The sequence below is a fragment of the Lacerta agilis genome, chromosome 3, assembly GCF_009819535.1.
Source record: "Lacerta agilis isolate rLacAgi1 chromosome 3, rLacAgi1.pri, whole genome shotgun sequence".
NCBI classification, from domain to species: Eukaryota; Metazoa; Chordata; class Lepidosauria; order Squamata; family Lacertidae; genus Lacerta; species Lacerta agilis.
The window spans coordinates 104,304,590-104,358,852 of record NC_046314.1 but is presented as its reverse complement, the minus strand read 5'-3'; the positions used below and the strand labels follow the sequence as shown (position 1 = coordinate 104,358,852).

General features: G+C 43.4%; 1 protein-coding gene across 3 annotated transcripts; it reads right to left on the bottom strand.

Moving 5' to 3' along the window:
* Positions 1 to 8,481: 8,481 nt before the first annotated feature.
* On the bottom strand, positions 8,482 to 46,496 carry PPP1R21 (protein phosphatase 1 regulatory subunit 21). 3 transcript variants are annotated; one of them, XM_033145065.1, is made up of 22 exons: positions 46,350 to 46,496; positions 42,142 to 42,210; positions 40,125 to 40,271; positions 38,244 to 38,345; positions 34,248 to 34,412; positions 33,826 to 33,884; positions 32,989 to 33,083; positions 30,646 to 30,698; positions 29,048 to 29,197; positions 28,212 to 28,313; positions 27,760 to 27,848; positions 26,461 to 26,597; positions 25,406 to 25,498; positions 24,138 to 24,265; positions 22,676 to 22,828; positions 21,099 to 21,191; positions 18,954 to 19,202; positions 17,470 to 17,502; positions 16,403 to 16,519; positions 15,469 to 15,567; positions 14,091 to 14,219; positions 8,482 to 10,045 (listed from the first exon to the last, which is right to left on the bottom strand). In XM_033145065.1, the coding sequence occupies exons 1-22, from the start codon at positions 46,407 to 46,409 to the stop codon at positions 10,016 to 10,018; spliced, it is 2,352 nt and encodes a 783-aa protein (XP_033000956.1). In that variant the 5' UTR covers positions 46,410 to 46,496; the 3' UTR covers positions 8,482 to 10,015. The 3 variants fall into 3 exon arrangements, with proteins under 3 accessions (XP_033000956.1, XP_033000957.1, XP_033000958.1); XM_033145066.1 differs by having other exon boundaries at positions 38,244 to 38,342; XM_033145067.1 differs by lacking the exon at positions 21,099 to 21,191.
* Between the last annotated feature and the right edge of the window lie 7,767 nt (positions 46,497 to 54,263).

Genomic DNA, 54,263 nt, shown 5'->3' with positions numbered 1-54,263 from the left:
AGTCAGTGTAGACCATACCAGACTAGATGGGCCAATGGGTCGGATCAATACAAAGCAGCTTCCTATGTTCCTGTGAAGACTTGCTGCTTTCCCCCCTCCTGGTGAAGTTCCTGAGCTATTGAATTCCTGCCTGTCATTACACAGTGATCAGCGGGGTTATTCCCAGGCACTGATTCAAATGCTCAAGAAGGGAAACTTCTGTGGTGCCTTAAATGTTTAACAAATCTATCATGGCATGGGTTACAATCCACATATGGTAATCAGATACGGCATTGTCCTGAGTTTTGGGTTGGGGGCAGGTTGTAAACAGTGGGGTCAGAGGGAAACCAAATTACACAAGGGGCAGCGAGCCTATGAGCAAAATTCAGCGACCCAGTTTCACTTCCTCAGCTGGATTAGTCTTCCTCATCTGGCACGTCACACACACAATCAGCTGGACTATTTCCTAAGCAAAAAATGCATCTCTATACTGGCTCCCTTTCCATTCCCTTCAATATTCAAATCCTTTTGCAGGCATGCACAGATTTGGTTAGAAATGAGCACTATCAAGTTCAGTGGGCCACACTCCCTTGTAAGTAGGCACAGGATTGCAGCCCAGGTTTTCACTTATTAAAGCTGAACAGATTTACAACTAATTAATTCTGCTGCCTTAGCAACTTTAAATCGTATTTGACCAGCTGAATTAGGTTGCTTCACGTGAAATGAACAAGCTTCACCGCAAGGAACCATTAAAGAAACAGCTCCATGCTTGCAAAGCTCTTTGACCATTGATGCTGCAGGACTGGCCCTGCTGTTAGGTAAGGTGAGATGGCTGTCTCAGGCAGCAGATCAGAGAATTCTAGAGTTGGAAGGGATCCTTTGGAAATTGGAGCATCTAGTCCAACCCCCTGGAATGCAAGAATATGCAACACCTGTCCCATACAGGGATCGAAATGGAGGCAGGGGAGTGACGGCACATTGTTGGGAGGACAGGGCTGTGTGTATCATGCATAGCTTGCCCTGCACCCGGTAAGCTAACCTGCTGCCCTCAGATGTGGAGGATACAGTCCTGTTGCCATTGTTGAAGTCAGGTCAGTCTGGCTGCCTTCGGTACATGCAATTGGGAGGGGACTCCCTCTCGTCCTTCACCTCAGGCAGCAAAATGCCTGCAGCTGGCCTAGCAAGCAAGGTTTGATAGCACATATAAAGCAGAAAGCAGTGAGGGTTTGTGCAACGAATCTGTTTTTTCCTCCCACTGCTGTTTAGCATTGCCCTCAAAGGTCAAGTCTTTCATAGGTACAAGATAATAATGGAGTTCTCTTATGTCCCACCTCCCACCCTCACCCATTGCAGAGATTCTTTCAAACAATTACTCCTTGTTCTGAAACTTAAAACAAGCAGAGAAGCAGGCTGCTGAATTTAAAACCTGCAGGGCCATTAATCTGCCATTACAACGTAATCTTGTTTCATTTCCTGTCCTTTCTCCAGTTTACATTAAAGCGCTGAAGCATCAAATCACTTATGGCTTTATAGATTTATGCATGTCTTTGGGGCAAAAGTGCAGTTCTGTTCTTATTAAACCCTGAATACAACTCTTTCCCCCCCCTCCAAACAGTGTTCCACTACCACCCTCCCACATATAAATGCTCACACTGTTTTTCAAGTTATCTGTGCTTAAGGAAGGCAAACATGACAGAAAGGGATAACTAAGCTGTACCCTTTCTTGATAGGGACACACTGATCAGCATTTTGAATCAACATATTTTGAACTGGAAAACTGCTGGAAGATCCTGCCACTGATTCACTGCTGCAGGAGTCAAAGAATGTACAAAAGTCTCTCTTCCCCACTTATTTCCCCAGTGTAAACAGCAACAGAGGTCACACACATAGCTTTTCACTGCCTATGCACTGGCTCAGAGAATATTTGGCCAAAAAAAAGTCTATATCTCTGCCACTGAGTAAATTGGTGCAGCAGTAGATTCATGATTGTTTAATATTACTTTAATCTTGATGAAGAAAGCAATAGATTTGACTCCTGCTTCTTCAAATCTCTCTCCTCTTCGCCTGCTGCTTCTTCCCTCCACCAATATGATCTAACGGTTCCATTTAGTATTAACTGAACCAAGATTTATCATAAAAGAATTTTCATATAAATTTTCTTTTCTATTTTGGCTATCTCAAAATGTTGGAGAATTCCACCCGCACCAATGCCCTCTCCAAAGAATATTCAGTGAATCCCACCACCTCCTAACTTTACCACCTGCAAATAATTTCTATTTGAGCAGCTCATTTTATATGGGAAGCAGCACTGAGGGAGGGGTTATTTAATTTACTCACCCTGAAGCTTCTATGAGACACATACAGCATCTGGTTCAACATTACATTCTTTCAGAGGTCTAACAGAGAAACTGATGATCACACCATTGATGTCAGCATAAATAACTAGATTACTGTGATCTCAGAAGTAAGACAACTTCATGTGTGTGTGCTAATAGATCTACCAATGTGTCTATACATACACAAGAATTTAGCAACAATTATACTACAGAAATTGGAAAGATAGAAATATGAAGGAGACATGATATTACCCTCCTTGAAAGAGATAATAAAGAGTAGTAGTCTCCTGAGTTTTACCATGATTTGCGAGTGCACAGTTGTGACTGAATTCAGAGTTTCTGACAATGATTTTAACTGCAAATTGCAGCAGTTTAACAATTAGATCAGGGTTTCCCAAACTTGGGTCTCCAGCAGTTTGTGGGCTACAATTCCCATCATCCCTAGCTAGCAGGACCAGTGATCAGGGATAATGGGAATTGTAGGGAAACTCTGAATTGGATAAAATAAGCGTGGAATTTTCTTTGCTCCCTGAAAGGATACCCTCAATAGACACAGATGAGGTAAGTCAGCCGCCATGCCTGTCCAACTTGCCTACTGGGTTCCTTCAAAACCTCATAATAAAGTTAAGAAAACAGAAAAAGCTTTCATGTTGAGATACCACTGGCTTGTTATTCCCACAAGGATCCTGAGTAATCCAAAGAAAATGGTTGAGAGGCAGGGAGAGGAGGCAAATTTAAGAGATCTAGATAGGCCAGAGCACTAGTGTTAGCTCTAACAAAAAGGGTGAGCTCATTAAAGATAGAAGTAGACAGAAGTGTCAACAATTTGTGTTACGCTTATTTTAATGTTTTAAATTGCTATGTCCCACACCCTGGGATCTTATGGTGAAAGCTGGGTAATACATCAAATTATTAATAATAATACAAAAGACACAGGTAGTGAGCTGTCACCGGGCATTGCAGTGCAACTTTCTTGGTGTGGTGTATCAGGGAGGTTACAAGGGATCTCTAATCAATAAAAGCTCACAACCAGGTGACTGAGGTAACCCTTGTGTGGAAAAGTGAAGATATTACTTAAGCCAGGCATGGCCAAACTTGGCCCTCCAGCTGTCTTGGGACTATAGTTCCCATAATCCCTGACCACTGGTTCTATTAGCTAGGGATGATGGGAGTTGTAGTCCCAAAACAGCTGGAGGGCCAAGTTTGGCCATGCCTGACATAAGCAATGCAAATCTAGACTTAATCCAATTATTGGTGGAGACTTTTCTTTCTCAGAGTTAATTAATATCTGAATGGAGGTATATGTATGCATTCAATATGGTACTGGTTCCAGGGACTAAAGAGGCTTGCACCTCCGTTGTGGGCAACTGCTGCAGGAGATTCCACTTAAAGCAATGCTGTTTCCTCCAATTCCACTGCAGTGACACCATGCTCTTTTGGTCAGAGCCAAGCCAAAACAAACACAGAGTTCTAGGGCATATACAGAGTTCAGCTGAGCTGAGTATACTGTCAATATGCCTGGTAGTCAAAGTATTTGTGGGCTTAGGGAACCTAGTAACTGCTGAACAAGCTTCTCTTCCAAACGAGCAAAGTGAATGGACTGTACATAGGGTCAATAAACCCTGCTGGGAAAATATAATACTGAGGCTGCATTTTCCTTATTTGAGTTTTCACATGAAGCTTCTTATGCCTCAGAATTGTGCAATATACATTTATCACACACACACACACACCCCACACACTCAACTGGCCCTGCTTCCACAGGAGCAGGAATTGCAATGACATTTAGACACAAATCTTCAACTCTGCACAAAATGCTTCAAGATTCAAGAATGTACGCTTCCCACACACAGAGATGTGGAATGCTGCTTCACTATGCTGAAAATGCCTTTATGGTCTCTACAAAACTGCCTGGATTATCTTGAGAACAAAAGTTAAGACACAAGATATCCCATAATTTCTGAGTCCTGAGAGACAGACAAAGATTGAGTGGACAACACAAGACAGAAGAAACCCCAAGGACACACACACACACACACACACACACACACAAATGTAATGCAGGTGTTTGAATCCAAGGATGCTGGCTCTACAAGTGAAAGCCCAGGAGTAGAGCATCTTTTAGACCGATTGCAAAGGTGAAGTTGACAGAAGCTGAAGAGTGCCTAGTTTGGAATCAGAAAATGTGTAAGAATATGACCTGGGATAGCTCAGTCAGTAGAGCACAAGACTCTTACTCTCATTAAGCAACCCGGGAGGAGGGCAGGCGGAAGCCTAAGTCAAGTTTACAACTACGTATTATGATTTATGATTAACTTGGATCGGTTATGATTTATTTATTTAAGTAGTGAATTTTGATATTTTATTAATAGATAGCATGATTCAATGAATGAATATGTATGATTTGTTTTGTTCAAATTTCTTTTTGATGTATTATGGTTATGTGTGTGTGTGATGTTTGTTTTGTTGTGTATTGTTTTTAATGTATGAATGTTACAATTCTCAATAAAGATTTATTTTAGGGACTAAAAAAAAAAAAGACTCTTAATCTCAGGGTCATGGATTCAAGCCCCAAGTTGGACAAAACATTCTAGCATCGCAGGAGGTTGGACTAGATGACCCTTGTGGTCACCTTCCAAATCTACAATTCTATGATTCAGTTGTGGAAGATCTAGAACTAGGCACTGAGAATGCAGTGGCACAGCCCTAATAATTCAAAGAGGCCAACAATGCAGGGGAAATGCATGTGCCAGACACATTTGGAGAGAGACTCCACATAAAGTTGTTCGTATGCTAATGCTAGATGCATCTGAGCCAAGTTGGGGAAGCTGGAGTGCTTGGCCTTACTGCAGAGACATAGTGGGCACAACAGATTGTAAGCGCAAGGGCTGTTGCACTCAGGTCCTGCTTGCAGGCTTCTTCTCATAGGAATCTGGTTGGTCACTGTGAAAACAGGATCCTGAAGTATGATGGGCCACTGGCCTGATTCAGTAGGACTTACATTCTCTCTCCCTCTCTCTCTCTCTCTCTCTCTCTCTCTCTCTCTCACACACACACACACACACACACACACACACAAAATATATATTCTTTATATTCTTAATAAATCATATTAAAATAAAAAACACATAAGAGGTCTATATTATTGCTCCTTTGAGAAGATTTTTTCCTATCTGAGGTGAGAGAGAAGATGCGTCCACACTCCACCCAGTTCAAAATACAGAAACTGATGAGACTGGCAGTTGAATCTTATAGCAATAGTTGCAATGAGACATTTTCCTCCACTGTACAGGAGGGCATCTGGCTAACTTAAGAGGACACAGGGTAGGCTGTGTGGCTGCTATTCCATGCCTGCCCTGCCCCCTACCCTCAGCTTTGTCACCTGAGATGCCTGCCTGCCCAATAGTGGGGCCAGTCCTGAAATGTGTCTTTAGGTTTTCATCATTTACTGTACATCTTAATGATTCATCAACTGGTGGTTTTGTTGATTGATCTACCCTTAAGACTTGCAGACCTAATTTCTCTCACCTGGCCATAATCATTTCACAATAAAATCAGCAAGCACAAATCATTCTGCAAGCACCCATTTCTTTCATTTCTTACTCCCCAATTCCAAGCTATTTTCTAGACAAACAACAGATTTCTAACAACATTCCAAGCACACAGCTGAAGAATTCTCAGCCACTTTGCCTCTATTGTCCCAGATAAGAGGAGTACAAACAGTTCTGAGCGGTTGCAGGGCAGCCAATTTGACAACAGCAGTTTCACAACAGTGTAAGAAGACACACTAATGCTAAAGTAAATGGATTAGGAAACAATTTAGGGCTCAGATTTTCTCCCAGTACACAAGAGGAGTACATGAAGGGGGAAAGGGGGTCATTCCAGCAAGCTTAAGTCTTTAATCTAAGTAGCATTAAAGTTGTTTAAAATCCATGTGTGGTGGCTTAAATAATTCCAGAATTGCTAACCAACATCAGACTTATTGGATTGTACCAACAATGGTCAGTGTACATCAATACATGTGTGTGACAGAGAACGGTAGAGAATTTGGACACTGACAAGGCTCAAGGCCAGTTAATTGCCCTCTGTACAATTCCATCCTAATTTCCATCTTTCACACACAGTATTTATCATGACCTCAAGCTAAAGTTCAAGCACAATTACTGTTTCTGATCAGTTAATCTCAAGAATCACAAAGCGGTTTCAATAATGAATAAGCAAGAAAAGTGTATTCACGTATGTTGCAGCTTAAGTAAGTTAGAAACTAAAACAAGGGACATCTCAGTTCAGACGATTGGTCCATCTAGCTCAGTTTTATCTGCACTGACTGGCAGCATTCTCATCAGGGGTCTCTCCTAACTCTACGGTAGAGCTTGAGCCTATGACCAATGAGCACAAAGACCTTCTTTTACACCCACCCACCCCTATTTTCTTCTACCTAGCACTTCTTAGTGGCTACTTTTGCCTCTGGACACATTGACTACTGGCATGTGGCCCCTGCATATTTTCCCATGAAAGGAATGCAGCACTCAAAAACCCCCCACAACCTGGCATAAGGAGGTTGTAAGACAGAGGCTGCAGGAGGGTCAGGGCCACGGGCAACAAGGGGGAATACCCCTTTCCTGGAATCTTCCTTTCACTTTAAAGGCCTTTAGTCCTTTCACCAACAGGTGCAAGTGACCTGCAACCTTCAGCCTCATTTCACGCAGGTCTCCTTTACGCTACTGCACACTGCACATCTATTTGCATAAACACAAATATATGCAAGAGCTTTTGGTGTGCCCATGGAAGAGAATGTGTGTGTGCGTGAACAAGGGCATGCAGCAGTGGAAGATGTAGAATGGATTGCTTGTGTGCTGCAAACATGAGATGGGCTCTTATTAGAACTGTTGCTTCATTGCTGCTGTTTGTTAAGAGGTTAAGATTGCATGACTTTATTCATTCCTTATCATCTTGATAGCTCTGGCTAGACATAGAAGAAATCCAGCAAAAAATAACAGTACCCCTTATTTATCCACTGCATTTGTATATCACTTTCCAGCCAAGGCAGGGACACAAGAAGTCCCCCTGGAAATGTGTGCCTTGGAAAAAAAGAAACCTGGAATTTTGCAAATTTCTGCAGCCAACTGCAACTATATAAAGAGCTGTGTTCCAGGGTTTGGACACCATAACTCAGAATGAAAGCTGAACTGGAAATGGGGGGAAACAGGTATGTGATAGGAAATGAAAGAGGTCCCAACATTGTAGATTCTGATGACGACTTAACGTCATGCTGCCCAAATGGTCTGTACTTTTTACAAGTGCCACCTGGAGAGTGATGGACAAGGAGAGGTGGAGGACCTGCCAGAGATGAAGCTGCTGGCAACATCTGGTCTGTCCCCCTTCCAAAACCACCAGCTGACCCTGTAAACATTCCAATTCTACAGAGAGCCTACCACTTCCTTTTCTAACGTACATCAGCATATATCCAAAACTAAAGAAATCCATACATAATGCACTCTTCATGAATTCTCCTCTACCAGTTTTCTTTTAGCTCTGTCCTATCTTGATCTCTCAGCAGAGATGAGATGAAGATGAATTAGAAATGTAATATGAACAGTTACACAAATTGGAGTGTCAGTTGTAAAACTATCATTACCTTACAGTAGCTTGTATTTTTAATCACTTTTGAAATCAAATAAATCTAATGAATTTTCTTACATGCAACACCTTTATGCTTTTGAGTGGTTCGAGACTGGATTCTGCCTTTAAAAGCAGTGGTTTAAAATTAACCATTGAGTGCAGTAATCTTTTTCAAAACACACTGCCTTTCAACATTCAATCTTCCATCCTCCCACTAACCAGTGCTTTCGTCATACAGTGGAACCTCTACTTACCACCATAATCCATTCTGGTGGCCTGTCCTTTAGGCAAAACAGGTTGCTGGTAGAAGCATTGTTGTGCGCATGCGTGAATCGCGGCAAACCCGGTATTTACTTCCGGGTTTGCCGCGGTCGCGACTTGGATTGGGCCCAAGTAGAGGTTCTACTGTATTATCTTCAACACTGCAGCTATAAATCTTTAAAACCATTAGAAGTCAAGACACACAGACATGTCCAAATGCAGTTTTGCTCAAAACCACATCCATTGCAGGAGCACACAAACATAAAAAGTCTGACAGCAGAAGTTTTAACTTGGCGGTATATTTATTCTATGCTTGTAACACACATTGACATGGTTGATACAATGAAGTAACCCTTGAACATAGGACAGCTACTATCCCTTACGGGGCTACAGAAGTAGTTCATTGTGAAATATTCAGTAGTGGAGTTTCTTGTGAATGGCGAGGAACTCCCATGGAATACTGTGTTGAAAAGACCTCAAGTTAGTGTCAAAAATCTTCCCAAGGAAGAAAACTTGGAACGGGAATAAATTTTTAGAACACCAAGATGTCATTTGGGCAATTCCAAAATGCCACAGAACAATCTTCAGCAAGGGACTGGCTCAGACTTTGAAAGTGCCAAGATAAGCTTCATGCAGCAAGGCACTGCTGCATTTCAGGAATTAAGAGCCTACGATGCCACATGGAAGTTGTAATGTGAAACTCGGGTGAGCATGTGAAAGAATCTCCACCCCATCCCCCAAGAGGAAAAAATAAGTTTTAAAAACGGCAAGTTACTATGTGGTTGCAGATGGGGAAGGCAGGCAGGCTCCCAAAGAACAGCACCACAGACCCATGTGAAGGTTTACATCAGTATTTGAACCAGCCCCTCTCTGCACAGCTTCGCTGATTCAGTGATTTCTTAGCCTGCTTCAATGCAACAAGCTGCGTTTGAAAGAGAAATAGTGGTGGCCCATCATGCGTACTGCCCCACCCCTATTGAAATGAAAGGTCTTCGCAAGAAGCCACTTGTCAGCACTGTTTGTTATTCTCACATCTTCCTCCAGGTGTGGACAGTCATTTCTCTATCACCGGCTTATGAGAAAAGTAACAAACAGAAACAGACAAAATATCACCCTTCAGCACGATTCAAGAACACCTTCTTTGGCCCACTTTCTGCACTTGATTTTTTTTTTAAAAAAAAAAGACCACTACTGTACACTTTTAATAGTTCATTACAGTTAATATGAATAGTCACAGCCGCATTGAATGCTTCAATATAAATGTACTGAGACTGCCTCTCTAAGGCAATCTAAGCTAGTCTAGAAGAGAAGACCGGAATCAGTAGTATTTTTTTTTTTTACAATAACTGCACAGGTGGACATCACTGAAAAACACTGATAGCTCTGGGCTTTTGTTTTTTTTAATTCACAGAAAGGAATGGACGGGTAGGCAGAAAGAGACAAATACCACACCGGTGTCAGATTTGTTCATCTCAATATGCACTCAAATATACAAAATCTTGGAAGTTTGTACAAGGAAACTAAAAGCAGTTACAAAGTGGTATGGTAAAAAGTTAATGGTTCATTCCTATGCAAGTTATCCATGGAGTGCCAACTTTCCCCATCTGCTCTACTGAACACGCCAAGTCCAGTTTGCATTACACTGGCTACCAAATCTGGTGCTGTCTCAAATCCAAATGCAACACCAAATCAAACACTGGTAATCCCACCACTGCAGCCATTTCCAGTCCAAGAGGCATTTTGCCAGCTGAACATCAGTTTCGACATCTGTGTTTCTGCGCATCAGCAACATCCAAACGACAGTTGGATGACCAATACTATCGACTTTTGTTCTTCTTGGAATTTCCCTAGATCAAAAAGAGAACACAGGAGATCAGCAGAACATAGGGTGCTGCCTGTTGCGGGCAGGCAATTTGTCCATCTAGCACAATTCTGCCTAGTAGTCTTATTGACAGCAGCTCTTCAGGGCCAAGCATAGATCTTTCAAATTTTCCCATTACTTGATCTGTAAAAAACAATAGATGTCCCTAGCACTGAAGGTGGATGACATTACCGTAAATAAGTCCCTCAGAATAACAACTAAAATGCCAATGCCCCACAGTAGAGGCTTAGATCCTGAGTTCTCTTCCAATGAAGGGAGCATCCTGTGAGCAGCAGAATTCTACTCTTCCCCTGAAACTCTTTGTGCTGTTCCATTCAAAAGTTGGGGAACAGTCTGAAACTGTCAAAGAAGGTACTACAAAGGGATTGGGAACTGGGGGGGGGGATATTACAAACTGTTGCATACACCCTTCCACCAACCAGAATCCTCTGCTGGATTGTAGGCCCTTTTGAGAAGAGAAGGGGCCATTCCATTTATTATATTTCCCAAGAATTTCAAAATACTTGTTTCTAGCAGCTTGCCTAATGCTTGTGGGTCACTGGTGTTCCTGCGAATAATTCCCTGGCCTGATCCAACAAAGCACCTGCATGCAGTGTATTCATTTAGTCGTATTTCCATTTCATATACCATTTGATTTTTTAAAATATCAAAGTGGTTTACAAAAAGAATCATGCATCACAGATAAGTTGGACATTAGTATTTTAGAGACCCTTAGTATAGACTCCTGCTTTGTACATTGTACACAATGGTGAAATTGTAGTAAAATAGAATCTTATCTCTTTATAGAAAAAATGTCATTTTTAACAAGAAAAGGCTTCTAACCAAGTCTCATGCAGGATAAGACAATCAAGGGTACCAGCACTGATGGGACGATCTGTTTAACACTACACTTAATACAACCCCAGGGTCCTTCAATAGTAGTCAAGTGAAAAATGGTAAACATAGGGGGTTGCAATAAGGTAAAATATGTTGGTTCAGGGGGCAAAGCCAATCACATCCTGAATCCCATGAGCCATAAACTGGGATGATAACAAACACGTGCATGAATAAATCTGAGTTACTACATATCAGAGAAGGGAAATTAATATAGAATGCTTTCTTGTAGTCAAGAAACTCTTTCCGATCTACTGCAAATGCCCAGAGATCTACCAGTTGATTCTCCGCTCTATTTTCTTTCTGCCCTTGGTTTACAGTACTTTGGCTGCATTTCAGTTTTGGAGTGAGGGAATTACAGGGGTAAAGACAAAGATTTCGTGGAACAGAGGTGACGTTTTGAGGAGGGGATTGAAGCTAGAAAGTGATAATTCTACCTTGTAGGTAATGCATAAATAAAAATGGGCACTCGCTGGCCATTTGTTATCAGGCCAGGGCCAAGATTTTTGTATTCATTTACAAGGTGCTTCACTACTTGGGTCCAGGGTATCTGATCCCTTATATCCAAGCCCAATCACAGAGATTTGTGGGGAGGGGACCCCTGTTGGTGTTCCCCAATGGAAGGGCTGTAGCTCAGTAGCAGAGCATCTGTTTTGCTTGCAGAAGGTCCCAGGTTCAATCCCCAGTATCTCTAGCTAGGCCTGAGAGAGACTCCTGTCCAAAACCGTGCAGGCAATATTAAGGCATGCTGCTGTATCTTGTTTCTATGTATGGGGCTCAAACCTTTCCTGCATAGGCTCATCCATTGCTTCTTCCCCCAAGAATCTGATTTCCCACTGATCAACCTGCAATTTGTTTCTGAGTGCTATACAACTGGGTGTGATAGCCAAGGGCAAGGTCTTTTAACAACAGTCTGTCTCTCTCCCCCTCCACTCCATGTAAAAACTCATGACTCATGAATTGATTGCTCTACAGCACACAACAAGTTTCCTGCCCGTCATCAACAAGGCTTCAGCATTTCAGGAGGAGTCAGAGGGATAAAACAAATGCTTGTGGGCTAGAACAGCCTTCAGTCCATTAAGCCATTTCTGTTGCTTCTTCCAGATTTACTTCACCTGGAAAGCTTCTCCTGACCCTGAAAAGCATGTTCCATACCCTCTAACATCAGTTCCCATCCTATTGCCATAACTTCTGGCAATACTGTATCAAGAACTTTGGAAAGGCAGCCTATAAATGTGTTTTTAAAATCTTTCTAAAAACCCAAAACCAAACTCTCATCCTTTCCATTCGCCTTTGGAGACTGAGGGGGTAGTCTCTGACTAAGTCTCTTCCACTAGCATATTGCTACTGCATTCTAAGTGGCATCCAGAACAGTGCTGATACTAAACAGAAGCATCAAGCAGAAATACTGTTAGTGCATGCATGTTGAAAAACACTATACATAGCCTGTACAAACTACTGCTAATAGTAAACTGCTCCTTCCTAATATGGCACATAGGCTGGGTGAGGAAAGTGCACATGCCCCAAGGCTGTACTGCGAAGTATCAAGATGTGACTTCTATATCAAAAGGCCATAGGAGGGGCCATAGCTCAGTGGCAGAACACCTGCTGGGCAAGCAGAAGGCCCCAAGTTCAATGCCCAGCACCCCCAGGTAGGGCCAGGAGAGAACCCTGCCTGAAATCGTGGAGAACCTCTGCCAAGTCAGAGCTAGATGGACAAAAGGCCCGACTCAATATAAGGTAGCTTCCTATGTCCCTATGGCACTCTGCCTGCAGAAGGGTAAACTCAAAACCAGCAAAATCCATATTGGGCTGAGCCATCTCATTCCACACTTAGTTCCAGTTGTGTGGATATCTTGCTGCAAAAAGTCACTACAGGGTAGGAAAACTGGTTGTCAGATTCTAAATGAAGGAGGGTAAAAGACAAAAAGCGGGCAGGACAATTATCATTCCCACTAACTGGATTGTGTGAACATTTCCCTATTTGTGTCCCACTGTAAATCCACATGAACATATAAAGCTGCCATACCAGGCCAGACCATTGGCCTATTTGCCCTTGTACAGTCTGCCTAACTGTGGCCTCTGCCCAAATGCTGTGACTCACAACTGCAATACTCAATCAAGGCCCTTTATCTACGCATTCCTCATTCAGTCCTCTTCCACTGCCAGCTCCAGTTTTCAACTTCTCCATCTCCTATACCGTACTACATTGCTCCCTATGCTTTGATCAGCCTCCCCTATTTGCCAAGCCAGTTCCCTCTCGGTACTCATGTGAATTCTCAAGGTCCAGCAACTTCTTTACCATTCATCCTCTTTTTATTCTTTATCCCAGATATCATTTCTTAACCTGTCCCCCACAATCACTGCCTTGTCTTCTAATAAAAACTCTATGGCTTCTGAGTAGGCGACCTTCAAAGTTCTGTACAACACTCTGGACACAGCTAGATATTAAGCAACAGCAGAGATGGACGGAGAATCCTTATTCTACAGACATCTCTCCACTCCCCAGGAGGAGTATTTTCCTTAGTCCACCAACAAAGAGCTCATACTTTGCTCTCCCCTCCCCAGCCCTTCTCTAAAGAGGGATTTAGTTAATTAGGCAGCATGTAGCTCTTAGTGTGATATTATACCAGAAATTGACAAGCATGCTCAAAAGAACCTGTGAACTCAAACTACAAAAAAAGAAGACATTTGTTGTATTCGGCTTCATTGATTCAGAAACTCATCTGATATAATCTTGCATTTGTTCCTTTTGGAAACTGAAGCAATCCTTCAGATGACATAGCCCAACACCCGACACACCCAGTAATTATTATTTTTTAAAATGTTATTTTACTTTATAGCCAAGACCATTTGCTTGTCAGGAAAAAAGAAAACAAGGAGTGAGGAAAGGAAAAGACAAGAAAAATGACATATGAGGGAGAAAAGAGACAGCATAACGCAAGAAAAGATTAGATTAAAAGGAAAAATATCGTTTACATTGTTACTCCAAAATGTAAAAGATTGGCATGGCCCCTGCACACACTCAGGAATGTGTGTGTGTGTAAGTGTGCTATCCTAAGTGACCAAGAAAGGATAGGAAATACTAGCAACTTGCAGGAAACCTGGCCTGCAGCCCATGCAACAAGATTACTTACCTTACTAGCCAGCTTTAGTGTATCTATTTCCTCCCGTTGTTTGGATAAGGTTTCATTCATACTGCAGAGGTGGTCGCTCATCATGCTTAACTGATCCTCATAACTTCTCTTGGTCGTCGTCAACTCATCCTGAAAGGTCACAGACATCGTCAGTTTGTTTATATCCCACAACTTCCACAAATACGTTTGTAAATAAACAAGTATAAATGCAATAATAGTGCATAATAAAAGTTAATAGCATGAGGTTTTCTCCGGTTTACTCAGACCTAGTTAGGAAGTTTCTTCCGAGGAGAACTCTGAAGTATACTGCAGAATGAAGGTCATCACAGATATCTGGGAATGCCATATCCAAAAGGACACCTTCGCCTTTAACTGAGTTGGCTCCTTTAATGCTTGGAACCATTCTAGTGGACATAGAAAATAACTACTCTGCAATGTATTTCCTTTGGGGGGGGCCACGTAAATTTGCACACAGGTTTTCATATATACAGTGGTACCTTGGTTCTGAAATGCCTTGGTACTCAAACAACTTGGAACCCAAACACTGCAAACCCGGAAGTAACTGTTCTGGTTTGCAAACCTTTATTGGAAGCCCAACATGTTCCGTTTTGAGTGTTAATACTTCTGATTTGAGTGCCACTCTTCCGTTTTGAGTGTTACGCTGAGGTCTGTCTGTTTTTGCTATTTTGTGTTTTTGTGGCTTTTTAGTTTTGTTTTTGTGACTGTGTGGAACCCAGTTCAGCTACTGAATGATTGTGTGACTGTAGTACATTGCTTATTGCTTTCATTTAACGGATCAATAGTCTCGTTAGTAAAATTCATGTTAAATTGCTGTTTTAGGGGTTGTTTTTAAAGGTCTGGAATGGATTAATCCATTTTGTATTACTTTCTATGGGAAAGGGTGCCTTGGTTCTGGAACGCTTTGGTTTTGGAACAGACTTCTGGAATGGATTAAGTCTGAAAACCAAGGTACCACTGCACACACTAGGGCTAGCTGCTCTGGCCGAATCCTGGAACCTGAACCAGGCAGCTTTGGGTTAACCCACAATTCTGCCGGAGTGGGTTGAGGCAGGCCCAGACTGGATCAGGTCCACCCAGAGTGATCCAGGACTGTCAAAAGGGGTTCATTCAGGCAGCGAGTAAAGGGGAAGAAGGAGATGCATAGGCAGAATGCCTGTGTCTCCTTCTGACCCCATCCTCCCATATATTTAGTCAGGGTCTTAAAAGTGTAATAAAACACTCTGAAATCTCCAGGGATTCAGTTCAAGGCCCAGATCTGGTGAGCCCTAGGTTGTTCCAGGTTGGTTCAGGCCCCAGATCAAGGAGGCCGTGCACAACTCTAATGCACACACAGAGCCGTCTGGTTAAACAAACTTACCTGCAACCTGGTGATGCTCTGTCTAGCTTGTCTCACCTCTTCCAGTGAGGATTCTTTAGATTTCTCAGTCAGAGCGAGTCGCTTTGCAAGTGCCCGGCACTGCCAACGCACACAAATAAGCAATGTTAGTTTATTTAGGCCGTCTTTTATGCAGACAATTATTATTTAAAAATCAATAGCACCTTCACTCATACAGTGGGGGCTTTACTGCCCTTCACTCATTCATCACATCAGCCCAGTGAGGTAGGTTGTTTTCCCCATTTTACATATGGGACTCAGCGCTCCTCAAGGCCACATGGCAAATTTATGTCTGAACTGTTTTCTCCAAACACCTGGTCCATCTACCCTAGCGGCTCTTCAGGATTTCAAGCAGAGTCTTCTCCCAGCTCTAGCTGGAGCTGCTGGGTGGACTGAACTTGGGACCTTCTGCATGCAAAGCAAGTGAGCTCTATGAATGAGCTGCAGCCGTTCCTCAGTAAGATTACAGATCACATTATCGACTGAGCCGCAATATCTTCATTCACTGTAGTACAGTGGTACCTCGGGTTACGAACTTAATTCATTCTGGAGATCCGTTCTTAAATCTGAAACTGTTCTTAACCTGAGGTACCACTTTAGCTAATAGAGCCTCATGCTGCCGCTGCGCTGACACCTTGCGATTTCTGTTCTCATCCTGAAGCAAAGTACTATTTCTGGGTTAGCAGAGTCTGTAACCTGAAGCGTCTGTAACCTGAAGTGTATGTAACCTGAGGTACCACTGTATTTCCAAAACTAAGAGGGGATTGCCTGCTTGTAAAAGCTGGAGCTTCAACAAGCCCTGCAGCCACAGATGGGTGGAATGAAGTTGCTTATCATATCCTCCAGTGCAAAAAAGGAACCTTCACTGTAAGACAAAGTTTGCATTTTCGAAGTAGGAAAGCACTTGCACCCTCACCTCTGCGTGGAAATGTACAGACTTGCTGTCGGCCAGCTGCAACTGAGATGTAAGCTCCACTATTCTTGCCATGTAATGGTTCTTTATCAAGTCTTCCCGGGTGTCGGCTTCTGGAGCCTACAAAGGGTAACATAAGAATTGTTACTAGCTATTACAACTCATGTGCAGAGGCAGCACACATCTTAGTACTGGATGCAGGAAGCAAACACAAGAAGGTCATTATCTGCATGCTTTGCCAGTGATATCTGTCTGGCCACTGTTACAACAGGGATACCAGATTAGATGGAGACTGCTCTAATCCATCAGCAGTTGGCCGTGGGGGGGGGGAGAGATGGGGCAAGTTCTCCTATTGATAACTGGGACAGTGAACAACATTGCTGTCAAACTGCACTCCACCATTTCCTGGAGTATCACATGTTTCCATAATCACAGCAAGATAAGCTCCTGGCAGAATAGGAAATGTCATAAAATGTATTTATTCATTTCCTCGTACATATATCCTGCCTTTTCTCCCAATGGCAGCACAACAATGGGACATTAACAACATCATACATGAAGTAGCAGCGCCAGAAAGAATGCTGATTACATTTCAAAGACTAGGGTAAACAACAAGGTTTTCACTTTGTGCCTAAGTGAGCACAACATAAGGGATGGGGTGCGGGGAAAGGACCAGTGTAGATTTGCAGATTGCAGTAAGGCAGGATGTAGAATTCTGCACCAAAATGTCAAGAAGCAAAGAAGATTAAGACCAAAAAAAAATGGTGGGAAAGGGTATAGTTCATCTGACAAAGTAAACTGAACAGCAGCTATATCAGGGACAGGGAATCTTTGGCTCTGCATATCTTGTTGGACTACAACTCCCATCACTCGCTACTCATTGACAATGCTGGCTAAACATGACAAGAGTTGGAGGTCCAAAATCTGGAAGGCCCCATCCCAGAGGGATATTTTTACATTACAGTGTTTTGACCAGGAGCACACAGGTATAAAGGGGTCACTTTAGCACCACTCTACAGTTCAGCTTAAAAATTATGCCAGCGCGACTCCGTCATGTTAAAAAAACATACCTCTTCATTTTCAGTGGTTATCAACATTCCGACCTAGAAAAACATTAGAATGACAGAATCAGCTCAAAGTAGTACATTCATTTTCTGATTCTAAAATTCATTTAAATGAAGTTGTTTCAATGGCTCCAAAGTAAGTTTAACTGGCTTTTGCCCCCAAAGTATGAAAAAGGTAATCACATTTATTAAGCTCCACTAATCTTAATATGAAAGATAAGTATATGCTCCTCCTTTCCTCACTGGAATCAATGGGGCTTCAACGTGGGCAACTTAAACTTTGCCCATGGCGTTCCCCCCCCCCCAATAAAAATGAAAACCTATTTAGTGGGATCAGCTTGCAAGTGTGTCAGTTTCAAACAAACACTGAATCCTGTGGTGTAGTGGTTAAGAGTGGTAGACTCGTAATCTGGGGAACCGGGTTCGTGTCTCCGCTCCTCCACATGCAGCTGCTGGGTGACCTTGGGCCAGTCACACTTCTTTGAAGTCTCTCAGCCCCACTCACCTCACAGAGTGTTTGTTGTGGGGGAGAAAGGGAAAGGAGAATGTTAGCCACTTTGAGACTCCTTTGGGTAGTGAAAAGCGGGATATCAAATCCAAAAGACACTCGGAAATGTCAACATGCATAATTTCCAACTCTAAGGCCCATGTAACATTACTTAGGTTTAATATATCAGATTACCAGGTATTTGAAATGGGTAAGCTGGCTGTTTGCCATAATAAACATTGACTGATTGATTGATTGACATGGGCAAGATCACAAATCCCACGCCTTAGCACCAAAAAGTTTAGCTCTGATGCTGCATGAAAGCTTTACCAAGGTTTGCGAGAAAGTGGACCAGGATGGAATTTACCCTAATGAAGTCCTGGCTGAAAACATCAAACTCTGGACAGGAAAAAAAACCTATTGAACACTGTCCAAAGTAACAGAGCCAGTGTGGTATCACAAAGGGACATCTGGGATCTGAATCCCTGCCATGAAGCTCACTTGGTGACCTTGGGCAAGTGGATATTTCTCAATCTAGAATAAAACGGTGTTACTCCATTCATGTTGTGCTGAGCTTTTCAGTGGAAAAGGGGAAAACAAATGTGAGATAAAATCAAGACACGTTGGCCACATTTAGGCATTTTGTTCAAGGCATCATGGATGAATATTGTGGCCACTTGCTTCCCTCCCACCCCTTCCTTTCATGCACCACATTCAGCACAGAGATGCTAATCTGCATTAAGCTGGAGTTCCTCATTTATATTGGGCTACTTGTAAACACTTTAGGACATGAGAATTCAGTTATATTCACTCCCATTACATGGGTTTGGGGTGGGTTTTTTGAGGAGAGAACGAAGGCCATGAGAGCTGTGTACATGAATATATGGTTTCTATGGTCACTCGCCTGAAAAATGTTAATTACAACTTTAATTTTAGATTTAACTAGTAGTCATTCCAGTTGCCCAATTTCCAACCCACATCACTGGGAGTAAGGTGCACTTACGAGACTTGCAGTTTGAACTGGTTCTCTCAAAGCCTTCTCTGCAGCATCCTCCTTCTCCTGTTCATCTGCATTCAGTGTGAAGAGGCTTTCCTGGGTTGCCTCAATCCTCTGGTTGCCCACAGAGTTTCTGAGCTTATCGCTTACTCTTTTGTTTTCTTTCTCCAACCTAATTTTGGCCAGCTGGGCCTCCAGCATCCAGTGTTCTTTCTCCTGCTCCAGTTTCGTAATCTTCTCTAAGCTCTGCTGGACCTAGAGAAGAGCAAGAATTAGCACTATGAAGTGAACAAATGTGAAGCTAAAGTGTATCTAAAAGTGTGTGCATAGTAAGTTGAATCATTGCTTGAGCAGGTTGTATCTGGAGCAGAGAAGAGGCAACAAAAGCAACAACCTGTAGCTTTGACATGCTTAAATGTGCACCCTGCAGGCTCACAGCTTGCACTGAAAAGTTTCTGCCATCCATAATGCCAAAAACTGCAAGCAAGGTTTCCATCTGAGCGCTGCATTTCTGGCTATTTAAAAAACAGAAAAAACACAGGAGGGAATAGAAAAGAGGGAGAGAGCAAGGAACCCATATGAAACTCAGGATGTGACAGGCAGCTCACATTTTTACAAACCTTTAAACAAATAATGTTTCCTTCACTTAAGAATGTAAACTTAAAGATAGTGTAATGTGCAAGATGCACAGCTGAATATATGAACCAAACAAATTCATCTGCAGAACGGAGAAAACGGATGCCTGCGGTGACAGACCAGATAAAGTTTTACAAACTAAGGAGATATGGTTTATTTTTAAACACCCAAGAAAAGCATAGCCCAAGTCCATTAGACTGGCTTCCATGCAACTGTGACAAGTTTGGCTAAATAGAATATTCGCCCTGGATAAGTGTTGCGGTTTTACATTATTCTCCAAAAGCTAGAGGAAGCAATATATATTTGGGGCTTCACGTTATGTATTCCTATCTATTTACTAGCCATTTTATAGAACAGCTCGAATTAAATTCTAGCACAACATGAATTGGAGAGAATTAAGAACTACAAGAGGACCTCTCAGAGATCAACTTTGGGATTTTAGCCACTAGCTCAACTGGCCATCTAGCTGGAAACCTGGTTCCTGAAACCAAATTTCCAAGCTGGACAACATGTTTGGCAGCAAATAGACCTGACAACAGCACCGTTCGTGTTGGAGGTTCTCTTCACTCACCCCACCAGCAATAAGATGACACAAAATAAACGGAGCATGCATGCCAATAAAAAAAAAAGCTTTGTATCCATTCGCCTTTTCTGTCTGCTGAGTTGTGGTGGGGGGGGGGGAATGTCCAATTTCATACACATTTGACCTTCCTTTTTTCTTTTTCTTTTTTTTGCAATAAGCCTGAGACCAAAGAAAGATGGAAGTGAAGTAGGACAGCAGATAATCAGAGAGATTTGATCCAAGCCGTCATATGTAGAGAAGAATAACCATATCAGACAGTGCTAGTGAGCTTCATGGCAGACTCACCTTTTCAGAGTCATACTGTCAAGATGCCTGCCTGCTCTAGTCCCCTTGTTCTGCACTCAGACCAAGCCTGGACTGCATGTGGAAGTCTAGAGCCAAGCATAACCCTTTCACTAGTTAGGCAAGGGATGCTTGAGATATTCAGTCTTTGCGAATTTTAATGCAAACTGAACCCAATAAAACACTTTGCAAACATCATTATCCTCCAGATTTCACACACCACAAATCTTGTGATGCATTTTTTGACTTGATAACTTATTCAAATTTGTTTTTAAAAACTCACATATTTTAAAATGAAATGCATTTATAAACAATTTTTTTTACTAATATTTTGTTTATAGGTGCACATTTTGTGGGGAAAAAATACATTAAAAGTAAGTATGTTAATACAAAATAATATTTTTCTTAGTATTGGAAGCCACCCAGAGTGGCTGGTGAGGTATAACAACAACAATAATGTGTGGAACAGCCTTACAAAGGAACAAATGCAAAACTGGCACAGTTTGCAAACACTCACCCATCAATTCCCTATTTAGAGATGCATTGCCATGAGCATTAAACGACGTTAGGACAGTGAGACTATCAAATTTAATACAGTTTCAGTGAGCGCACTAAGCTTAGGAACAGCTACGTGTCAGACGATTGAATACCTGCTGTGCAAGGCCTTCTCTGCTCTCCGTGGAACTCAGAAGAACTCTGCGGTTGGCCAAGGCCTCTTCATAAGGCACTGAATCGCAACACGGCTGGAGCCAAAAGATATACATGACTTCAGTGAGTTGGGTTACATATGGGAAGCGTTAAGTTCCCCCGCCCGCTTGCCCTCCCTTGCTAGCAAAAGTATTTGTTGATGCTTTCCAGGCCCCTGGTGGCATCTGCGCCTGGTGTATTACACTTTTTTGGGGGGGGGAGGCAGAGAACAAAGAGAAAACGCACAGCTGCAGCATTGCTCTGAATTGCCTTGGGCAGAAAGCAACAGAAGAAGGCCACTGTGCATTCCATGCGTGGACCAGATCTCAAACAATGAATGAAAACAGCTGCATGTCATTCGGATGGCAGGTTTTTCAGCTGAAAACTCCATCGGAAGTTCTGTCATACAAGCATGAAGGTAACAAAAGAGTTGTGGGAGATGCTGGCAGCAGGCAGAAAGAAGGGGGGTGGGATTAGGATGGTGTGAAGAGTCAACGATAGTAAGAGAGGGGCTGAAACCGGGTGACAAGGGGTCTAATGGGATGCTACGGGAGTCAGCATGCAACAGGTCTGCCCTTAAAGCAGCTCCTAGCTAATGACCAAGAATTCCACTCAACTGAACTAAAATTTGGGAGCTGCCTCCACTGTCACTTTTCTTCCAGCTATAAGCAAAAACCCCACCCACAAGCAATCAACTAACTTACAGCGGCCTGAGTTTTTAATTTTTTACCGCAATTCACATTTCATTAGACTAGTTCGGGACTGAAAAAACACAAGTCAGCAGATTCATGTGATTTATTTGCCACTGGACCGCTTCAGAGAAGAGGTGGAATGAACTTTATACAGTGTTTGAGTGCTCCTCCATATTTTGTTTAAAGTGTGACATGATGGGGTGTGGCGGGGTTCTGTGCAAGGAGAAGGGTTCTAGTCCTACAATGCAAGTCTGTGGCTTAGAGAACTACAGAAACTCCAAAGTAACCCAGGTTGATATTTGTGGCATAATAAAAGATGCACTCATGTTCCTCCCGCTCTCTGGTACCAGTGAGACAAGGAAGACAATAAGCCTGCAGTGGCCTCATCAAACTTTTCAACAGCTTTAGTTACACTAAACTCCTAATTAGCTCCATCCCCAAACCTTGGCCTATGCAAACATATCAAACCTGTCCAGCTAACAAATGTCGATAATCTCTACTCGACTAAGATGTGAGACCACCCTGCCCAGATTTTCCCACGCAAACTAATAATGACATTCCACCCATTCAGCCTGCCCCACCCACCCATATTTCCATAAACAGAGAGCGCAAAGGCTGCTTATACTGGTCTTGTATTTATCCAACAATCATCACGCTCTACAATCTTTCCTGAAGCTCTGCCCCAAGCAAGTATACAGCTCGGGAACAAAAAAATGATTTCATCAGCAACAAAGAACCACTTCTTCATGGGCGGAGAGAATCCAATCCCACATCAAAAGGATTTTTAGAGCGTGTCCAAGGGATCCAAGTCACTGCGCTACAGCTATTGTTCTTGAACAGGCACAAACCTTCTTCAGCAATCTCATGTAAGCAGCTGCTTTCTTCTTGTACTGAAGCATGCACTCCGCCGAGAGGGGGTTGATAAACTCCATTCCTCCCTTAGGCCCATAGCTCAGCGATGCAGTGAAGCAGTCTAAGTTATTGCTGAAGAATGAAGCAACCTAAACATACAAATGCAGAGATTTAAAATACTGGGCAAGTTTGGATAGTTTAGAGCTAGAAGAATGAGATGCAGAGAGAGTCCTGAGCTTATGTGTTCCCTTTCATCCTACTTCAGCAAAACCACAAGAAGCCTGGAACCATTTGCTTACATTTTAGATTAACAGCGGGTTGTAGCATTTGCAGCTTTTTAGGTTTGTTTTTTTTAAGGTGAGTTGTGGGGACATGACAGAGGTGTGCCAGGTCATGCCTGCAGTGGAGGTTTCCTCCTTCTCATATAATACTAGAAAACCAGGCCCATCTGAGCTGTGCGAGATTCAGGACAATGAAAACAAAAAATTTCTTCATACGGCCCACATTTTAAACCATGGAATTTGCTCCAAGGTGATGTGACGGCAACTAGCTTCACTGGTTTAAAAAGAGGATAAGACAAATCCATTAATGATAAAGCCATCAATGACTACTATTTGTTTATTTCTTTAAAACTATATATTGCTTGATTCTTGGGGGGGGGCACATTTCAAAGCAGTGATGTTACATTCTCCCTCCAATATTGGAGGCAGTGTGTCTCTGAATACCAGCTGCTGGGAGTCACAACTGAGTGCTTCTGCACTCATGCCCTGCTTTGGGGATCCCCACAGGCATCTGGTTGGCCACTGTGAAAACAGGATGCTGGACTAGATAGGTCACTGGCCTGATCCTGTGGGGCTCTTATGTCATTACATCCTTATGAACATACTTTCTGGCTGCATAATTTTATACCACCCTAAGCGGGTGGCGCTATGGTCTCTAAACCACTGAGCCTAGGGCTTGCCAATCAGGTCGGCGGTTCGAATCCCCACGGTGGGGTGAGCTTCCATTCTTCGGTCTCAGCTCCTGCCCACCTAGCAGTTCAAAAGCACGTCCAAGTGCTAGTAGATAAATAGGGACTGCTCCGGTGGGAAGGTAAACGGCATTTCCGTGCGCTGCTCTGGTTCACCAGAAGCGGATTAGTCATGCTGGCCACATGACCCGGAAGCTGTCTGCGGACAAACGCCAGCTCCCTCGGCTATAGAGCGAGATGAGCGCCGTCTGCGACTGGACCTAATGGTCAGGGGTACCTTTATCTTTACCTAAGCTTCACCCTCAAGGAATGCATCACAAGAACAACAACTTTCTCCTTTATAAAGATTTCCAATTTGTGATAATAAAAGAGAACTTTTGCATGAATTTAGATATAAATACATCATAGACAGGCTGGAAGCTCGTGTTAGTTTCACAATGCTGATTTAGGCTGCTGTGACGGGCGCTTTGTGTAAGAAAAGAAGTTACCTTGCCGGCTCCATTTGTTAATGCCACCACAGATGATAAGATGCAGTCGTTGGTGGTGATGAGCTTCTGCGTGGCTGTGGGGAGGTCTTGTTCCAAAGCAGCTTTTTGACTATAATGCTTATAAATATCTAAAACCAGAAAGAATTAACTTGCATCAGGTGTGCACACCGCCCTCCGAACCTCTCATTCAGATCCAGTCTGAAAATCCCAATTCTTGCTAAATGTCACTTTTTCTACCTGGAAAAGCACTTTCAAAAGACAGATACGACTATCTGTGGAGACAATCCCACAGAGATTAAACTTTCTGCATGCAAGGCATGCGCTCTACCACTGAGCTAGCTATATTTTGAGCAAATCCAGATTGCCTGGCACACCTAGACAACAGGAAAGAAGAATATAGTAGGAAGTAGCTAGAACCTTTTCATTATTGAGTATTGCCCTTAACGAAAATGGACCTCACACCTTCTGTTTCAGTGTAGTTAGGCAGAACCCTTTACATTATGCTAGCAGTACTTAATTTCACTATAAACCTTGTGCTTCAAACCTTACATGATATTTTCTTGAAACACTTTCCCCTGATTTCAGTGGAGAGCCAGTACTGAGTAGTGGAGGGATAATTAGGTTTCAATGAGAAAGACTCAGGTTCAAATTCACACTCCATGGTAAAAGTCAATGTAGGCCACCCCTGACCCATTTCACAGGGTTATTACAAAGATACATTACCAGTATTTATAGTTATTTTTGTATATAGTTGAAAACTTGTATCAGTAAAACAACAACAACAACAACACTGTATCTACACTAATAAAGTGCAAGTGTCTCTGCGTCCAGTCCCTGTGTCCGTGGGATTGCGCTACTGCGCATATGCCCCACGGACAGCCGTTGGGACTTGGAGCGCAGAGACTTCGGGCGGCTGGGCCAAGCTGTTGAAGCGGCGGGTGTGCGCGGGCACATGGCGGGTGCGCGCTCGCGTGAACGTACTTCTAAGCGGCAGCGGCCGTTACAAGTGGCGGCGGGCGAGCAGTCTGTTTTTTAAAAAGTTTCACCACATATGTTCTAGCGCCCGTTAATTTAACGGGTTTAAAGCACTAGTTTGAGTATAATTTGTTTCTCCCTTTTGTTGATGCACATACTAGGTAGGCCGACCATGCAAAAGCCATTAAATCTTTATGACATCCACCCACCACCCATAAAGTGTTAAGCGACCAGAGCGCTAACGTGTCATTTTTTTTTAATAAAAAAGCTATATATCCTTCAGCAAGTCTCACCTTTCATGACATCGTGAAATCCATTAAGGGTTGAAGCAATGTATGTGAGCAGAGAGCTGAAGTTTGTACGAAGCAGACGGTCTGGATTTGTGCCTGGAAGTTGTACAAAGAGCAGAAAATCCAAATGTAATGACAAGTGTCAAGGAGAAAAGGGGCATTTGCCAAATAGAATAGCAAAACAGTTTATAAGAGGCCTGGTTTCGTTAAAAGGATGGGGGCATTTCTGCACAGCAGTCGGTTGGACTAGATGACCCCTGGGTTCTCTTCCAACTCTATAATTCCCTGAAGGAGTTCATAAAGCAGCCTTCACGAACTTGGTGCCCTCAGGATGTTTTGAGCTGCAGCGCTCATCACCCCTTGCCAGAACAAACAACTGCAGGGCACTAGGTTGGCAAAGGCTGCCGTAAAAGAGCAATATGCAATTCAGCAGTTATCCAGCTTCCTCAGTCCAAAGCAGGGAAGGAATCCGAGTCCCTTAAATTATTGAAGTTCATGAGAAGTTCAGATTCCTGGTCAAGTGGAGAATTTGGATGAGCTTAGGGAGGGAATCCTATAAATACTACTACCCATAACCAAATTATGGAGTATTCCAATAAAATCAATTGAAGCGTTTCTCGTCCGCTTTGTGTAAAATACAAGTCTCACTCTTACTCAATGTTGATTCCAACCAAAGTACACAGATAAAAACACTGTACCTACAATTTAGGGAAGTTACGTTAACAAGAAATATATATATCCTAGCATTGTCATAGCTAGAAAAGCCCAGGAAAGGTACACGACTGAGGGATTGATCACTGGAGCATAATTCTTAAATATTTATATTAAAGTCATAATAGTGACTAAAAGCTAACTGCTCACCATGGCCTACAAACCCCTAGATACCCCAGATCCTTTCATACAATAAACGCAGGCAATGACATGCATGTAATTTGATGTCGGTCTGGCAAAAACAGAAACACCCACCCACCAGATTTAATACTTATCGCACTGAATTTTGAAATTTTAGATTTTGCAATACAGTATTTCAGCTGCCCTGGTCTGCTGCTGATACTTACTAGGTAAGGCAAGAAGATTAATGTACGTGTGCAACTTCTCAAAGACTGCAGTCAGCTTCTTCATGTCTCTCTGCAGCTCCATGTTCCTGGCTCTTAACGCAGCTGTGCAAAGAGAAGATTCACACTCTTCTTCCAAACTAGGAACATATGAATTTATGTTTTTAAAAGTGAGTATTATGGTGGTAGTGGTTGTTTTTTTTTTATAAAAAAAATACATGATATTCAGAAAAGATGAGATAAACATTGTGGGGTACTTTTCTGAACAAGTGGCTATTGAGGGTTTGTTCAAAATGTCAGAAAGGAACCCATATCAATCCTTCAATGATACATAAATTTAAGCAACTGGTTCAAATGCTGCTGTTTGCATTCCTTTCTCTTTACAGTACTATTTTATTGGTTTTAGGTGTCTGAGTTCTTAGCATTGTACATTGCTTTGTGTTGGAAAGGTGAGTTATATGTTTATAAATAAAATTTAAAGGGCAGATAAAGAATCAGTTAAAATTACTAAACAGGCAAACAGCTCTGCTTTTAACTTTGTCAGGCACCTTTATCACTTTCACCTGGCGGCATCCATTACAGCAGGCTATAGGTTGGTGAGGAAGAGAATAAACAAGGCCACTCCGTTGGCTCAGCTGAGAGACCAACAACTTCTGTTTCTGTCTCTCCTTGAAAAACTTTCTGCTGCAGTTGATTATTTTAAGAACTTTGTAACTAAGAACTAGTGCTTGAGGTTTTTTTCCCTTCTCCCTTCCAAAACATTTTCCTCTTGTGCTATGTATTTTTGATAGTAAGTCTGAGGATGGGGGCTGTCTTCTTATTGATCTCTGTAAGTCACTCTTGCAACTTTTTTGGGTTAAAGAGTAGGGTAAAAATGCCCAAATATATATACACAAATAAATACGTAGGTGGCTCTCTAACAAGATGCATGGGGGAAGAATGACATTTATACGAAAGCTGCTAAAACTCTGGATGATATTCAATGTTAGTCATAGAATAGATCCATTGTAATCAATGTATGACCATTCGATAACACGCTGCGCAAGAGATCCTGATTCACATTAAGCAATCTAACACTGGAAGCAATGCCCTCTCAGACAGATAATGACAGTTGCTATGATAAAATAAAGTAACTCCCCACCTCCCGCCTCCACCTTTGAAATATTCATTGTCAACCATCATTGTGAACATTCTCAAGAACCAGAGGTATGTTACCATGCTGCTCTCAGACTCTTAACGTAATTTATGAGCAGCACACTAAAATATAGTTCCCATTGTGCGGATCAAAAAGGGGGAAAGTACCTTTTCAACTGATAAGGAAGAATCTTCCTGAGAAAGCAGACATAAGATGCTAAGTAATCAGAAAAGGATTTCAATTTCACAGTTGTCTCCTTTGAAGAGAAAAGAAGAAAATGTGTCTCAGGTATTTAGCAGCAACCTGTGTCAGACATGGAATGTGAACAATAAAGACAACACAAAATCGAAAATTCTTTCTAGTAGCACCTTAGAGACCAACTGAGTTTGTTCCTGGTATGAGCTTTCGTGTGCATGCACACTTCTTCAGATACACTGAAACAGAAGTCACCAGATCCTTAAATATAGTGGGGGAGTGGGGAGGGGTATTACTCAGAAGGGTGGTGGGAATGGGTGATAGGCTGATAAGTGTGGAAAACCTGTTGACGACTCTAAACGGCTGCAGTTAGTCTTGCAGGGAAATGCAAGGGGTGAGATGGCTAAAGATGGCTTTGTATTACCAGGACTGTGACAGTGTCCTCAGTGATGCTCTCAAACAAGTGCAGCATTCCTTCTTCCAGGGGGCGAATGTAGGATGCATTTTCATGAAGGTACTGCGAAAACTGAACCAAGAGAGACCCATCAGTGGTTCCAGCAGGCACTGCTTACAAAGTAATGGGAACTATTTCGCGTTAAAACAAATTACCAGCACTGCTTTTGAGCTGCCATATGCTGGGGGTGTGGGGGATAGATTATTTTGGACTATGGGGACTGGGAGGGGGAGAAAGTAAGAGAAAGGGAACATTCAGAAACCCTGAAGCAAAACTCTATGCAAGCATTTTGGCCAAGGGAAGTTAAGATTTATTTTATTTTATTTACAAAACCACATCTTACGACTATTTAATTATAACCCACAGCTTCATCACTACAGGGTTCCCTAAGGCACCTTACTGTTAAATATTTTCAAAACAGAATACATATAAAAGCAATGCAGCAGCAGAAGCTCAGAACATTACTGCCCAACATCACATAACAAAGTTTTTTTTTAAAAAAAAATAGAATCTGGGAATTATTATTTTTATTCTTCAACTGGCTTTCCAGCATCTTGGACAGAGAGAGAACTGCTCTTTCAGCTGGAGGTGCCAGGGATCGAACCTGGAACCCTTTGCCTACAAAGCAGCCGTAGTGTTACCTTGGCAGAAATGTGCGGTGAGAAACTTTCACTCCATTCTGTACAATTTTGCACAAATAAGAAAGGAGATTCCGCTGTAGAAAAATGTAGCAAGCTGGCACACAATGCGCTTATCGTATGGCCACGTTAATCTCTTTACGTAAAGCTCACCCCAAGCCAGCTTACCTTCTGATTTAATGGCGATATTGTATCTGTGGCAGAATCAACAGGGAAAATCTGGACTCGCTGTTCTGTGTAGGTATGGAAATTCAGAAGGGCCGTCACCAGGTCTTGAACAAAGGCCAGCGCTTGGCCAGCAAGGTCACGCAGCTTCAACTGCAAGGTACAAAGAGCAGTGATGCAGCTCAGTCTTATTTTGATGGAGAGCAATCTCTTTTACACAAAAGGCCTTTCCCAGAACTGCTCCTAACTGAACAAACAGAAGATTCAAATATGACAGACCTCCTCCCTGCTGCACAGGTTCTTCTGTTGAAGAAGCAGAATAAGAGCACTGTGATCTGATTGTATCGGGCAAAATCTTGTTGATAATAATAATGATATTTTTTTATTTGTACTCTGCCCTCCCCAGCCGGAGCCAGGCTCAGGGCGGCTAACATCATGAAACTAAGACAGTATACAAAGAACATAAGAACATAAAAACAGGCGATCAATAAGTTAAAATACATCTTAAAATTAGTTCAGAGCAAATTAAAATCTGGACAGATGGCAGTCCACAGGTAAAATTGAGAGTGGTTGATATTCTCCAGGGCCAACTGTTACCACTGGTCTTATAAAGGACCTGTGAGTGGGGTAGGAGGCCTCTTTAAATGCTTGTTCTTATACAGAAAGAAAAGAATCAGACTGAACCCCGACCAAAGGCCTGGCAGAACAGCTCCGTCTTGCAGGCCCTGCGGAAAGATGTCAAATCCCGCAGGGCCCTAGTCTCTTGTGAGAGAGTGTTCCACCAGGCCGGGGCCGGGGCCGAAAATATATTGGTGCTTCTCATTCATTTTTCAGTAACCAAACCAGAATGCATTTTGTGGTGGGAATGAAAACCAATATACTTCACAAGTAGTGTTCTACTAGGCATCCTTCTATTGTCTTAATTGTTTAGAAGACCACGTGCAAAGACTCAGACAGCAGCAAGTTTTACCATATTAAAATCTGAACCTAGAGAGCTGGAGCAGTGCTGTACTTCTGTCCTCATCTACAGCACTAATGCCAAGTTCTTTTTCAGTCTTGGGTGGGTGGGGCTGAGACAAATGACTTTTTGTCATCTCCAAGGAGCAGAATTCTGGGAGAGCCCATTCTACCTCTGAAAACAGGTGACTGCTCTTTTTACTCTTATGTCAAGTTGCCACCAACAGACGATCTTACACAGCTTTTACCTAACCCCCCCCCTTTTGCAGTCATGAATACTTGGGAGGCATTAACCAAGATCTGGCAAAATGGGAAACCCCAGGCAAATGGCAATAAAGGGTTGGCAAGAAGCAAAGGACTTTGGGGAAAAAGCTTAATATCCAACATGTTTCAGATCTCTTGGGTTCTTCATCAAGGAGTTTCAAATACAGAAGTTTAATTTCTTGTATGATCTTCCACAGTATGAGGAAATTGGAGGCAGTCTAACAAAAGACTAAATTTCAGTCCCCGATGAGGTGCCTGAGAAGTCCGAAATGCATTGCCTTATAGTTCTATGGTTATATTATTTGCTTTGCACTTTCCCAAAGCCTTAAGCCAAAGATGTTGCAAACTTTTTAGGTTAATAATTCAGGTTTATTACTCACCTGTCGCCTTCTACTGTGTAATGGCACATTCAAAGCATTATACTGGCTAGACCCTACAAAAAGAATCAAAGTATTACAGCAATTATTTTCTCTCTCTGAGAGCCATTCAAGAACAGAGAAGCATCTTTTTCAAGCTGAGCGGCTGACTCCTAGAGCTAGTAAAATGCTAAAAATTCAAATAAATGAATGGGATATTGGCAGGTGCATGTGTCATTACAGAATAACACATTTCTTTTTTTTTTTAATAAGAATTTATTGGTATTTTCATAACAAACATACACCCACACCCACACCTACATATACAGAATAACACATTTCAACCGCGATCACCTTAGGATTTCTAAAGTTCTTTTTCAACAATATAATAGCATGATATTGTTAAAACTATATCCCACCTTTCTGTCTCAAATACCAGGTAGGTGAGGAATATCTGTATAAATAAATGGAAGACACTTAAGGCCACCTTAAGGCCACAAAGAACTAAAATTTGGATTGAGAACTTCCTAATTTACAGCTCAGTTTTTTTTTAGCAAATACAGTGCACTAATCCATTTATATTAGGCACATGGATTTCTTAGTATGCAAGGCAAATGAGACACCTAAATTAATGGTAGGCATTAATCCATAAAACAAGCATCTATTTCAGTAGTTCCACTTGGCAGACTTGCAACATTTGCCACACACCTTGTCACCTTAAGCTAATTATGTTTCTCAATGCTCAGGTGGTAACAATAAATTCAAGACAACTTATAAAACGCCCAGCCTCGTCAAAGCTAAATTGCGGGAATAAAAGACAATTAAACCTAAACCCACAACTGGCTTAATTCCCAACAAGCTAGCCTTTAAAAAAAAAACCAAACCTACAACAAATGCCACCAAAGCTTAGGAACTGTCTACTGGGATAAGACGAGTTTCCACAGTAAATACCTATCTAGGTGTCATTAACAATCTGAACTTAGAGCACAATAGCCAGTTTACAAGAGCATTCCTGACCCTGAGAGCAAGGGCATGCAACTATTATGGGAATGGAGACTGCATTCCCTTGAGAAAAGTGATTGGGGCCTGCAAAAGCCAATGTTGGCAGGAACATCCCTTTTTCTCTCTTCTCTCATTCATACACATTCATCCCTCTCTCTCTCATTCATTCCTCCCTCCCTCCACCCCCACCCAGCAGAGTCTACCTCTCTCTGGGATGTCTCCAGCCTCTCCCACTCATTTATATGCTCTCATAAACAGGAATACAACAAAGCAGTGGCTAACACAAAGCTGGGAAGTACAGGGAAGACCTCTTCACCAAGTGTCCCATGGGTTGCCGGCCTGTGTCTTTAGAGGGTATGTAGAAAGTGGATGAGTCTTAGGTACAAAAAGCCCCAAGCAATGAATGGTTTCAGCTATTCAAGCAAGCCGCAGAGGATAAACAAGTGGCTCAGGACTTTTCTCTGATGTGCCACCTGGAACTGCATCTCTTTGCATGGGAAGGGGACAGGAACAAGCCTTTACTTTCAATGTTAATGAAGGAATAATAAAGAAGAGAGACAAGCACCATTCAGTGGCTCATTCTGTGGCCAGCAATTGTTTGATTACCCCCAGCCACCCTGCCCTAATAACAATTTTCACTGCATCATCCCTCATTTGATTGTATGTAGAATGTTATGGCATTCCCAGAAGACTATGCATGAGAGAGACAGTCTGTTACTAGGAGCACAGGGCAGCTGCCAAAAAGGGCAGCTATCTGTCACCTTGCCCTGCCCATCACTTAATAGGTACCTGTACCTGTCTTGGTGCAATTACTGCAATTGTTTCACTACCCCTGTTCCATATTTGTTGGCATAGGCAGAAAATTTGTGTAATTGCATCCATACATTGGTTAACCTGTACTACACACTACAGAAACGGAGATGGAAATTTAACACAGCACTGCCATTTTCAGCAGCAGCCCTGTGTGCCTTATCAAACATAATTCCAGCCAAAGTCTGGTTGCTGACTGGGCAAAACTAAGTTCAATTATTTTTGATGAATTGGGATGGGGAAATCTCAGCTTTTCAGTTTTCTAAACAGTGGTACCTCTGGTTAAGTGCTTAATTTGTTCCGGATATCTGTTCTTAACCTGAAACTGTTCTTAACCTGAAGCACCACTTTAGCTAATGGGACCTCCCGCTGCCACTGCACCGCCAGAGCACGATTTCTGTTCTTATCCTGAAGCAAAGTTCTTAACCTGAAGTGTTATTTCTGGGTTAGCGGAGTATGTAACCTGAAGAGTATGTAACCTGAAGCATATGTAACCCGAGGTACCACTGTAGTTTCTTTTTAGCACGCAACAAAGGTAATCCATGCAGTACCTACTGGTATCATTGAAAGGAACTTTTTCGCTGATGATGTTCAAGGACTCCCCCAATCTGCTGCTCAAGTCCGCATGAAGGTGCTTTAGCTGCTGCTGGCTGAGTGATAAAAATAAGACAACAACATTAACTACTGGGCTTTGGGGTGCTTACTTGAAGCTGAAAAAACCAAATGCATACATTTCCCATGAAGTTTCACCAGTTATGTCAGCTGATGGGCAGGTGAGTATGGGAAAAATCCTGATGGGCCAAACTGGACCCCCTGGTAGGCAAAGATTTCCCCACCCTGGACCTATTTAAAAAAAAGGTAAAGGACCCCTGACAGTGAAGTCCAGTCATGAACGACTCTGGGGTTGCGGCACTCATCTCACTTTACTGGCCGAGGGAGCCGACATTTGTCCGCAGACAGTTTTCCGGGTCATGTGGCCAGCATGACTAAGCCGCTTCTGGCAAAACCAGAGCAGCACATGGAAACGCCGTTTACCTTCCCACCGGAGCAGTACCTATTTATCTACTTGAATGAACTTTGATGTGCTTTCGAACTGCTAGGTTGGCAGGAGTTGGGACTGAGCAATGGGAGCTCACCCTGTTGCAGAGATTAGAACCACCGACCTTCCGATCGGCAAATCCTAAGCTCAGTGGTTTAGACCACAGCCACCTGTGTCCCTACCCTGGACCTATAGGGTACCTTAATTAATAACAAGCGAAAACTAGTCTGACTCCATATAAGGTTGCTTCTCATGCCCATGCCTATGCAATAATTGTTTTACAACACTATATGCCTCAACAAAATGGAATTCCTAATCACGTCTTTATTTTTTAAAGAGGTCAAGAGCATTACCATTCTTCTGTTCGAACCCTGCAGTCCTTGGCCTCTCTCTCTAGTGTTTGTGATTTGATCTAAAGGTAAGCAGGGAGAACAGAGCTGTCAATAGCTATTTGCACAACCAACTCTACACAGAGATTTTGAGTATGTCTTATTACTTTAAGCATTTATGAACCACAGTTCTGCCCCAAAGAGCACAGAAATCACTGTTGAATGACAACAAGAACATTCAAACCAAAAATGAGTAGTTACATCAGCACCAGGTAAAAGAATTTAAGAACACAAGTATAATTAAAACAGTCACTCAACCTGCAAATAAAACTTTGATTGAAAAAGGAAGAACTTTCCCAGTCCCAAATAAGCCAACAACATGAGAGATGGAGAGGCCTTGGTGGTCTGAGATCTAGGACAGGGGGACACACAGCTTTGATACTTACTTCTAACTTGGCCTTATCGCTTTGCAGTTTCTCTATTGTATCCATGTACTTCCGAGTGAGGCCATCCACCACGGCTTGGTGCTGCGCTGCCTCCATCTCCAAGACCTCCAGCTTGCTCCTCAGCTCAGTTTCCAAAAGATTGTGTTTCTCATTGGCCTCAAAGAACTGAAACAACAAGGGAGAGTCTGAAGTTGTCACAGAGCATCACCCAGGGGAGGGCGGGCAGCTCAGATCCAAGGCTACACTGGAACAAGCACATGCCCCTAGGGCTGCAGCTCATAAGTAATTTCTGGCACCATTGTTTCCAGGAACGTCATAGGCCGAAAACCTTACTTTGCCAAAGTGGTACACTTCTACTACCGTGTTTCTCCTAAAATAAGACACCGTCTTATATTTTTTTTCGCTTAACAAAACACAGTATGGCTTATTTTCAGGGGATGTCTTATTTTAACCGTGTCGCATCGGTACGCTGCATAGCCACGCCTCTCCAGGCTGTTTTAATGGGAGGTACCACGTCACTATGGCTTATTTTCGGGGTATGGCTTATTTTTGGGGAACGGCTTATATTTCGCAAATGCATAGAAATCCTGCTATGGCTTATTTTATGGCTATGTCTTATTTTAGGAGAAACAGGGTATACTGGTATTTTTGCTCTTGAACTGGGGAAAAACAAGAGAAGGCCAAACTAGATGTGATGCGGGGCATTTGTGCTCAGATTCTCCATATAAGTGACCCTGGCCGGGGGGGGGGGGGGGTAGAAAACAGATAAGGATCAAGGCATTAATAATCCCTCTGAAGCTACACCCCTGCTGCATATACCCACTTTTGTAAAAATCACAGGAGCTCCTAATCACAGATTATCTAATGCTGACATAACCCAATACTGAATCCTTCAAACACAGATGCTGAAAATTCACACAACTTTAATATCTGCTTTCTCACCTTCTTGGTTTTTTGTTTTTTTTAAAACCTTTATCATTGTTATTTTTTACAGTTCCACCCCCACCATCCACCCCCCAACAAGTATAACATTTGAGTACTTCCTCCACAACTACCAAAATCTCTAGCCTTGCCTGTCTTTGGAAGCTGGACAGGCACATACACTGAAAACACGGGGAAGCTTTGCTTCTGAATTAGCTGTCCTGCGGACAGGAAAAGTAGATGTTTTTAATTTATTTTTTTAATGAAGAAGTTTGAAATACCAGAAATTATTAGATCCAGTGCTGAAGAGGAAAAACAAATCAGATTCAGCAAGAAAATAATAATTAAGAAATGTTTAATGTAAAGCGAGTGTCCATGTGGTATTGGACATGTAACGGGGAGAGCCAAATTCAAATTCAGCTCAACCATAAAGCTTTCTGGGCAAGTCACTACCTCACAGTCCTACAGCACAGGGTTGTTATAAAGACGGGGGTATACCCTTCAAAAAGGACAGAATGGACATTCAGTAAATTTAAACAATGAGGTACTGAGATGGAGGGAACAATAGCCGTGCCCATTTTTTTTTACTTTAAGAGTTCCTAATGCATTTAAATGCAAATACACATTTACACAAAAATAACTTTATGTACAGCAGCAAGAGAAGAATTATCTGGCTCCACTGAGACCACAGGTGCTTGTCTATAGGCACTTGCAACAAACACAGAAACCGTCTTCTTGGAAGCCTTTGCTCCCTTTCTGCAGGGGAGAACTTAGCTTTAAGCTGGAAAAGGAGCAACTAAGACAAAAAAAATACTACAGAAACAATTTGACCAGAGTCTGGAAATGAGAAAGAATGCAAGAAGCTGGTGTGCGAACGGAGTAAGCTTAAATGCACATAGCTTTCTGAGCATTACATTTGGAGGTATTTTGGTTATCGCTAGAGCAATGATGAGAAAGGAGAGGTAGCATGGCTAGTAAATGTGTCTAGTCAGGAAGACAGGGACCTATGCCAGGTGAAGGGGTCATGGCCATTGCAGATTGCATAGGAACGGAAGCTACCTTACAGAGTCAGACTATTGATCCACCTAGCTTAGAATTGTGTTTTGTGACTGGCAGGGGCTCTCCAGGGTTTCAGGCAAGAGTTTTTCCCAGCCCTACCTGGAGACGCCTAGGATTTAACCTGGGACCTTTTGCATTCAAAGCAGGTGCTCTACCATTAAGCTATGTGTACAGCAAAGGCTGGTCAGCGAAGAAAAACTGAAAGATGATGTAGCCCAAGCCTCTCTCCAGAAGACAGGAGACCAGCCAGCCACAGATCAATCTGTGCATTATCCAAGCAGCAGAGACACCAACAGATGCATTTAGGGCAAACAGCTCCAGTAATGCAGTGAAAGCCACATGTTATACATGCCACTTGTTAGCAACTAGTTTTACCAGTGAGCTTCCCTGCCCTCAAGCCAACATTTCCCCTCTACAAGAAATATCTGGCAGCAGACAGAGGTCTGGCTCTGGCACTCATCTCAAGCTTTTCCCTAGGAAGGAGGAACAGAGGATTCAGCTACTGCTTCCCTCTCCTCACTTGAGCTGCTTTTGCTCGAAAAAGACACACAAAGACGAAGAGACTATTCCATATGTGCACCTTTTGTCTCTATTCCCTCTGGTCTTCAAGTACAGAAACTACTTGGAAAAAGCGGTATCAGGACAAAACATATCCTTGTAAAATGCTGAGGTTTTTGCTTGGTTTTTGTTTCTAAAGTAGTGTATAATTTTTGTTAGTGAAATAAAATGGCAAAATAGCCCCACAGTCTTTCCTCCATCTCTTCCCTACCCTCCAAAGCAACAGAGAAATGTTTTATGACTTCAGAGGAGAGGAGAGTTGATGAGTTTAGGGAAGTTTTTAATGTTTAACAGATTATTGTATTTTAACATTCTGTTGGAAGCCGCCCAGAGTGGCTGGGGAAACCCAGCCAGATGGGCGGGGTATAAATAAATTATTATTATTATTATTATTATTATTATTACTACTACTACTACTACTACTACTACCGGGGCATACTACTACTACTACCGGGGCAAGGTGTCTCCCCCCAGGTGAAGCACAATGGGTTTGGACTAGATCAGAAGTGTGGAATCTTTTTTCAGCCAGAGGGTCACATTCTCTTCTGAGCAGGATCTCAGCCAAAAGTGGGCATAGCATTGAATGTAAATTTTCACCTTGGTACAGTAGGTAAGTTTCTGCACACGCTCCTCTCTCTCTGTTCTCCACCCAGGCAAGCAAGAGTCACTGTCAGAGTTCGAGAGCATGCAAAAGTGCTGGAGGTGGGTGTAAAGCAGAGTCAGGGAGGAGGGTGGCCTGGGGAGTCCAGGGGGCGAGACAGAGAGGCTTAGAGATCCACACGTAGCCCCTGGGCCTCAGATTTCTCACCCCTACATTAGAGAATACTGGATTTGTTCTGATTCTATGATGTACCAAGTGTCTTGCATTCGCTTAGTACAAATTTGGCATATATATTTTTGGATTCAAAGAAAGCAGGGCATCTTGAAACAGTCAAGTCAGGACGCTGTGAGAAACAAAGTTCCAAAATGCAGAACTGGCACAAGGCAGATGGGTCATTCTGTTGTTTAATGTTTCTTAGAAGTTATACATTTCTAGACAGCACTGCTGGTTGTGGACTACCAGAGTTCATGGGCACAAACCGAAGTATTTCAAAACACAGCAGAGTCACTGAACAAATTGGCCAATCTTGCCTAAAAGACAGCCTTGGATGATTTCTTCTAAAAGTCTTACCCACCAGGGTTGCTAACCATTTTTGGTGGACACCTTTTCCAAACTGGATAAACTATTGTGGGCAACACACACACATACACAAACACCATAACCAAGTCCACAATGCAACCTTTATTTGCTACAATATGTTTCTTTCATGCCTTACTTTAGGGAGGGGGCAAGGGAGGGACTCCTTTGAGTGCCAGAGAAGGCCTCAGTGGGCACATCACAACGGTACCCCCTCCTGTACAAGTTGCCATGGAATTTAAATAGCCATAGAATATATTGTGTACTACCAAATTACACACCTGAATATGCAGTCGCTCGTTCTCTTCTATTTTCTTCTGAAGATCTTCATCAAATACGTTTTTCTGTTCTTGGCTTAACTGGGATGCCGGTTCGCCGGTCTTCTAAGAGAAAGCAAAAGCATTCCTGCTTACTGAATGTAATTAAAGACTACTCTATAATCATAGCTCCTGTGGATAGTTAGTACAGCAAAATATCGGAACTGCTTACAGTTTTCATACATGGGATTTCTTTAGAGTTACTATAGAATGGACTAGAGAGTCAGTTTTCAACTTGGGACTTCCTCATTCCTCAGTCACGACACTAGCTCTTCCCTGAATAGGTTAGGCCAGGTATGGAGAGCCTTTGGCCCTCCAGATGTTGCTGGACTACAGCTCCCAGCAGACCCAGCAAGCATGGCCAAAGTTGGGAGTTGCATATCTGTCAACCCTCCCTGCTGTTTCCCAATGCTATAATAAGGGAATTTCCCGCAAAAAAGGGAAAGGTTGACAGCTATGATGTAGTTCAGCAACATCTGGACGGCCACAGTTTCACGGAAGCAGTGAGCAACATGGACTCATGAACCCAGAGCTCCCAGTTCCGGTCCTCTATGGCAGCACATCAACAACCTATGAGGGCACCCCACTCTCCTAACTTTCCCTTTATCTATTTTGCTGTCTGCCCAGAAGGCCATAATTTTGTGCAATTTCTCACTTCCTCAATTGTACAACGGAGAGAATGCGGGCAATACTTGGCTTGCTTCCTCCTCTTGCTTTTATTGAAGATCCTGCACCACGGGTTCTATAAAATGTGCTAGTCATAACGATTTAATGAGAAGCAGGAAATGAGCGACGAACTGGCTTCAACTAATCTGGCAACATCTGCTTTCAGAGATTGCATCAAATGGCAAGAAGGCACATTATGCAGTTTAGTTGCTCAAGCTAAGGGGGTCCAGTCCTGGGCACTGCCCAGATAAGTGCCTGGGAATCAAGCATAATATGGTACTCAGGGTTCCTCAGAGGAAGGGCATGGTATAATTGTAATAAATAACCAGTCCATTTTTAGGACACATCAAATACTAAAATGGTGACAGAGAGAGAAGGAGAGGGGAATCAGATAATACAGCTGGAAATAAACCTCTTAGACGGCAACCCAATGCATAATTACCTTGGAGCAATACCCAAAGAGCATAGTGGGGCTACCTTCAGAGTAAATATGCATTAAGATTGCATTATCAGTATCTCACAGAAACAGCAGAGAAGACCAAGCAGTAACCAGGAATGTCAAACAGGGCAGGTGCCAGAGGCAGGGAGTCCAATATTCAGAGTCCCTTGAATCTTACCATGACAGCTCACTTGTTTATCCTCCCCCTCCTTCTGGCTTCAAGAGGATAAGGGAGGAAAGGGTGGTGGTAGTGAGGAGGATCGGCTGCTGCCACCTGATTACTTGTCAGCTCTTTGCCTGGGAAACCCTGCTTTCAAGAAACACTTACTAGGTGACCTTGGGCCAGCCACTTCAGCCTAATGCACCAAAAGAAACTGATATATTCACAAAGCAATCCTACCCATTTTTACAGTATGTGCAATGGTGCTTACTCTAGCCTCAATAAATACAGACTTCTATGAGCCAACAGAACACATTCATAGAAGAGGTTCCCCACTGCCCCTCTGCATGAGTCATTCCTCTGCCTTGTCCTCCTTCAAACTAGCCCTCCAACTGCTGGAGGTGGGTCATTCTGCCATGTTACAGAGCCGGCCATGCTCCCTGACCCGAAGAACAGCTCATGAAGACACTTGATTTTCGGATCCAAGAGCAAAGCCTGCTACTTCAGGGGGTTACACCTCAACCAACAGAAGGCTGCTTCACAAAAATACTTGCACAGGTTGATTCAGCTAGGTACTCACCTTGTTCTTCTTGCCTTTAGATTCACTTAGGACAAGTTCATCCTGAAGCAGCTCTACCCTCTTTGCCAGCTGTTGGTTTCGAAAGCTCAGACTTTCCATTTCCTGCTGCAGCTTTCTGAGCGACTGGTCCTTCATTTTCAGTTGTTCCTACATTTGGGAGAAGCAGTTTTATCAGAATAGATTCTGGCAAGATTTTTCTTTCTTTCTTTTTTACAAAGCAGGAAGCTGTCCTAATTTTTGAAGATAGAAAGAAAGAACACTTCCCATCCCGTCTTTACAGAGCATCCAATCCGCAGAGCACTTCCTCCACCCACCAGGATTTGCTTAGGAAAAGGTAGAAGGGGATCTATGAGATCTTTAAATGCTAATCAATTCCTTTCTGCGCTTTAACTACCCTACTGCACTAACAATAGTAAAAGCAAATTCTTATTTACTCTTTCCATATAAATCTGTAGACCATATACAAGGAAGAGATTACACACTGGGTTATAGGTTGGGAGAGGCATAGCAGATGCTCTTTTCCTTAGCAATATGGGAATAAAAGACTGAAATTCTGAAATGAAAACCCAGCATAAGACTAGTTTAAAAGAGTAATAAAGGAATTTGAATTCTTAACTAGTAGCATCTATTTTAAGCAACCTTAGGTATTTTGCTATTGCTATTTTAAGCAACTCAGAGGTAGGGCATCTGCCTTGCATGCAGAAGCTCCAAAGTTCAAATTCTTGGTGTCCTCATGAAAAGTTGGGGAAAGCTCCCATCTGAAACACTGGAGAGCCACTGCCAGTCAGTGTAGACAATATTGAGCTAGATGGACTAATGGCCTGATTAAGTATAAAGCAGCTTCCTATGCTTCTAAATTCCTATGCTTGCTCCTGGGATTTTCCCAACCCTGTTAATCTGCTATTCAAAATAAAAGCAATCTTTTGGATAAGCATGTTGATTCTGGCTATACCACATATACACATTCGACCAGGCTGGCAGTACTGCAGGAGAGTTAGGCAGATGTCAATTTTTTTTCCAGCCCCTCCAGAAGCGTTCTTGCACAGCTTCAGAGAGGGAGGAAAGTATACCACTTTATGAAAACCAGATGGCAAATTATTTATCCACCCTTATAGCAGCAAGAGAAAGGAAGGAATATAATATACCTAACTACAAGGATTGAATTCATTTCGTTCCTTATTCATATACTTATTGGATTTATACTGGCCTTTCCAACAGCACTTTCAAGGAAGCTAAAAACATTACCATCGCACAAGCCAGTTACAGTAATTTGGTAGAAAATCATAACAAAGAGTCATATCCAACAATGCAATTCCATTAGTGCAAGGGCTTCCGTTTGCACAACTTCCACTCCTGGCATGCTCTCCCCAAATCTGTTCTGCAGGGTTGGGGGAACCCCCAGAACAAATTTAGGGCACAGATAGAGAAAGAGGAGGGGCAGGAATTTCTGTTGCACAGCCAAAAGTCCCTGCGCTAATGGAACTACTTCAGTGAGTACCACCCAGACAAAAGAAATAATATGATGATTCTTGAAGTAAACTTGGAGAACAGAATTTGGCAACTCCCTTGGGTGCTCTCAGTTAAGAGTTATGTTGATAACAGTCCTGGAAAGCAGATGTGGGATTCTGCCCCTCCCTCTGCAGCTGACAGTTAGTGGTCCTCTGTCCAACAGCAGTAGTGGTGGAAAACAGAAGGCTAGCTTTCATTGGCCTCACCCTCACTTGCCAGCAGAGAGGCGGCTTCTGCAGAAGCAGCAGCAACAGATCTCCACAGCATGTATTGATAGAAACTTACATTTCTGTCAATACATGCTGTGGTGCCTGTTCTTCAAAAATCCAAGAGATGTTTGACACCTTATATGTCAACAAAAAACAGCCTGGCCTTTGAATGTATGCTTGACATGGAGCTAGTGCCAACCCTGTACAAACAAGGCAGATCTGCACAGAACTGTGCCATGTAAGCAAGCAGTAAATGTCAGAATCAAGCTCATTTTCACTTCATTATTTTAAAAGCATACCTTCAGTGATGCTGAATTTGCTTGCTCATCCACCACACCCTTTTTCAGTACATGGTTCTGAGCTCGAAGCTGCAAAAGAGAGACAATGAGAAATCATTAACTCAATGATGAAGCAATGAGGCTGCATCGAGCTGATCATTAGCCACCTGCAAAATCTAGCCTTTCTCTGGGAAAATATGAAGCACACTCAGAGGACCACAGAAAAAGCATAAACGTCATTTATAAGCTCATAATATAGAATCTAAATTAAATTTTAGACTTGGGCAAGTCAATTTAGCCACCTAATTTTTTTCAAGATGCGAAGAAAATTGCCAAGTTGAAAACAGAGAACCTCCAGTGCAAATCTGATTGTGGTTGCTAAAGTACTTTTAGCTACAAAAGGTCTGGGGATATTGGCTCCACGGAGAATCTGATGGCATTGGTTCAGTGAGTCTCAGTAGCCCAGTGATTTTTGAAGTAGAAGAATCAGGAGCTTTGAGGGTCTACTGGACTCAGAAGTGACCACCCCACAGAATGATCTGCAAACTATGTTCCAGGGAAGGTCCCCATCTCAGTAGCAGAACACATGCTCTGCACACAGGTCCCACGTTCAACCCCTGCCATCCCCAGGTGGGGCTGGGCAAGTTTCTCTGTCTGAAACCATAAAGAGCCTTTAGCAGTGAGGGTAGACAAAACTGAGCTGGACCAACTGGTGATCTGACTTGGAATAGGTCACTTCAGTTGCCTATCAATGGTTCCAAATCCCCAACTAGATGAATAATAATAGGAATGGCTCCCTGAAAAATAGATTGTCTGCTGCAACTGGTCTTTCTCTTCAATATGAAGGTGCAGGGGAATGTTGTGTGGACTGTGTTCTAAATTCACATTCAACTATCACAAAATGCAGCAGGCCTGGGCATTGTCACACACGGTGCTGAACTGAAAACTAGAAAATGTCCCTAGAATCCCCATCAACACACAGCGTTCCTTAGCAGACATCCAGAAGTTACTCGTTAACGAAGCGGATGTAGGTAACATTCAACGGCAGCAGTACACGACACTTTCAATGTTTCATTTAAATTGCAGTTTTAAAAATCATACCACACATTAAAATAGACTGCCCTTGCTCTTCAAAAAAATCAAACATTTTCTCTTTGGGGGGATGGTGGCTGAAAGAGTCCAAATCCCACTTTCAGAATGGGAGTGCATTTGACAGCCAACTGAGTGGTGTTTCTTTGTGTGCATATGTACATGACTAGGAAAATAAATGTTAGTGCTTATTTTGATAAAATGTTATTGACACTGGTGAAAAGGGCATTTAAATGGTAAGTGGCATTAAAGCGATTGACGTGGCATGCAAAATATATATTTTTAAGCCATTAGCTGTTTTGTTTCATATTTCCACACTACAACACACAGTGTCTAACAGGTTGATCGTGATCTACTGGTTGACTGTTTGTGTGTCTCTGGTCGATTGCACCTGTGTGGTCCTTATTGATCCCCCCAAAAAGCTCAACAAGTTAGGTCAGTCCTCCCCTAAAAAAGCTCAACAATTATTCCTGGTAACAACAATGGGTAGATCACAGCCTTTATTATTTTTTTTACTGGGAGTTGATCGCAGTCTATTGGAAGTTGAACAAGCCTGATCTATAGGATTACCAGGGTATGTTTTGCTCCAAACAGGTTCATCTCTTCTGTTGGCATCCTTCTAAGGAGACCACGGAGGAGCACGCCTTTGGGGGTGAAATCAAACTCTTCTAACCCATGTTATCTCTTATATTGATGTCTACTATCACTGAATGGCCATAGTAGTCTCATGTACATAGTAGTTAGGTACAGTACTCAGGATAGGGGGTCTTTATTCAGGCAAACCTCAGCTCTGTCTTTTTCCATTAGGCACTGTTAGAATCACTGCCATTATCTCTTCCTCTCAGCTGTTGCAGATAGAAGCCTTAAGGCAGAGTTTTCCAAACTGTGTCGAGATATGTAGGTGTGTAATGTGAACGTTCCTTGCGCTCCTCCCGGGGCTGGAAAGAAGGGATTAGTTTAACCTCCAGTTTGCTAGCAAAACTGAATTATGGCATCGCAAAATGATGCATGTCTAAAAAGTGTGTCACCAACATGAAAAGTTTGGAAAGCTCTGCCTTAAGGAATAAATCAGATGTGCTAGGGGAGTAGGGAGAAAAAGGGAAGACCAACTGAACATGTCACCAACATTAAAGACAGAGAAATTATGGAGGATAGCAATAATTCAGCAGCAATGTTAAAAAGAAAAAAGAAAAAGTTGTATCTGGACAGGAGAATCAAGAGATCCACATTGTCTATAGCTGGTAACTCTCAGTACCACAGAGGGCATCACTATACTAAGAGACTATTACTCTTAAGTGCAAAGAAGCAACTTCAAGTTAGCCCTGTGTGCAGGGGACACTCTGTCTCAATATTAAAAACAGAAGATGTTGAAAAGACAGGAAAAACAGATGGCACTTCAAAACTAGAACTATATAGGAAGTATATATACTTCCTCATGACAGCGAATCTGTATCACTACCAAGAGAGACTGGTAGCAGGAAGTATCTCAGAACAAGTATTCATATGTGCATGTGTGCATCTCCTGAGAAACTGAACTATGAAAGCATGTGGTGTACCGATAGTGTAGACCTGCTGCTGTGGAATTAACACACAAATGCTGGTGTCAGAATCAGAAGTCGTCAGTCATAAGAGGGAGATTGTTACATCAAAGAGCTTCAGCATCAACCCTGTAAGAAGTATCACAAATGAGACTTTTTAACACTTCAGTCAATGAAAATTTACATCATAAAAACTAGTTAGTTTTTAAGATGCTAATAACCTTTTAAAATGCTTTTTTTTAAATTAATAGACATGGGCTAGCTGAGCACACCCCTGCATATGAAAGTGCCTAAGGATACAGTAATCACTTTGTTGTTTTTTTTACATGACAAGCATCTGCTTTGTGAAAGGCAACAGCCCCAGCACTGTATCAGCACTAAGGGCTGGTATGGACAGCTCCTGCATTAATATTCCCCAAGTACACAAAACAGAAAACAAAACAACAGCTACCAGCACAGTGAATGCAAGAAAGCAGATGTGCTGATAGTATACTCTTTATTCAGCATCTAGCTGTCCCCCTGCAAGGAATGCAAAGATCTTAGGAGCCCATCTAATCCAGCATCTTATTCTCACAGTGGCCAATCGGATGCTTATGGAGAATCCACAGGCAGGACGTGAGTGCAACAGTGCTCTGCTCAGTTGCCATTCTCAGTACCTGCATTTAAGAAACATACTCGCCTCCAACAATGAAGACAAAACATAGCTTTTCTGGCTAGTGGCTATTGACAGCCACATCCTCATCTCTAAAAAAAAGCGGGGGGGGGAGATATGTGCATCTGCCATCCCCCCTAGACTCTCCCTTCTGGGTTAGGCATTGGGATGGGCAAGTACCAACAGGCTGGATTTGATCCAGGAGCTTTTATCTGCTGATCCCTGGCTCCCCCCACCATGTCGATTTGCAGGTCCACACTCAGGAACCTCTTATGCCCTTTAAAAATGTGTGGAGTTTTTTTTTTTGGGGGGGGTTATTAGGTTGTTGTTTTTATTTTGATCATATATTTTGTGGTTTTATATTTTGATTTTGCTCTGTGAACTGCCCTGAGAACTCCGGGTATAGGGTAGTATATAAATTCAAAAACAACAACAACCTGCCATACTATTTGCCCATCTAGCCCGGTACAGTCTGCTACAATGTGCAGGAGCTCTCAAATACGAGCAGCTCCCGTTAATTAAAAACTGGAACTGCAAAGGATTGAAGCCGGGCCCTTCTGCACGCCAAGCATGTGCGCTGCAACTGAGCCGTGGTCCTTCACCCCCAAATAAACAAAGGCACAATTGGTCACTGCTTGCCCGAGGTAGCCCAATACTTCCCACGGGAGGAGAGACCTGTCATTCATTCCGCGCCTGTCTCTGCAACAGGACTGAGGCAGGGAGGAGAAGCGGCGGACCCTGCCTCAGTCCTGGCTGAGCAAGGGCGGAGGCGAGCGGGGTCCGCGATAACTGACCCTGCGGGGCTCCCGTAACCAGCGAAGCGCACCCTTGCGAGGGTCCCCTCAGTATGAAGGGGGGCCCCGCGAAGGCGACCTGGGGCGGGGGCGTCGCTACGAGGCAGCCCCGCGAAGAGGCCTCCGCGTCGAGGGGGCGGCGGCGCGGCCCAATACCTTGGAATACTCCTGAGCCAGCTTCTGGTACTTCCCTTGCAGCTCGGCAGCCGCCGCCATGGCCGCTCACCGCAGGCGCGGCTGAGGAACTAGGAGACCCGCTATCCGGAGAGCCACCCCTCCGCCGCCGCTGCTCAGCCCACAGCGGGAGACGCACTTCCGGGTTCGGGCGGAGCTGGCGCGTTGACGTCACCGCGCAGCCTCGGCTTGGCACCCGCCGCTCCGCCATCTTGGATCCCCTTCCCGACGCGAGCGGCGATTAAACAGAAGGAGAGAAGAAGAAAAGGGGAGCGGGGCGTGAGGGGGGAGTGGGCGACGAGAAAGTGCCACTGCCGCAGTAGGCACTGCCGGGTGAGGGGAGCGGGGAGGCTTGAACCATAAACGGCCGCTCCCCGTTTTCTCATGGACGGTGGCTGGCCAACGGAAGTCGGGGCGGAACATGTGATTCCGGGTGTCCTCTGCGGGCGCGCGCCGCTACCGTCGCCATAGTAACCGGCGCCCTGGTCGCCGTGCGCGGGGCGTCTTCCATGGCGGTTCGGCTCAGTGGCTACGGGGTCTCCCCCACGGGCCGCGGCTTCATCGAGGCTATGGACGACGCCACCCAGAATGCAGCGGGGCGGCGTTGCCATGGCAACCGTAGCTCCTTTTCCCAGGGCTGGGAATACAAAAGGCCGGAGCTGGGGCTTCGCTGGCTGGGCTGATGCCTGGAGGGGAAGCCCTTTTCTCCACGGGCTTAGGCTGCGAGCGACCCTTAAATTTGGCGGGCCTTGCTTGCCAGCAGGGAGGGTCAGGAACGCACTGCTGAGCTGCCGTCCCAATCGCACTTGGGAAGGAAAACCTGTCGCACGAAGTAGCCTCTCCATAGGGTTGTACTGTGGGCATCTTGAGAGGATACAAACCATAGCATCCTAGAGTTGGAAGGGACTCCTGAGGGTCATCTAGCCCAGTGTTTTTCAACCACTGTTCCGCGGCACACTAGTGTGCCACGAGATGTTGCCTGGTGTGCCGTGGGAAAAATTGAAAAATTACTTTATATATAGTCAATATAGGCACAGAGTTAAATTTTTTAACATTTTTAAACATTTTCTAATGGTGGTGTGCCTCGTGATTTTTTTCATTAAACAAGTGTGCCTTTGCCCAAAAAAGGTTGAAAAACACTGATCTAGCCCAATCCCCTGCAATGCAGGCATAGGCAGCTGTCCCATACGGGTATCGATCCTGCAACCTTGGCATTATCAGCACCATGCTCTTACCAACTGGGCTATCCAGGCGCTTTAGGGGTCTTTGCTCCTGAGCACAGCATTATTATAATTATAATTTATTATTTGTACCCTGCCCATCTGGCTGGGTTTCCCCAGCAAGTGGTTTGGGTGGCCCTCACCAAAGTGAGGGCCAACATTTTGGGCGGATGAGGCAAATGCAGTGAGGTGAAGGTCGCCAGTGCCTACCGCTATTCTTGCATTGTTTGAGGCAGCGTACCTCTGAATGCCAGTTGCTGAGAACGGCAGGGCTGCTATTCTTATTTAAAACATTTACATACTACCATTTCTTCCAAAAAAGCTCAAGGTGGTGTACAAGATGATGACTCTTGGGGTCCCTTCCAACAACCTTTGTGTGGTAGGTTGCATTGGTGGCTGGCCTAAAATAACCCAATGAGTTTCATGGCCAAGTGGGGATTCGAATCCTGGTCTCTCAGTTTATAGTCCCAATGCTAACTCAGTGATTCTCAAGCTTTTTGCTCTGGACCACACTTTCAGAATAAGAAATTGCTCACTCCACACTGAATTTTTAATTGATAAGAAATACATTGGAAAACAAAAAAACTCCTAGCAGTGGTTGATTTATAACGTAGACAACTACTTTTTAATATGCTCATGGGGCAACCAGAAAATATAAAACAATGCCGCTACATAAGAAAATGACTCATTCCCAAGATATAAATGAGTCTTGTTACATATGTACCTTAAGTATGTGTACAAACTCAATGAGTGGTGTGAGCTTGCTTTCGCTGGGTAATCTTATTTATAGTAGGTCTAATCAAAACACTCAAATTAGACCTATACAAATAAGCCTTTCTCTTCTGATCTTTAATTTTTTCAGAAAATATATTCCGCAAATAATAATAAAATACTATACTATACTACACTTAAATGTTTAAATATTTCTTTGAGTGTCCTTGAATCTTCCTGCCACACTGGCCATCCTCTCTTGCACAAGTGTGGTGCACCACTCACTGCTCTAACCATTACACCACACTGGCTCTGCTTTCAGGCTTCCCACAGTGGTTATCCGCCTGGCCACTGTGAGAAAACCAGGATGCTGGACCAGGTAATCCTTTGGCTGGATCCAGGACCAGAAGGGCTCTCCCAATGACCACCTTGCAATTGGCAGACAACGAAGGCTGTGGCAAACAGGCCCAGGATTAGTGGAGATTGCCAGGGCCCAATGACCTGCCCAAGGGTACCAGGTGCTAACACCTGCCGTGCAGTTACCTGTCCCTGTCATTGGAAGTGAGGTGGGTGGTGCCCTGGGACAGTTATTTCCGGATGTGGCACCCCAAGTTCCTAATGATTGCGCTTGATGCCTTTTTGGCACCAGGTGAAAATCTTTTCAGTTGATCGGGACTTTAGATCTTTTAATGCTGTTTGGTGGTGGTTGTTTCATTTGAATATAATATCAGTGCTGACATCTGTGCTGCACTACTATTTTATTCCTAACTTAGAAGCCTCACTACTCCAGCAGAATGCCAAGTACAACAATGGTATGGAGACAGAGTATGCGGTAAGAGCAACCGTGGTGTAAACCAAAGTATACAAAGTTTTAAAAAACCCAGTTAGCACAGAAAAGTATGAGAAAATGCATGCATCAACTAAGTCCAGGTCATGATGGGAATTTGAAGCTGCTGCTACAGGTAGAAAAGGCTAAAACTTTGACAGAGATTTCAGAGGTACCTGTTAATTTTGAGCTGTGCCCATAAAAGTTTCTGAAGATTTAAGTCACTTCTCTGGATACCGAAACCCAATTAACGTTTTACACATTCCCTGTGAATAACCCAGATTGCTCTTTATCTTGAAGTTCACTAGGGGGAGCTTTTTGTCTGTGGTTGGGACGTAAGCTCCGCTTTTCTGTACTTTCAGAAATAAAACAGAAGCTCCCAATTCAACTAAAGTTGTTTGTGTGACTAAGGCCAAAACTAGACAAGTTACCACTTGTACAATTAGCGATTGTGTGAATGGCTTTTAAAAAGTAAATAGCAGGTGTGTTGAGTGGTCTGTGTCTGAATGGGCACCCAAGTGGGGAAAGGGAGGGTGGTTCCCCAGATTGGACCCAGGCCCCACTTTGCAAGGAAGAAAACGTTTTATTATTTACTTAAATTATTTCCACACACCCCTCATCATCTGAAAAAGGTTCACAGAGAAGCATACAGAGTTCTTGCTGGATCAGAGCAAGGGTCAATTCCCTGTACATTGTGTATCACCCAGGGCTGAGTGATATATTGATACATAGTCCAAAACTGGCAGGAAGAGATTCATAAATGAAACAATAACCAAAACAAAAATTCCCAAATATCTCTGGAAACTCACAAGAAGGGGTTGAAGCTTATGGTCAAAGCCTATACAGTTGTACCTTGGAAGTCGATTGGAATCCATTCCAGAAGTCCGTTCAGCTTCCAAAATGTTTGAAAACCAAAGAGTGGCTTCTGATTGGCTGCAGGAATGTTCAGCTTCCAAAATTAGTTCCCTAACCGGAACAGTTACTTCCAGCTTTGCGGTGTTCGGGAGCCAAAACCTTCGAGAACTAGGCTGTTTGAAAACCAAGGTACGACTGTAGGTTGTATCTGGCATCTAGTACTCAGTGCTACCTTGATTCTGTAAAGTGAAGGTTCAAGGTTTATCATGACCTATTTTTATTTTTTAACCCATCCTAGCTTGGGCCCGTCACCAGATTTTATAACCGCAAACATCACAAGTTAATGCACCATGTACTGAAGTTCTTCCTTCTGCCCAGTCATGTTCGTTTATGGGTTCTGAGAATTTCACTACAGTTTTCTGTGAACTGGGGAGGGTGTGGGGAGAGAACCAGAAATTGTTGGGAAACGGCCATTGTGAGTCATCCAAAGCCAGCAGCTCCAGCTGAACCCAGCCCCACAGAAACCGATGCTGCAATGCTCCAAACGGCTGTTTTGTTTCTGTTATCATAGCAACAGTAAGGCTGAGCAGCAAAATGTACATGCTTTCCCATGACAGTCTTGACAAATCTCTCTTGTAGGCGCAGTGCCTTTTAAATCTCTCCAAACCCAGTTATTCTTTACTGTACTTAGAAAACCAGGCATGAAGGGGAGAGCAGAATGTACAGACAGGTGTGTGCTTGGTTACACTTAAAATCCATAAAATATTGTGATGCTAGCGATGCGAAGCATTATGGGCTGCTGATGTTGCCACAGCAAGATCCCCTGTAAGGCAAATAAAACCCTCTGTTCTGCACTTCTCTCCTAAGCTCATTTTAATCCACCATACTTGCAAAAAGCACTTTACTAATATGATATTGGGGTCAAATAAAGCACATTACATCGTTTTAAAATAGAGAGGGAGGTGCATTTGAGGATGACTCCAGTTTATTGTACAGGTACATGTGTATGATTTTCAGATCCTGTAATAACTTGGGTTTAAGGCATCTCCCTTTATTCCTGATACGGGCCAAGTGGCTGTGAGTCTCCGTTTCATTTCTCACTATGCCCTGAGGAAGGTTCAGTCCAGGGCATTGTGGGAAACTTAAAAGTGGCAGTCAGTACCTGGACCTGGCACTGATTGGGTAACCTCAAATAGGCTCTGCCAGAGTGCTGGTGCCCCAGTTGCTGTTCCCAGGTGCCACATATTAACATCAGGCCTAGCAAAACCTGCCTCTGGCTTGACACACTCTGGTCTCCACCAGCAGGACTTTTTGTAGCCACTATTCCAATGGTATATGCAAGCACAACCATTTGCTCCAACAGTTCTCCAGTGAAAATAGGGACAGCCTATTCAACAACAACAACAACAACAACAACAACAACAACAACAACAAATAATAATAATAATAATAATAATAATAATAATAATAATAATAATAGTTGTTGTTGTTCCTTGTTGTACTATTTATACCCCACCCATCTAACTGGCTTGCTCCAGCCAGCCTGGGCAGCTTCCAGCATATATAAAAACGTAACAAAACATTAAAGATTTTTAAAAACTTCCCTATACAGTGCTGCCTTCAGATGGCTCAGGGGTCGGATAACTCCATGCCCTCCAACACTTCTCCGATGAAAACAGGGGCATCCTAAGGAAAAGCTGGACATTCCAGGATCAAATTAGAAACCAGGACGGCTTCTATAAATCCAGGACAGTCCCTGGAAAATAGAGGCACATGGAGGGTCTGTAAATGGCTGCCTTTATCTTCTATGCAGAAAAGTATTATCACTCCCCTTTTGGGAGCAGATCTGGCCTCTGCCAAGCCTTCACTGACAAGGACATTGTAGAGGGCGGAAATGTGTCTCCATACTGAATTTGCCAGTGCATGTATGCAACAGTGATTTCAGCCTGACTTCCCAGCCCTCCCAATGTTAAGGGTAAATATTTCTCTAGTGTACGTTATTTAAATACAGAGCCAATGTTCTAATCCTCCCCGAAACCATTTCTCAAACAACAACAACATATCCACAAACAGCCCAGAAACCACTCTAGGTACGGTGAATCCTGGCTCTTCTAGAGTTAAACCCTTTAAAATTAGGTCTTGCCGAAAGCTGGCTCAGTTGCCTAGCAACTGCAGCATGGGATGCTACTGTCATTCACGGGGTACTTCCCCTAGAGAGTCAACCTTCTGCTCACACAAAAGCAGGTTATGATTGGGTGGAGATGACATCATACTGCTTGACAAGAGCTCCAAAAATGCTTATGTTCTGCCTCCATGGTTGGAGGCAGTATCTTCCTGAAATTCAGTTGCTGCAAACCATGGGAGGAGTGTTAGTGTGCTTGGGTCCTGCTTGCAGGCTTTCCATAGGTATCTAGTTGGCCACTCTGAGAGCAGGACCCTGGACCAGATGAATCATTGGCCTGATCCAGAAAGCTCTTACTAGACGCCTCTTGACTTTTGCATGGCTAAAAGGTAGCGTTCTGCACAGAGGCTAAGAGGCACATCTCTTCTTATTCACTTCCTTTCCCCATGTTTGCCTCTTGATTCCCGGCATACAGACCTTAGAAGAATACTTACGATGGAATGTGGTGCTGTGGCTGAAAAAAATGACCCCCACTTCCACTCTAAGGGGGAACAGCTACCTAGTGATGGAGCAATAAAACTGCTGGCACGTTTGCAAAGCTAAGCAGGGTCCGGTAGGGTTTCAAATTGAATGGGGGAAACCACACACTGAGATTCCTGCATTGCAGGGGGTTGGACTAGATGACCCTTGGCATCATTTCCAACTCTACAACTCCTCCTCTTGGGCAGCCCTAAGCCCCTCAGAAATGTTATAGAGGGGCAGGAAGGTGCAGAAGGGAGAATCCTGTCCTTGGCGTACCTCCGTGTGTGAATGAGCCTTTACACTAGAATCGTACTGTTCTGGGGCAAGCGAATGGCAAGACCATTGAAGGGCAGGGAGCTGCCTGTTCCTTGACTAAGTGGAGATGCCATCATCAGCAGTGGTTTCAGTCTCGATTCCAATGGCATCAGCAAGCATACCAGCCCACATGATTCCTTGAGAGCCAGTGTGGTGTAGTGGTTAAGAGCGGTAGTCTCGTAATCTGGGGAACCGGGTTCGTGTCTCCACTCCTCCACATGCAGCTGCTGGGTGACCTTGGGCTAGTCACATTTCTCTGAAGTCTCTCAGCCCCACTCACCTCACAGAGTGTTTGTTGTGGGGGAGGAAGGGAAAGGAGAATGTTAGCCGCTTTGAGACTGCTTTGGGTAGTGAAAAGCGGGATATCAAATCCAAACTCTTCTTCTTCTTGAAGTTAAGCAGATGGATGCCCCTTTCCTGAGAGGTTTCAAGAATCGTGAGCAAAGGTTTCCAACAAAAAAGAGAATTAGGTAGAGGCACATGGGAAAGAGAATTTTCTCAGAGCTTCTGCCTGATAAACAATGGACAGGCAAGGGGTTCCCTTTAGTTCATCGCTCCCTCGCTTAAATTTATATCCTGCCTTCCTTCCATCCATCCTGGAACCCAAAGCAAGCACATTTGTGCTGGATCCCAATGCAGAAACCTCCTGCATTGCAGGGGGTTGGACTAAATGACCCTTGGGTGCATCTTCCATCTCTACGATCATATGATTCTGTGCTTCCCAGGACTCCCAGTGCTGGCACTGACCAGACCTAAGCTCGTTTAGCTTCAACGAAGTGGCAGCTTCGTGCACCCCCTTGCTCCACCCACCCACAGCAAAACATTTCATGTGGAGAGGAATCCTCTATCCACCACTCCCCCACCATGGCCTGGTGCAGTGGTAGCTCGGAAGTCAAACAGAATCCATTCCAGAAGTCCGTTTGACTTCCAAAACGTTCAGAAACCAAGGCACAGCTTCCAATTGGCTGCAGGAAGTTCCTGCAGCCAATCAGAAGCCGCAGAGGATGTTCGGGTTCCAAAGAACATTCGCAAACCGGAACAATCACTTCCAGGTTTGCGGCGCTCAGGAGCCAAAATATTCAAGTCGCAAGGCGTTCGTCAACCAAGGTATGACTGTAAATCAAAACGAGCAGCAAAGTGTCAAATGTGCAGGATGACTGTATTTGAATTAACAGGAACGAGTCTTCAAAAGTATAAAGCTCTGTGATCTTATCTATCCACTGTGCTAATTTAACTAAACAAAGAGGTGCCGGAACTCACCACGAACACCTCCCTTGTCCTCTTGTAATGGCACCCACAAAATACATCACTCAAGAATGTTATAA

Excerpts from the sequence above, each read along its gene's own strand:
- PPP1R21 (XM_033145065.1), bottom strand. The coding sequence starts at position 46,409 with ATGGCGGCGGCTGCCGAGCTGCAAGGGAAGTACCAGAAGCTGGCTCAG. Across the intron at positions 33,885-34,247 it reads GCGATAAGGCCAAGTTAGAA|ATCAAATCACAAACACTAGA; the intron begins GTAAGTATCAAA and ends GCTTACCTTTAG. Across the intron at positions 33,084-33,825 it reads AGGGTTCGAACAGAAGAATG|CCAGCAGCAGCTAAAGCACC; the intron begins GTAATGCTCTTG and ends TTTATCACTCAG.